The sequence below is a fragment of the Prionailurus viverrinus genome, chromosome C1 (genome assembly GCF_022837055.1).
Source record: "Prionailurus viverrinus isolate Anna chromosome C1, UM_Priviv_1.0, whole genome shotgun sequence".
Lineage (NCBI taxonomy): Eukaryota > Metazoa > Chordata > Mammalia > Carnivora > Felidae > Prionailurus > Prionailurus viverrinus.
In genome coordinates this window covers 205861133-205929791 of record NC_062568.1, presented here as the reverse complement: position 1 = coordinate 205929791, position 68659 = coordinate 205861133, and the positions used below count along the sequence as shown (strand labels likewise).

At 52.6% G+C, this 68659-nt stretch overlaps 3 protein-coding genes, 1 non-coding gene and 1 pseudogene across 6 annotated transcripts in view; 2 read left to right on the top strand and 3 right to left on the bottom strand.

The window, feature by feature from the left end:
• CLCN6 (chloride voltage-gated channel 6) overlaps positions 1-18157 on the top strand; it is a 32796-nt gene extending 14639 nt beyond the window's left edge. The window contains exons 9-23 of one of the 3 annotated variants that reach the window (XM_047869376.1): positions 1178-1236; positions 2054-2186; positions 2770-2883; positions 3191-3357; positions 3885-4011; positions 6680-6806; positions 7094-7247; positions 7345-7504; positions 7616-7722; positions 8875-9061; positions 9931-10085; positions 10235-10391; positions 12008-12115; positions 12258-12383; positions 15204-18157. In XM_047869376.1, the coding sequence (XP_047725332.1) occupies positions 1178-1236; positions 2054-2186; positions 2770-2883; positions 3191-3357; positions 3885-4011; positions 6680-6806; positions 7094-7247; positions 7345-7504; positions 7616-7722; positions 8875-9061; positions 9931-10085; positions 10235-10391; positions 12008-12115; positions 12258-12383; positions 15204-15284 (1962 nt within the window). In that variant the 3' untranslated portion in view covers positions 15285-18157. Of the gene's footprint in view, positions 1-1177; positions 1237-2053; positions 2187-2769; positions 2884-3190; positions 3358-3884; positions 4012-6679; positions 6807-7093; positions 7248-7344; positions 7505-7615; positions 7723-8874; positions 9062-9930; positions 10086-10234; positions 10466-12007; positions 12116-12257; positions 12384-15203 lie in introns of those variants that run through there. The other 2 variants (XR_007154546.1, XM_047869377.1) reach the window with 2 other exon arrangements.
• Positions 18158-21293: 3136 nt separating this feature from the next.
• Positions 21294-22364, bottom strand: NPPA (natriuretic peptide A). Its single transcript, XM_047868905.1, has 3 exons — positions 22242-22364; positions 21814-22140; positions 21294-21305 (listed from the first exon to the last, which is right to left on the bottom strand). The coding sequence occupies exons 1-3, from the start codon at positions 22362-22364 to the stop codon at positions 21294-21296; spliced, it is 462 nt and encodes a 153-aa protein (XP_047724861.1).
• Positions 22365-29131: 6767 nt separating this feature from the next.
• On the bottom strand, positions 29132-30612 carry NPPB (natriuretic peptide B). The gene is made up of 3 exons (XM_047873843.1): positions 30404-30612; positions 29912-30167; positions 29132-29326 (listed from the first exon to the last, which is right to left on the bottom strand). The coding sequence occupies exons 1-3, from the start codon at positions 30527-30529 to the stop codon at positions 29310-29312; spliced, it is 399 nt and encodes a 132-aa protein (XP_047729799.1). The 5' UTR covers positions 30530-30612; the 3' UTR covers positions 29132-29309.
• Positions 30613-37364: 6752 nt separating this feature from the next.
• On the bottom strand, positions 37365-38463 carry LOC125171796 (actin, cytoplasmic 2-like; annotated as a pseudogene).
• A 28510-nt stretch (positions 38464-66973) lies between these two features.
• On the top strand, positions 66974-67089 carry LOC125174128 (U5 spliceosomal RNA). The gene has a single exon (XR_007155260.1). It is a non-coding gene; the product is annotated as a U5 spliceosomal RNA (small nuclear RNA).
• Positions 67090-68659: the final 1570 nt, after the last annotated feature.

The window sequence follows — 68659 nt, the reverse complement described above, 5'->3', positions numbered from 1 at the left end:
GGGACATTCTGTTCGAATGAGAGTCACCTGGTGCGCCCACAGCCATTGCCGAGCACCTGCACGTCCAGGGGCTTGATGGGTCATCTACATGCTGCCAAACCCGAAGAGGCTGGAGGTATCGACCGAGGCGGTCTCAGGCCCAGGTCTGTGCCGACCCCCTTTGGGGTAGCACAGGAAAGGTAGCGGCCGCTGTCTGCTGAGTGCCCTCTGGGCCAGACTCTCCATATACCGACTTCTTTCTTCTTTCAAGCCGCCTCAAGGGTTTGGTTGGCCTCAGTCATCCCCATTCGCATTTGAGGAAACTGAGCGGCCGGCTCGGGACGCCAGAGCTCCCGCTTCTCACGGTTTTTCTGGATTCCCCAGCTGCCAGTTGGAGAAGTCTGTGTTTCCTTGTAGACAGCCCTCGTGCTCCGAGGGAAGAGTCGCTGTGGCTGTGGGTTGTCCAAGCCCATCTTCTGGTCTCTGTCTTGCTACTGCGTCATCTCCTTCACATCAAGTGCTCATCCTGGCCTGCCAGGAGTGAGCGGAGACGGGGCGGGGGGGGGGGGGGGGGAGGCCAGGCGAGGGCTGGGCGGCAGCAGCCTGAGAATTTGCTGGACGCATTGGACGATGGCTCTCCCGGCCCCTTTCTTACTGACCTCCCCTGAGCAGAGCCTACTTCGTCTTCTGCTGCAGCTTTCAGATCCTCCTTTTGCTCAGCAGTTTCCCCTTTTGCTTTGCTTTGTTTCTTTTTTTTTTTTTTTTAAGATTTATTTATCTTGAGAGAACATGAGAACACGTGCACGCATACGTGTGTGCGCACGTGAGTGGGAGAGGGGCAGAGAGAGAATCCCATGCTGTCAGCGCGGAGCACATCGTAGAGCTCAATCCCATAACCCTGAGCCGAAATTGAAATCAATAGTTGGACGCTTAACTGAGCCACCCAGGCACCCCTCCTCTTCTCTTCCTTCCTGACTTGTTGACTGTGCACTAAATGCGATTTCCAAAGATCCTAGAAATATGGGGGCAGGAAAAGAAGTTCTTTCCAAAAATGATGCCTTCCCCCCCCACCCCCACCCATGTTCTTCTGGACTTCTCCTTCTTGTCACACATCTGGCTGGGTGTGCTCAAGCAAAGGGACTTTCCAGGGCCTCGGTCCCTGTGGGCCCCCCTCTGACTTTGTTTTCCCTTCCTCTAGTTTCAGAGCATCTCCTTACGGAAGATCCAGTTTAACTTTCCCTATTTCCGAAGTGACAGGTATGAAAACCCAACCCACTTCATTTCCTGCTGCTCAGACCCCTACAGTCACTGAAGCTGGCTTGTGGTCTGCCTGGCCAGGCAGGCTGCGTTCGGAACCCCACCATCAGAGAAGGGGAGGCTTTGAATGTTTCTGAGAATGTGCACTAGGGCCATGGTGGCATCATGGCTTCTATTTTATCATGACCTAAGGCCTAGAACCATCTCAGGCAATGAAGAAGACAGCCCAGTATCGAATACGTGACCAAGAAGGTCCATAGGCATATTGTCGAGAACGTGTTTTATGTTCCAAAATGTCATACTTGGTCAGCTGCCTCTGTGGGTTGCAAGGTGCTCTTCCTGGTACTTTTTCGCCCCATGGGATTTGTGTGTGTTACCGACCTGCACGCCTTGCTGGGCCCTTGCAATCAGGGGCCCAGGTTCAGAGCTGTCCATCTTCTCGTATCAGGAGTCCCGCCGGTCACTGTTACCGCTCCTCTGCATGTAAACAGCGCTTTGACATTGTTCACTGATGCTGAGGCTTGCTAGAAGAAAGATCTGGTGAGAACGTGGCTCAGCAGTGACCGACAAAAGTCTGCACTCAGTCCATGTTCAGAGCAGACTGACGTCACGGAGCCCCTCCGACTCAGGAGTGTGTTTGGCTCTTAGGTAAACCGTATTTGCTGCTCAGTCGGCCTCACCAGACACCTGCCCGTCATGAGCCCTGACTGTTTGCGCGTCACAAGACATTGGTGGACCAGGAAGTAAAAACTGCCTTCTGCGGCCTGAGGACTCTTTTTTTGGGGGGTAAGCCACCTGTCTGTCTTCTCTCCCCCAGAGACAAGCGGGACTTTGTATCAGCGGGGGCAGCTGCTGGAGTTGCTGCAGCTTTCGGGGCTCCCATCGGGGGGACCCTGTTCAGTCTGGAGGAGGGCTCATCCTTCTGGAACCAGGGGCTCACGTGGAAAGTGGTAAGGAGGACTTTGAGTGAAAACCTTTTCCTAAACCTAAAACCGCTCCCGCCCCCGAATTAAACTAGACCATCTCTTACTTGGTGTGTTTACCTGTCATTTGGTTGAGACCAGGATGGGTGACTATATCAGAAAGTCCTTTGCTCTAGCCCCGTAACCCCCAAACTTTGGACTTTACTGTACTTTTCCTGTTAATGCCCCCATCCTCAAATCAAACTGCCCTTGTCCTCTGTTGATGAGCCGTCTGGCGTGACAATGGGAGACGGGCTGAGGTCAGAGGCAGGCAGTGGCAGAGCTTGGACTTGAACCCTACTAGCGTCCTACCTCAGACTACTGTGTTCCTCCTCTCGTATTTGCTGTTCCTTTTAGGGCACAATATCCAGTCCCTAATAGGCGCTAAATAAACGGACTCTCCCAATAGGCTGTTGAACGCATACTTCTTACGGCCTGATTTCACACTTTCTCATGCTTGATGTGCCCACGGCGGGTTTCTATGCAGGGCAGTAGGTGTCCTGAGGCCGCGTCCAGCAGAAAGTAGGACTTGTCACTACTGAATGTTCTCGTGTGTCCCCTTTTCTCCTAGCTCTTTTGTTCCATGTCCGCCACCTTCACCCTCAACTTCTTTCGTTCTGGGATTCAGTTTGGGAGTTGGGGTTCCTTCCAGCTCCCTGGATTGCTGAACTTTGGCGAGTTTAAGGTAGGTTTTATCCTTTCTTCCGTAGTTGTTGGTTTTTGTTTTTGTTTTTACTTGACCTATGAAAATCGCTCTTAAGTACCAGAGAGAAGTCGTCAGAAGGGCAGGTATGGCTTCCGGTGGGGCATCTCTGCCCCGTTAGTCTCGTGTGTGTGCTCAGTGCTTGGCGTGGGTGGGCTTCCAGCACCGCATTGGCTCTTGTAGAAAGAAAGCAGCCTCGCCTCTTACTTCTTTCTTCTCTGCTTCTTTCCCTCCCTGTTCTCACGGGCACTATGGTTTTTCTCTCTCCCTCCCTTGCCCCTTCTCTCAGTGCTCTGACTCTGATAAAAAATGTCATCTCTGGACAGCTATGGATTTGGGTTTCTTCGTCGTGATGGGGGTCATTGGGGGCCTCCTGGGAGCCACATTCAACTGTCTGAACAAGAGGCTTGCAAAGTACCGTATGCGAAACGTGCACCCGAAACCTAAGCTCGTCAGGTACCTGTGCAGTCGCCTCCCCAGCCTGCCGTGGCTCCCTGAGCTTCCTGTGGACCGGGCCACCTCTCCCTAGGAGGGCGAGCGTGTGAAGTGACCCTCCTTCCCGTGCCAGCTTTGATTTCGTGTCTCAGACGGGGTCGTAGATCTCCTCTATTTGTCAGACAGGCCAAAAGGCTGAGTCTGAGCTTAACTTACATCAGAGTTGCTGGTTGAGTCCCAGCCGTTAGGACATGTGACAGAGTCAGAAGGCTCTCACCCCGGGACCTAAAATGGAGGGCCATTTTGTTCCTCTGAGAGAGATGATGTGGATGTAGCAGCCCGTGTTACTGGCTACCCACTGTTTACATACGCCTTGCTGGGATGCAGTGAGCCGCTGACAAATTCTGCACAGATGCTGACTGACTAGAGGCTGCCGGGCGTGCTCTTTGGGGAAGTGATGGTTGGGGGTAGACAGGGTTGTGGCTTTTTAGTTCCCAGGACTGGGGTGTCTTTTTATCTTGTAATAACAGCTGTGCTTTGCTTCCTAGAGTCTTAGAGAGCCTCTTGGTGTCCTTGGTAACCACTGTGGTGGTGTTCATGGCCTCGATGGTGTTAGGAGAATGCCGACAGATGTCTTCTTCGAGTCAAATCGGTAATGACTCATTCCAGCTCCAGGTAACCCGTGTGCACCTGCTACCTTTGTCCTCTACCCACAAAAAAAAAAAAAAAAAAAAAAAGAAGAATCCAGAAATGTATGACCTACCTGCCTCTGCTTAGGGCTAGTAGATACGTTGGGTTCATTGCTCTGCGCCTGTGTCAGATTGCTAAGAGAGGAATCTGTAGTGGCCTTTCTACTGAAGCAAGAATGTCCACGCTCTGTCCTTTTCACTTTGGTGAAGAGTCATGGACATCCTAGAGGGGAAGTCTTCTCTCTCTCCAGTCCCCCGGCCCCCCTTTCTGTTGATCCATATTAACTGGAGACCAGCTCAGGAAGCTGATCATCCCTTCTTCATCAAGCCCCAGTTTCCTCTTCTAACTCTTCACCCCTGAAAGGTGCCCACCAGCCTCACCGTGATTGTGAGAATCACCCCTAAGAGGGGGAGAAAGGAATGTCTGTTTTGGGGTGATCAGTGATCTGGCTCTCCTGGCATCTTCTGGTTCTTACTGGGTTTAGGTCATTTACTGGCATATGTTCTTTTTCCGTCTCTCTTTCTCTCTCTTTTTAGGAGTATTTAGTATTTTCTAGAACCTTTCCCTGAAAGAGCAGGGTCATTGAGGGAAGCATTAGAGCTTTGTCCCGCAAGTTTTTGGTCCAACCTGTTGGGTTTAGAGAGCCGAATCTAGTCAGCCAGATGCAAGGTTCTGGCCTCTAGGTTAGGGGCTCAGGAGTGTTCACTAAGTCCCCTGTCCTCTTGTTGTCCCTGAGTAGCCGCTAAGCTCCCTCAAGGCCTCGGTAGGGACGTTTTCTTGGATGACTGTCCTTTTGGTGTCCCCAGGAGCATCCATGAATAGCACGTGTTAGATCAGGTGTCAGCAAACTATGGCCCATGGGCCAGAGCTGGCCTTTGGCAACTGCTTGTTTTTGTGTAGCCCCCGAGCCAAGAACAGGGTTTGCATTTTTAAAGGCCGTTAAGGAAAAGAAGAATGTGCAACAGAGGCTGTCTATGGCCCGCAAAGCCTAAAAGATTTATTATGTGGCTCATTATAGAAAAAGTTTGCCAGCCACTATCGCTAGTCAGTCCTGAGGCGATCTCATCACCAGCCCAGCATTTTCCAAATTTGTTTTGTGGAATGTTGACATATGTGATTCGGGAACAAACAGAAAAGAATTCTGCAGTCTGACAGGGTAACCAGAATTAAACAGGTTGCTCTAATACGGGACTTCCTAGGGCCTTTAAGATTCCAGGAAGTGTGACAGACGTTTGGAACGTTTATTGGGTGCCAGGGATTCCACTAAGCACTTCACGTGCAGGACTCCATCGAATCCTTACCACTGCCGTGTTGGCACCCCATTTTACAGGTGGGAAGACAGACAAAGTGAGGTCTTGACCGTGATCTCTCAGTAGCATATAACATGAGGTCGGCATTACTCCCATTGCATAGGTGAGGCAGCTGAAGCTTTCACAGAATGAAATGCCTCTCCCACCGGGCTGGCGAGGGGCTGGGTTAGAGGCCAGTCCTTCTGCATGTGGAGCCTGTGCTCTACCTTCAGCAGGTTCCCTGATCTCCAACAAGTGCTGTGCTGCATCTCGATGCACTCGACCGCAAGACTCTTTCCTGGGAGCCCTCAGGACTGGGGTTCCTCTAGACATAGTCTGGGAAACACTACACCCGTTGGTCATTCCGCGGTCACACACACATTTCTCCCTTGGCAGCTCCTCCCTGCCAGGTTCCTCCAGTAAGGGGCACCGACCTGCTTCCTGCGGCAGCCCTCATCCAGCTGTATCGCCCAGGCAGGCTCACCTGGCAGGACTTTGCAAACCCATCACCTCACAGGACGGCATCTCTAGAATGTCCTCAATAGAACTGAATCCAGGCAAGATCCATTACTCGTGATGAACTTTGTAGTAACAGTGTATCCATACACACAGTGTTAAGTACCCGACCTGTACCGTTGTGCACCAGAAGCTAAAACACAGGGACTGTCCTGCCCCAAATGCCCTTATCCTCCGATGAGTCAGGCCGCTACCAGGATGTCCTCTTCCCACACAAAATGGCAGAGAGAACGAGAGGTCTGAATCGTGGAGAAATCACCTCTTTTTCCTGTTGGGGTTTTGTTCAGCCAGACGGGCCTGGGAGGGAGAGACAGCCAGGAGCAGAGCATCTCCTCCAGGCCTCGTGTGGAACTGGCTTTTCTCCTGCAGAAAATGCAGGGGGGGGGGGGGGGGGGCTTTTTCCATTTGGACCCAAAGTCGGGGCATTGGGTCAGGCAGGAACCTGGCCTGTCCTCCACCATCACCTGTCACCTCCCAGCAACTCATCTGTCACCCACCTCCTCTTCCCACAGCCCACGGGGCTCTGGGGTCAGGCTTCTGGCAGTGTCACCTACTAAATTAGCACCAGGAGAGGAAGCAGAGGCAGATCCATGGCGAATTTCATTGTAGTAACTCAGGAGCCCTCCTCCCGATTCTTGTGTCCTCAAAACATAAGGAATACAGTATTACGGTTGGCTGCTCGTGGCTAGAGATCTGTTTTTGCCACAGGTTTAATTTCTGGGTAAAACTTGCGAGCCAGACTTTCTCAACCTGAGCAGAGACATCCCGCTTGAAGACTCTGAGCGCCCTGGTCCGGTGTATTGACCCTTTAGTGACCTTGTGCCTACTTTTTGATTCCTGTGTCTCAGGTCACATCAGAAGATGTCAATTCAAGTATCAAGACCTTTTTTTGTCCCAACGAGACCTACAATGACATGGCCACACTCTTCTTCAATCCCCAGGAGTCTGCCATCCTTCAGCTTTTCCACCAGGACGGTGAGAGTCCGTGAGCCTGCCGTCCTCGGGCGATCGGTCTTTCCTGCAGGGAACAAATTACCATTTCTCTGCCCCTTCTGTCGGCCCACGGACACAGCCACGCTCGCCCTCAGATCTGAGCAATGGGACTTTTCTTTCGTAATACCACCCCAGACCAGGCCAGAGTTTCTGCCTCCAGTGTCGGAGGCGGACTGGTGGGGTACGGAAGGATCTGGAAGGAGCCAGGGCAGCCCGGTGGGCCTTGGTGGCATCCGGTGGTGGGACTCAGGGTGGCCCTTGCCTTGCAGGCACTTTCAGCCCTGTCACCCTGGCCTTGTTCTTCGCCCTCTATTTCCTGCTCGCGTGTTGGACCTATGGCACTTCTGTTCCTAGTGGCCTGTTTGTGCCTTCCCTGCTGTGTGGAGCCGCTTTTGGGCGTTTAGTTGCCAATGTCCTCAAAAGGTACCGTGTGTGCGCGTGAGCACGCCCGTGTGTACATGCTCGCGGGTGTGGAAACCTTGGGATCCTCAGCCAGGGTCTCGGTTTCCTTCGTCCCCAGCTACATCGGCTTGGGCCATATCTATTCGGGGACCTTCGCCCTGATTGGTGCCGCAGCCTTCCTGGGTGGGGTCGTGCGCATGACCATCAGTCTGACGGTCATCCTGATTGAGTCTACCAACGAGATCACTTATGGGCTCCCCATTATGATCACTCTGATGGTGAGTGCTCCCCTTCCCGGCCTCTCTCAGGTGCGCGGCCAAGATTCCCCACGCACCCCCCCCCCCACCCCCCACAGCAGCTTCTTTTCAAGTCTTTGTTTCCTGTTTCAGGTGGCCAAATGGACGGGGGACTTTTTCAACAAGGGCATTTATGACATTCACGTGGGCTTGCGAGGCGTACCACTTTTGGAGTGGGAGACAGAGGTGGAAATGGACAAGTGAGGCCACGCCTTGTCTTCGTGTGCTTGTTTCAGAATTTATAAACCCTGGGGCCCAAGGGATGTTTGTATCAGGGTGGGGGGTGGTAATTAAGGTTCTGCGGTTGGGCTGCAGGAAGCATGTAGGTGTGGCGGGGACCCGGGGGTGGAGGACAGAGGGGCCTGGTGGGGGCAGAGGTGGGCAGGCTGCTTCCTGGTGGTCTTTGGCTCCTGTGGCATTCCGGCTAAACGCGAAGGGGGGTCTCTCGAAGAGGCCTGTGTCATGACGACGTTTAAGGGTCTGCCGAGCCCTGTTGAGTGCAAACCAGCCCGCTTCCCGCCTAACGAGTGTCATGCTATCAGCTGTGCTTTTTCTGGGCATCATCACCAAATTCTCCACCAGCCCACAGATGGTTTGGGCCGCCTGTGTCTGGGTATCCCACCCGGCCCTGAGAGTCCCACAGAGGGATCAGCAGACTTTCTGCAAAGGGGCAGATAGCGTCTTCAGCCTTGCGGGCCACGTGGTCTCTGTTAACGTATTCAGCTCGGCCACTGCAGTGCAGACGCAGGCACAGATGACACGCAAGTGAGCGGGAGAGGCCAGATTTGATCTGTAACCTGCAGTTGCCACCCCGGTGGAAAAGGACACCCCGCGCTTTTTTTTCTTTTAATTCCAATAGTACGATTAGCAGTTCAGTGGTAACACAAGCAGCGTGCCATAGAGGGCTGAGGAGGGAATGGCCGATCACCCGGACAAGTGGATGGGGTCTGTGGGGAGGGGACATTTTGTGTGGAGCTGAGGGGTGAGGAAAGGCCCACCGGTTTGGCAGAGCAGGGAGGGGCGTTCCAGGCACGGGGAAGGGCATTTGCAAAGGATAGAAATCCAGAGGAGCTGCCAGAGAGAGAGGGAGACACAGAATCTGAAACAGGCTCCAGGCTCTGAGCGGTCAGCACAGAGCCCGACGCGGGGCTCGAACTCACGGCCCGTGAGATCATGACCTGAGCCGAAGTCGGACGCTTAACCGACCGAGCCACCCAGGCGCCCCAAGAGGAGCTGCCAGAGATGGTTCGGAAGAGGGACCCCCACGGTCCAGGAGTGCAGGAGCGCCGGGACTCGCTCCCGAGTGCTGTGGGCTCTCTGCTCAGGCTGGACGGCTTTCCTCCCTCCTCTAGACTGAGAGCCAGTGACATCATGGAGCCCAACCTGACCTACGTCTACCCGCACACCCGCATCCAGTCTCTGGTTAGCATCCTGCGCACCACGGTCCACCACGCCTTCCCGGTGGTCACGGAGAACCGGGGCAACGAGAAGGAGTTCATGAAGGGCAACCAGCTCATCAGTAACAACATCAAATTCAAGGTACAGCAGCCCGAGGGGAGCGGTGGGCGACAACCAGGCAGTTTCTTGACACCCTCATCTCGTGCCTGCCAGCCCGTAGGTGGGGTGCCCTGGTTGGCTCTTGGCGGGGAGAATCAGCCAATCAGCCTCTTCATTGCGTGCAGCGAGAGAGTGAGTGTAGACATGATAGCAAGTGTGGACTTCGTTAGGCCATCGGGACATGTGTCCGTTCTCATTCCAGCAATCCGTGTAGGCGGATCTTTTGTTTTAATTGACGTGATTTATGGCATATAAGTGGTAGCAGGGGGCTCTCTAGAGTTGTCAATGACAGAGATGGACTTGGGCCTACTTACAGACAGAAAAAGAAACAAGCCGGAGGCTGCAAGACTGACAGGAGAGCTGGGGAGTGGGGAGCAGCACGCCGGGTGTGCGGGCGGCTGGCAGACGCCCTGGAGGGGACGCCAGCCGCTGCTCCTGATTTGAAATCCAGGCAGTGGGAGAGTCCCGCTGCCTCACGGAGGCCTTGTGCCCACCCCTTGGCTCTGGGGGCCAGGCCCACATACATCGACGGTCCCCCCACGACGTGATGTAGGAGAGGGGCTCTCCCTTGGAGAGTTGAGGAGGGGCTGCTCCCAAACCCAAGGGGTGGGGAAGTTGGGCCGGCAGAAAACCGCAAGATCCCAACCCCGAGGCTCAGAGAGGTTCCTTTCAATCCCAAGCCCCCTGAGCCACCGTGAAGATTTCTTGCAGTTCCTCTGTCGGCTTATGCTTTTGACCCCACCGTCCCCCAAATCCCCAAGCTACGAAGATGCCACGTTTGTGTGCCCGTGCCCAGCAGTCGCTGGCCGCCGTGCTAGAAACCTGTCCCCTCCCCTCCTGCCCACGCACAGAAGTCCAGCATCGTCACCCGGGCTGGCGAACAGCGCAGGCGGAGCCAGTCCATGAAGTCGTACCCGTCGAGCGAGCTGCGGAACGTGTGTGACGAGCACGTCCCCGAGGAGCCGGCCGAGAAGGAGGACCTTTTGCAGCAGATGCTGGAGCGGAGGTGAGCGCGCGGGCTCCGGAAGAGCCGGCGCTCTGCTGTTAGCTCCCCAGCTTCCTGGGGATTTGGGGAGCTGGTTGGGGACGTGGGGGAGAAACAAGAAGCAGTCCTGCTGAGGGTGTGCTAGGCAGCGTCTGGTTTTTATGTAACAGATACACTCCCTACCCCAACCTATACCCTGACCAGTCCCCGAGCGAAGACTGGACCATGGAGGAGCGCTTCCGCCCTCTGACCTTCCACGGCCTGATCCTGCGGTCACAACTGGTCACCCTGCTCGTCCGAGGAGTTTGTTACTCTGAAAGTCAATCAGTGAGTGTCTCTGGTCTGCACTGGGATTCTCGAAGGCACGGGGTGGCGGGAGGACAGTCTCTGTGCCTCCGCTGGAGAGGCCAGGTGCCAGCGGGCTGCTGTGAAGGGTGCGTGCGGCCCCGCGGCTCCCTCTGCCATGGTCCGTGCCTCTCAGGTGACCCTGAGCCGCAGGGGACTCTCCCAGTCACCTTCCCCTTAGTCTGTGCGCTGGCTGTCAAGTGTCCTTCTAGCCTGCAGACTTTTAACATAGTTTCTACGCTTTGATTTCTGATTCGGGCGAACTTTTGTACGTACGTTACCAAAAAATACTGTTTTTCCCATTAATTTCCTTTTTTCCTTTCCTTTGGTGTTTACGGAGAAAAGCAGGGGTAGGAGGGGGTGTCTTGTTCAAAGTGGTCCCTGTGGCGACCTGAAGACCCTGAAGGTTGCCCAGAGGCCCGGTTTCCAAACTGACACTCCCGGTTCGGCTCTTGCCCACAGAGGCCAGCCTGAGGTCACTCGTGGTCCTGGTGGCCTGTGGAAGAGAGCCAGCGTGGGGCAGGACAAAAGGGGCCACGGGGAGAGCGGTCTGTGGTGAGGACAGCCTGGCTGGATGAGGGTGGAGGTGGCGTGTGGGGCACAGGAGGGGTGAGGTGGGCTGGGTGACTGAGCAGAAACCAGCCGGAGCAGGTGCCGCCCGGCAGGCGGCGGGTGGAGGACGCTGTGTGCAGAGACAGCGGGGTCCCGGGGAGAGAGATCAGGACAGAGCAGTGACTGGTGCTTGCAGCCACTGTGCCCAGCCTGAGTGCCAGTGGTGGTGGCCCAGGAGCCCAGGGAGGGCGGAGGGAAAATCTAAAATGCTCAGGATACAGGGATGGTAACAGAGCTGCTGTGTCCGTTCTCCGTGGCTGCCGTGTCCATTCCCCGTGGCTGCCGTATCCAGTTGCCGCAAACTGGGTGGCTGCAAACCACAGAAATCTATTCTTTTCATGATTCTCAAGGCCGGAGTACCAAGTCCACACGCCAGCGGGCCTTGCTCTCTGGAGAGGCTCCAGGGGAGGGGCGTTCCTTGCCTTCCAGTCCGTGCTGGCTGCCGGCCATCCTTGGCACGGCGTGGCTGTGGATGTGTCACTCGAGTCTCTGCCTCCGTTGTCACGTGGGCTTTTCCCTCCGCATCCTCTCCTCTGTTTCGAGGGACAGCCGTCATTGGATCTAGGGCCCACCCTAATCCAGTATGACCTCACCTTAACTTGCTCACATCCGCCAAGACCCTGTTTCCGATATGGCCTCGTTCCCAGGCAGCAGGAGTTAGGACTCAGATCTTTTGAAGGATACAGGTCAACCCACGACAGCTGTTGGCTAGCTGTTCTCTCATTTAGACTCCAGAATAAGCCACATCCATCTTACAGATGAAGAGAAGCAGGTTCCGAGAGATCAGGAGACTCCGCGAGGGTGGCAGGCTGGCGGGGAGCCGGCTGGAGATGGCGGCGGCTCTGTGCCGAGCGCTCTGTTCTGCACTCCTTGCGCCGGGTGGGGCCGTGGCTGGGGGGACATGGACTTAAAGGGGGAGGGGCCCTAGACGTGACCCTGACGGTCGCTGTGCCCGAGCAAGGACAGTGTCTTGGTCGGGATTGCAGAGCGCCAGCCAGCCTCGCCTTTCGTACGCCGAGATGGCTGAGGATTACCCGCGCTACCCGGACATCCACGACCTGGACCTGACGCTGCTGAACCCACGCATGATTGTGGTGAGCGGGGCTGTCCCTTGGGGCGGGGACCCCAGAGAGGAGGCCAGCAGCCCGTCCCACGCGGAGCTGGTCGGCGCCGTGCGCGCCTCATCCTGGTTAGGGTGGCGGTGGCCGCCGGTGACTTGTGTTGTCCCCTCTGCAGGACGTCACCCCGTACATGAACCCTTCGCCCTTCACCGTTTCACCTAACACCCACGTCTCTCAAGTTTTCAACCTGTTCAGAACGATGGGCCTGCGGCACTTGCCCGTGGTGAATGCCGTGGGGGAGGTGAGTCTGACTTCCGGTCTGCCCACAGCCGTGCCTCTTCTGGAGAGGACCCTCCCCCCCCCCCCATGACCCCGTGACCGCAGTGCCAGGTGCGAGTCAGGGCCTCCCAACCAGCAGGGTTCCTGGGGCCAGAACCTCCTCCGCAGCCCTCGGAGGACCTTTGCCTCCTGCGTGTTGCTGACGCGCACACTCCGCTCGGCCAGCAGGTGTCGCCAGTGTCACGGCAGCCTTAGCACAGTCCAGTTTCGGGTGTCCAGGTTTTCGTCACCCTCCGTGGGGGCCTGTACTTCCTGGAGGAGGGGCTCTGCTCTCCACCTAGGATGAGCATTTATAACATTAAATGAGAGAATGTCAAGCAAAACACTTGAACGGTTTTAAAAGATACAGCCAGGTACAACTAGTAATCATTGCTGCAGACTTTTCCTTTTTTTCTTTTTAGAACTCCATGTTTTTTCTCTCATTACGCAGGTGTTGTTTGGTTGCTAAAAAGACGTATGTAAGAAAATGTAGAGAAGCAGAATATAAACAAAAAGAAATACCAAAGCGTTATTTCTAAGAGGTAGCCATGCTGTCTAGCCAAGGTAGAACTTTTGTCGTTCTTCTCAGCATCTAGGAGTAGCGATTTCATGTATCAAGTTTTAATGAGAATGTTATCACTGTTTATACTGTTTAATACCCTAATGCTTTGTTTAATCTAGAGGAAATGACTTTCGGTGGCAGAAAACTTCGTTGGCCTACAGTATAGATATATTTTTAAGTTTATGTTTATTTTGAGAGAGAGAGAGGGAGGAAACACGTGGGGGAGGGGCGGAGGGGGAATCCTAAGCAGGCCCCCAGCTGTCAGCACAGAGCCCGATGCAGGTCTCAAACACACGAACCACGAGATCATGACTTGAGCAGAAATCAGGAGTCAGGCGCTAAATCGACTGAGCCACCCAGGCGCGCCCCCCCCCCCCCCCCCTGGCTTATGGTATTTTAGTTGGCTGGATAGCATTCCACTGGCTGGCTGTCGGCCACTTACCCAGCGGTCCTCTGTTGGGGGATATTTTATTAAATGTCACTCTAGTGTTCACCCTCCTGAGACTTTGGATCTGTGCTGCCAAGTGGCCCCCCACCCCCGGGGAATGAAACCTCTCTAAATAGAAGCATCCTATGGCAGACACTGGCACCCCACAGCCTGCTCTTCGTGGGTGTAGTTGTGGGGGATCAGATCGTGTTCCTTGAAACACAAGTCCAGTGAGGGTTCTGACACGTTTCGCGGTGCGGAGTACCCACGTGAGTGACAGATGTGTGTTGCCGCCTCGGTCACAAAAACCTGTTTCTCTGGATGCATCCTCTGCTGTACTTCTGTCCCTGTTCCGCACACGGGCAGTTCCGAGTCTCTGAACACCGGCTCGGCGTCCCACGGCGTAGCTCGTTTCTGACACCATGTACCTGGAGGTAGCTAGCATGTGACCGCACATGTTAAGGGCTCAGCCCTACCAACCCCTCCCCCCACTTCGGATGTCAGTCAAAAGTCCAGTTGTCATCTGTGTTTCTGGCTAGGTGGCTATAGATCGGAGGTTCCCGTGATCCTCTGCTCCTAGAACTCGAGAAAGCAGTTTACTTACCAGATTACTAGTTTACTATAGAAGACTGTGATTCGGGAACAGCCAGATGGGAAGAGATGACGCACAGGACAGGTATGTGGCAAGGGGCGCCACGCGTCCACGCTCTGCAGCACGCTGCCCTCCCAGCACAGAAGCTCTCCACACGCTGTAGTTCAGGAATCTTCTTGGAGGCTCTATTACGTAGGCATGATTGATCACATCATGGGTCACTGGTGATTGATTCAACCTCCAGCCCCCACCCCCCGAGATAGGGGGTGGGGCTAGAAGATCCAATCCTGTAGGCACATGGTTGGCCCCCCTGGCAACTAGCCTGTGTCCTCAGGAGCTTCCTAAAAGTCTTGTTATTCACGTAAACTCAGGTATGGTTGAAAGGAGCCTGCTATGAATGATAAAAGACACCTTCTCACTCTCATCACTTCATTCCACGAATTTCAAGAGCTTGTGGCAGGGACTAGGACGAAGACCTGTTATAAATTGCCTATTATAAGTCCCGTTATAAATCACAGGATCATAATGACTCAGGTGATGCTGAGAGACCATATTTATGAGCTGTAGCGGGGTCTGGGCCTCTCGGAAGCCTGCATTGAGCTATGCCTTTTGGACATGTGTGTGAGGCAGGCTCTAGGGGTGGTGGGAACTGAGAAGGTTAGGGAGCATGTGCCTTGCTCCAAAAGACATTCAAATTCAGGGGCGCCTGGGTGGCTCAGTCAGTTAAGTGTTTGACTCTTGATTTCAGCTCAGGTCATGATCTCAGAGATCTTGAGTTCGAGCCCCACATCGGGCTCTGTGCTAACAGCTCGGAGCCTGCTTGGGATTCTCTCCCTTTTTCTCCCTCTGGCCCTCTCCTGCTCGTGCGCATGCTCACTCTTGTGCTCGCTTGCTCTCTCTCTCTCAATCTCTCTCTGTCTCAAATAAACATTTTTTTTAAGACATTCAAATTCAGATTTTAGCTGGCCCGACTAAAACTCCTCTTGGGGGTGAATTTGTCCCATTGGCCTCCAGTTTATAAGCCCTGGTTACATTGATCTCCTTCTCATCTGGAAACTGGGTAACCTTGAAGTGCACAGCGTGACCGGGTTGTCCCCGCGCTGTACAGGCCCGGACTCTGTCTCCTCCGCCTACTGCGAAGGATCGGGCAGGCTCCCTTTGCTCCTGTTCTTGCCCCAGTGAATTTATTCTGCAGGTGACGTGGGTCTTCTCTTTGTTCTAGATCGTTGGGATCATCACTCGACACAACCTGACGTTCGAGTTTCTGCACGCCCGACTACGGCAGCACTACCAGACCATCTGATGGGCCAGGGTGGCCAGCCCACCCTCTCCCAGAGCTGCCTGAGGGCGCAGCTCACTCATGCTCCGCCGCCACGGCTGGCCGGGGCCGTGCCAGGGCACGGAAGATTCCCACACACCCACTCGCTCGGAAAGCCTACAATCATCGAACACTTTGCTGGTCAGAGATCCCGGGGGTGGTATTGCACCAGGAGAGCGTGAACTTGCCTGATTCTCTCAGCAAGTATCTTCCTGTCTCCTGCTCACTGCTTTCCTGCCGTCCAGCATCGGCTCAGGCCCCAGGCCCCTCCACCCCACTAGTGCCAGGACCAGAGGGGACGTCAGGCCTCACCCCCCGGAGAGTGACCCCCAGAGCAGTTTTCCCGCCCCTCCCTGCTGCTTTCCTAGGGAGCCCAGCTGTTGCCTTAAATTGTAACAGGAGGGACTTTGACCAAGGCAGACACTGGGGCAAGCGCCAGTCGCAAAATTAAGTGAATTCCCAAATTTAGGGATTGGGCAGTGAGAAAATGACCCCTTTCGGGGAGGTCTTCCTTCGTTGGGACCCTTAACTCAATGTGCTCAGCAGTTCGTTTGGAGGAAGCACCTGTTTTCTGGAGGCGGCTGCTCTGGGCGCACCCCTGGGGCCGCGGTCTCCGTGGGGGCGGCGCCTTCCAGAAGCACAAAGCATTAAGGTCCCACTGATCATCCCTGAGATAAGTCTGACCATACGCCCCGATTTACAACCCCCCCCCTAGTTTTTAACATTTCAGCTTCTCTCTCCTCCGGTCCGTCCCTCGTCCCTTTGATCTTCATTGACTAACTTTCCTTCAGTTCTTACGTGCGTCTTCCTGATGAAGCAGCCTGGTGAAGCAGGAGGATCTTGGCGTTCCCCCCGCCACCCCAAGTTAGCTAAAAGGGCGCCCCACGATCAAACTGCTCTACCTAACTCTGGGGGTGTGGTACAGTTGTGTCTCAGACAGAAAGAAGCGAGCCCTGAGCCAGTGACCTCGGCAGGAACGTGATGTGACTGGAGAAGCCAGTGTCAGGATGAAGCTTCTTCCCAAAGGAGGGTGTGTGCCCCTCAAAACCTCTCTCAGCCCCCTGCTGCCAACCGGTCCCCAGGGTGGGCAGGACCAGGCCCTGAGGCTATAGCGTTAACCTTAGGAAGGAGGCCTCTGGCTGTCAGTGACCTGCCTCCCTCCGGGCCGGGTGGTCCTCTGACTGGGCACCCAAAGTGAGCACTTGCCATCGGGTATTTGCTCTTCTCCCCTGTCGACCCCCCGTGCTCTCCCCTTATTGTGTCCCCATCCGAGGCCCATCCTGCAGCCCTGGGGCAGACACGCTTTGGGACTCAAGACGGCCATTCCTTCGCATTTAAGTTATTTTTGTAAATTGTGGAAGATGCCTGAGGGCGTGGACGCCAGGACCTCGGCAACACCTCTTGCCCTCTGGGGGCGGGCGTCCGTCTGTCCTTCCGTCCTCCTGTCCATCCGTCCATCCGTCGGGGCCAGGCCGGCCCAGGCCTTGTGCTCAGCACACTCCGCAGTGAGGAGGCTGCTTTCAGGGTCTTTCCCACCTGACCGCGGCCCCCTCCGTTCTTCCCGTTTTCTTGCCTCTTTGACCAAAAGTACGTTAACTTCTACATTTTTCAGTTTCCTTGGATGCACTTGACTTGTGAGATGTGGATGGGACCCCCCCCCCCCCCCAATAACTAGTTGGGGGAATCACAAGGACCAAAAAAGGCAAGCCCTTCTGACTGTGACTGTGTTTAACCGGCTGCCAGTGTGTTTTAAGGCAGCGTTCAGAGCTTGGCCAACATTAATCTTTCCCTTTATTAAGAAAGAAAGCAGTTCCCCGAGTCAGGCAAACATCAGGACCACCCATCACAGGAACAACCCCCTCTTCCCGTCCCTCCCTGGAATCGGCAGAACTAAAGTGCTGCGGAGGGACCTCTGGCCTCCGGGGGTCTGGGACGCCAGCTGCCTGCCTCAAGGCCGCCCTGGATGAATGCTGTTGGAATGTACCCCCCCAGTGCACACTGCCTTGCATTTAAGTCACCAGATACTTTGGCCCCACTGGTGTAGCCCAGAGGCAGATGGCACCGTGCAAATGCCTCCCTCCATCCGCTGGCCGCCACTGACCCAGACTCCCTCTGGAAAGGCACGTTGCTTCCTGTCCTTTGTGGGCGTCTGCCCCTCCCAGATAAGCCCAAAGACAGCGACTGCCCCACTTGTAACAAAGTAACTGGAAGCCTCACCCCTTTGATAGTGAGAAGCCCACGTTGTCACCATCTCCCCCATCACCAGCCCCGTCGCCTCTGGGTAGGATGGCATGTCCATAAACAGAACCCACAGGGGGACCACGGGGGTGGCCGGAGACGGTTTTCTGTGTTTCATCTCGTGCTTGGTGTTTCCGGTTCCCCAGCTGAGGTGATCGGGAGCTAGGGAGCGAGAGTCCCTCCCGACCGTGGGACCTTTGCGCTCTGGGGGGTGATTTGCTCATGACCTTGATTAACTAGCGGTTCCTGGCTGGGATGGACGCTTGCTTGCTTGACCCAACCAACTCTATGACATTTCTGATGCAAAATCGCGTACTGATGCGGCCCTCGGAGACCAGGAAGCCTCTGGGAAGGCCAGAAGCGCCCTCCGGGCCCTGCAGTGTCAATGTACAGTGTTGCCCCCCAGCTCCGTGGACGTTGGTCACCTCGACAGTAGCAGCTTCCTTTTCTCTGTTTGCACTGTTGGTTTGTATAGTAATACTAGCTAATCCTATTGTGTACATAAATTGTATTTTTTTTTAATTTGTAAAATTCTATTTTTATTTGGACTTTTGGAACTTGGAAGTTCTCATTGTAACCGTAACACATCAGAATAAAATGTCTTCATCTGTCTCCTTCGAGCTTTTGTCCCCACGGTGCTCTTTCTTTGGAGTTGCACTTGGCTTTTACTTTACTCTCTCTTTCTAATATGGAAAAATCACAGAGTAGATGTAGCGTCTCAGCTGTCTCCTGCTAGAGCTCTGCCAGCAAGAAGGCTTCGTCCCCAGGGGTCCATCTACTCCCACCTTAGTCCTGTGGATCTTAGCAAAAATCAACCCAGTTCCCAGTCTTCTGTTTCTCCCCTCCAATGAACACTGTGCGATCTCGTTTGCTGATGCTTTGCACCCGCTCCCTCAGCTCTCGCTGTCCCCTGTCCGCTGTCGCTGTCGCTGTCCGTAGCAGGAGGCAGAGGATCCATTTGTATGCCTGAAGGGCTGCGTTTAGGACTTCGCCCCACCGACAGGTTCCCCGACACCCAGCAGAAGTGAAATCCATACTGAGTCTGTAGATGTTTAGACCTTGGGGCCGGCTTCCCTGGTGCCATCTGTCATTCTCTTTGCTCTGCCAGAAACAGGATTCTCTTTGTCTATGGTTGATCTGCTCTAAGTTACCCTTCGAGCAGCAGTAGAAATGGTCTCCGTTCAACCCTGTCCCCTGGTTTCCTGAGTGCCAGGGGCACTTTCTGTGTATCCGGCACTGTCCGTTCCGTTCCGCGAGAGCCCGCCGTGTCCCAGTGACCCCTCAGGAGCGTGTGCGCGGTTCACCACGCTCCGCTCCTAGCAGCCCCTCCTCCCCAGACCTCGGCAGCCACGTTTGGACAGACGCTTCTCCCTGTCGCTGCTCTTGTCCTTGCTAGGCCTTCCCTGCTTCTTGGTTTCCCATCCTGTGCTCAAAGTCCACGTGAAGAATATTTTTATCAGAGGTGGTTAGATTAAAGGTCTTTCCCCACCTCTACTCCCGAACTGTCAATTCACTTCTGGCCTCCCCTCTTCTCTACGAAGAGCGAATTACTACTTTATTTCCCTCTTTTCCTAATTTCTGTACGCGACCGAGACAATTTGACTTTTTTTTTTTTAAGTTTATATATTTTGGGAGAGAGAGTACATGGGCAGAGACAGAAGGAGAGAAAATGAATCCCAAGCAGGCTCCACACCATCCATGCAGAGCCCAACACGGGGCTCCTGCTTAAGAACTACAAGATCATGACCTGAGCTGAAACCAAGAGTCTGGCGCTTAAGCGACTGAGCCACCCAGGCGCCCCGACAATTTGATGTTTATAGGGCACCAAGAATGCCATGTGCTGCAGCGGTGCTGACCAGGCCTCCACCTTCAAGGAGTTTCCAGTCCAGGGACACAGACACAATCGCATACCAAGGCAAATTGTCTTGTGTTGTAATAGTCCTATACAAAATGCTGCTGGTGCAGAGCTTAATTAGTACCGGGCATGTGATCTCAGGGTTGAAGTGGCATTTTCGATGAGCCTTGAATGTGTAGAATGTTCCCAGGAGCACTGGCTAAATCGCATTACAGGAGGGCATGAAGTGAACGTTTTGGCGGGGGAGGGGGGGGCGCTGGTCGGAGAAATGTTGTAGAATCTGACATGGAGAATGAGGCCTGTAGGGCGGGAAAACAGGTTCGAGCACAGTTCCCTGTTGTGGGTGAACCTAGTGCCTGGGACTCTCTGCTTTTCAGAAACGGACACAAGGAAACGGCATCCTCTCCAGTGCAGCCCTGCTCCGTCACCTTGGGCCTGAATTAGAGAAAGCTGGCGGCTACTTTTTAATTATGTGTTAGTACCCAAAAGGCACATAAATGTGCGGTTCGTCAGCAAATGTTTTTTCTTCACTTTGCTCAGCATTTTGGGGAGGGGGGGAGAGAAAAAGAGAGCATGAGTGAGGGAGGGGCAGAGAGAGAGGGGGACCAAGGATCTGAAGTGGGCTCCACACTAACAACAGCGAGCCTGATATGGGGCTCCAACGCAAGAACCACGAGATCATGACCTGAGCTGAAGTCGGGTGCTCAATCGACTGAGCCCCGCAGGTGCCCTGCTTTGCTTAGCTCTTAAACCCAAATGCTTTGCCCACTTTTCTTAAAGTGCAGTCACTCAGCTGTGCCAAGTAACTCTCTCAAAATGTATCAAAGTTTTGTTAGTGGTCTCATTTACAAGTGTGCCTTGATTTTTTTTTTTTTTTTTTTTTTTTTTTTTTTTTTTAGGCTCTGGGTATATATGTGCCTCCAAAAACAAAAAACAAACAAACAAAAAAACCAAAAAACAAACAAAAACAAAAAACTACTGGGTGTACAAAATTGTCTATGGGGTACAAGCTACATTAGATGCAGCCAGAAAAAAAAAAAAACAGATGTTTGTAAGTTTTCTTTTTAATAAATAAGTGCCCTGAATATGAGCAAGTCTGAAAAATAAATGCCCTTTCAGTCTCCTGGGGCATTTCCAGGATCTGTGATAAGGCCGATGTGAGAGATAAACCACTGTGAACTGTGGTTTGTGCCCCACCCTCCACCAAAGAAAAATTTAAGGGTAAGAGGTGGGAGGGAATACAAGCAAGAATTTGTCCAAATCCACAGAATGCCACCAAGAGTGACCCTAATGTCAGCTGTGGACCCTGGGTGACAACAATGTGTCAGTGTAGGTTCATCAGCTGTCACAAAGGCTCCATTCTGGTGGGACACATTGATGACGGGGCTGCTCTGCATGTGTGAGGGCAGGGGGCCTATGGGAAGCCTCTACACTTTCTGCTTCATTTTGCTGTGAACCTTAAATGGCTCCCCAAGATAAACTCTATTATGTTTAAAAGGAAGAAGAGAGAAACTGGGCATTCTCTCTGACAAAAGGTAAATGGGTATCAGGCTGAATTCTCTTCCCAGGAAAAAGAAAGAAATCACCAACCCGAGCCTTCGGCTTCTGTCCGTGGTGCTGAAGTTTATTCATGATTCAAACAGCTTTCAGTAATGGGTGAGCGTCTATCCTAAAATTTAATGCATGGGATGGGAGCGGAGGGGAAGCCACAATTAAACCACTTGGTCTACATTCAGCATAAAATGTGAGAAACGTTGACAAGAGGCTGCAGCTTGAATAGGGTGCTCATCACGGCTCAACTTGATGGCAATGAGATGGGACAAAGTTGAGTGAGGGACCCCAAAGGATGAGGGTCTCTCGAAGTCTGCACAGGGCCTGGCCTGCCTTTTCCTCCCTGGCCATTATCTTCGGTACTACAAAGAGAACAGAGACAAGGTTGGCTTGGTGACCTGGCCCTATTGGAAAAGTCAACCTCACAGGACTGTGCTCACTTCCCAGCAGCCCCCACTCCGGCCTGACAACCCTGAGTTTCATGAACTGGTACACAAATTGCTTGTTAGAAGCTATAAGTCAACCCTGGTCATTTTCATTTAATCCTTTGGGGTCTGACAATTCTGGGGAGGCGCATGAACTGCCAATCAGCAGAACAAAGGTGACTTGGCTCCGTGAACATTTTAAGTCCCCAGTGCTCATGGCAGTAACTTTTTTTTTCTTAGCATTTCCTTAGCAGCCTGTAGCTGAGAATGATGAATGATGTCATTGCCCCAAGTTGGGACACAAAATTTCCAAAAAGAAAGCTTCTACTCTGGTCTCTTTACTGCAGGAGGCATCCCCTGGTGGTGTTCTTTGACAAAGTTTGAGTCTCAGTGAAACCATAACCGCCTTCCTCCCCACCCCATTTCCACCCCCAGCTCCTCTTACCCGGAAGCTGTTGCAGCCCAGTCCACTCTGAGCTCCAATCCTGTCCATCCTGCCTCCAAAGCAGCTGGACCTCCGCAGACTCCGAGGGGCAGCAAGCAGTGCCCTCAGCTTGCTTTTCAGGAGGGCAGATCTATCGGAGGAGTCCCAGGAGCCCCGCCCAAGGGCACCCCCATCTCTCTGGGCTGGGTTGACCTCCCCAGCCCAGGGAGGCACCTCAGGGAGGGGGCTAAGAGCTGCCCCAGCTTCCTCATTCTGCTCACTTAGTACTTGTGGGGGCACGACTTCATCTTCCAAAGGCATCTTGTCCTCCAAATGGTCCAGCAAATTCTTTACAAAAGGAACACACGGGGAAAGGGAGAGGTCTCAGTGGCCGGCACAGTGTCACAAAGCCCCCTGGTCCCAGACTGTGGCCCCTGTCCCGGCCCTACCTTGAAATCCATCAGGTCTGCGTTGGACACAGAGCCATATACCGGGTTAGCTCCTGTTTGCCACAGGAGCTGACACGCCAGGAAGAGGAGGAAGCTTGCGGTGATGGTGGAGAAGGAGCCCATGATGGCGTCGGTCAAGGAGTGTTCTGGTGCTTGCTGCCTCTCTGTCCTCTCTTCTCCTTCTCTCAGCCTCCCTCCGCCTGTCTCCCAGCTGCCCTGCGCCTCCTCTTTTTATAGCCCCCCAGCTCTCCAAGAGCGCAAGAGGGACGGAACCCTCCCCATTCTGTCACTTGCAGCGATAAAGCAGCTGAATGAGGGAACAGCAGAAGATGACCTTTTAAAGCTATCAGCCCAGCAGAGCCTGTCACTGCCCCCTCCACCTTGAGCAGCCCCAACAACCCCAGACCCTCAGCTGCAAGAGCCACATTCTTGTTGATTTGCCTCAAGAGGTTCCCACTTCAAAGGTGTGAGAAGAGCAAAAAAGAGTCCTTGGTTATCTCACAGTGATGCCTGGGGCTTCTTTCTCCTGGGCAACAGGACCCATGCGGGGAGGCAGAGGGTGACGGTTGGCCAGCGCCCAGCTCCCCGGGTAGGTTTTTCGGCTCAGCTGTCAGGGGCTCCAAATAAGGGCGGGAGAGGAGGAAGTGGCAGGCGGCCGGCAGCTCGGGACAAATTAGTCCAGATGCTCAAGCCGGCCTCACACCTGACTCATCAGCCGAGAGGGCAGACCTCTCCCTCCAACTGAGCTGCCCTCACTCCTGGCAGTCATTCTCGGCAGTCAGGTGAAGAGGGAGTTATTATTTAGAATATTAAGTCAGCCGGGAACCAAATGTGATGAACATCCCAAGAACTCAGCTCCCACACATAAACACCAAGAAAACTTTTGGGAACGCAACCATCCCTCTGCCAAGCTCCTCCTCCTTCCCCTCCACAGTGTTGAGGGAGGTGGGCGCTTAGAGAGGCCAATGGTTTCATCCCTGTCACCTCGATGATTATAGCAGCTCAGACTCTGAGTTTGAAGTTTATAATGGCCCCAACACTCCCAGGAAAGCTCCTGTGGTGAGTTGGCTGGTGGAGTGACGGGGAGGTGAATGTGGCACCCAGCTTCCCTTAATGTCTTCCATGACCTTCCATGAGGCCAGGCGAGTGATGAGCCACTGAGGCCTTCATTTTCCTGACCCATCCCCCCCAAAGAAAATTAACAGGCAGCAAGTCCTCTCCCCCTTTTTTTCCAAGATTTTAACTTTTTTTAAAAGTTTATTTATTTATTTTTTAGAGAGAGAGAGAGAGAGAGAGAGAGAGTGACAGAGCATGAGCAGGGGAAGGGCAGATGGAGAGGGAGATAGAGAACCAAAGCAGGCTCCAGGCTCTGAGCTGTCAGCCCAGAGCCCGACACGGGGCTCGAACCCACAGACCGCAAGATCATGACCTGAGCCGAAATCAAGCTTAATCGACTGAGCCACCCAGGCGCCCCCCAAGATTTTAAGTAATCTCCACACCCAACGTGGGGCTCGAACTCACAACCCCAAGAGCACGAGTTGCACACTCTCCCAACAGCCAGCCAGGCTCCCCAAGCCTGCCCACATTTAATGAGCGCCCTCCGTTCACTAAGCACTGAACTCCATGTTAGCGTACTAAATGCAAGACGGACTTGGGGGGAAAACCCCAAATTTGAAGGGTTGAGAGACCTGTGCTAGAGCCCCGAGCAAACCAAGTTACACACATCGTCACAGCCTTATTTTCCCCATGCTCTACCCACCCCTCAGTGTTGCCATGAGGCTTAGATGAACTACCAATGTGTGCATTCTGCACACGCGTTCTCAAGTATGAAGTGCTATCTGTATGAAAGATGGTGAGAACGGTTGCCCGTGTTGATCAGCTGCAACGTGCCCGACACCATGTGGAGAACTTTAGATGGATTATCTAATTTTCATCACAGCCCCCATGGGGGGGTGGGTAATATTGTTCCCATTCACAGAGAGGCAGAACTAAGACAGAGGTCATGTCACTTGGCCAAGGTCACTGCCTAAGCGGCAAGGCCAGGGCTGGAACCCCAGGTCTGACACCAGTGCCCGTAATTCCTAATCCATTTCACAGGTGACCTCTGAGCAGCTCCTTTACCCTCCCCCTTCCTGGGCAGGGGGTGTCCTTGGCAAGTCCGTGAGCGTGCGCCTGTGTGGACTACCTCACGGAAAGGGCCATCCAAGCCCCGCGAACGGCCAACACACCCAATGTGTTTCGAGGGGCTCCCCAGAAGCCAAGAAATGCATGTGCCAAGCCCCCTCCCTGGCTGGTCGGGTAGAGAGGCTGTTCTGCGGGCGGGCAGGAAATCGGGGCAGTACGAGGCCAGAGGTCACAAGAGGTATCCAGGGTGATTTTATTCTAAGACAGAAGGAGAAAGGAGCGCTCTCCAGGAACCTTATCAGGGTCAGCCGAACTCAGCTTGAAACCCAGAGTGGGTGCAACCCTGAACAGGAAGTCTGGGGGCAAAACCCTCGTATCCTGATGAGTCCCTGGAATGTGCTCACAGCTTAATCGCTCGGTTGGCAGGGTTATTATTAGCAAAGAGGATTCAGTGAGCAGCCACACTGGGGGAACTGATGCTCCTTGCTGTGTGCGTCACACGGCCGATCCCCTGGAGATGCCCTTTCGGACAGGCCTTTGAGGCGGGCGGCGACTTCCGGAAGGGCCTTGTGGTAGTCCCTGCAATAGCTCGGCCCGAGGGCCTGTGCTGCTCCTCTGTCCTGAGCCACTTCTGAAGTCTGCAGGTGGCCCGAGGAGAGGTGGAAATGCCCTTCCGGGTTCCAGAAAGAGAATGTCAGAATTTTCTCGGCTCCTTGTATTAAAGGAACCTCTCCTCTTCCAGAGTGAAGCCCGAGCAGGGCCTCAGTGTCAGTTGTGGCATTTCTTCTAGTAGCCTCGGCTTTTTGTCCGGGTTGCGTTTGGTTTTTATTGCTGTTTATTTTGTGGAAGGGGGGGGGGGGTGGCAAGAAGGAGCATATTCAGTTTTGCTGCCCCGAGGACTTGACGTTGAACCAACTTACCACCTTCTGCACTGACAAGGCTTAGTGGAAACGGAGACCAGCCTCAGATTGTCTGATTACCCCAATCCTGGTGGAGCCTTCCATTTGCACCTGAGACAGAAAATGGCTTGATGTGAAGTTTCTCTTCTTTTCCATGCCCCGGCCCAATTTTGGGGGGTGTGCACACCGCCCGTGTGGAGGAGTTAATATTTGACGGCGTGTTTGGAAGCCAGCCTGGAGGAGTGAGGCAGAAGGAAAGCAAAGGCCCGGAAAAGCAGATCCACCCCCCACCCCCACCTCTCCCACCAGCTAAAAAGTCAACAGCCTTTATTTCCTTATCAATGGAAAGAAGTTGTCTCAGTCACACAGTGGAATGAGCATTGCAAATGGGCGGGAGGATCCAGAATTGGGGAGTCTCTAGCTTCTATGGCAGAGTCCCCCCAACCCAGGATTCTCCGCGGGGACGCTGTGGGCTGCTTCGGGGAGCCATGAGGTCCCAGCAATGTCACACGTGGTCTGCAGCAGAAGCCCCAGTTGGAAGAAATCGGCAAGACCCTGCTGCACGTTTAGGGATGGCTGTTTCTGACTTTGAAAATGATGTTCGGGGCGCCTGGGTGGCTCAGTCGGTTAAGCGGCCGACGTCAGCTCAGGTCATGATCTCGAGGTCCGTGAGTTCGAGCCCCGCATCGGGCTCGGTGCTGACCGCTGGGAGCCTGGAGTCTGCCTCGGATTCTGTGTCTTCCTCTCTCTGCCCCTCTCCTGCTCACATTCTCTCTCTCTCTCAAAAATAAATAAACATTAAAAAAAATTAAAAGAAGAAAACATTCAGTCCCAATACTATCCTGACTTCTGTAACCTCAACACTTGGGACCCAGCAAAGCCCATCCACTCTCTACTTAAATCCTTTCCAGCTTTGAAGACGTGGGTTAGGGCTCCTGGGCTCTATTTTCACCAGCACATCTTTCTGGAAAGACGACAGTGATGAGCATCTACGGAGAGATATAATCTGGCAGCTTCGCTGGACAATGAGGTTGATAATAGGGAAGTCAGGGAGATGAATGCCGTGGCTATAGCTACATGGGGGGGGTACATTTGAAGGGGTCAGGGTCACAGGTTAGGGAGGGCCATGTTTTTTTCATGTTTATTTATTTTTGAGAGAGGCAAGGAAGGGCAGAGAGAGAGGGGGACCGAGTATCTGAAGTAGGCTCTGCACTCACAGCAGACAGCCTGACTCGGGGCTTGACCTCACAAACTTCAAGATCATGACCTGACCCTAAGTCTGATGCTTAACTGACTGAGCCACCCAGGAGCCCCAGGGGAGGCAGGTTTTAAAGGGCATCTATAGGGGCGCCTGGGTGGCTCAGTCAGTTGAGCGTCCGACTTCGCTCAGGTCACGATCTCACGGTCCGTGAGTTCGAGCCCCGCATCAGGCTCTGTGCCGACAGCTCAGAGCCTGGAGCCTGCTTCAGATTCTGTGTCTCCCTCTCTCTCTGGCCCTCCCCCCATTCATGCTCTGTCTCTCTCTGTCTCAAAAATAAATAAATGTTAAAAAAAATTTTTTTTTAAATAAAAAAAAAAAAAAAAAAAAAAAAAAGGGCATCTATAGGGGCGCCTGGGTGGTTCATTTGGTTTCGATTAAGCGTCTGACTTTGGCTCAGGTCATGATCTCACGGTTAGTTGGAGTCCCGCATCGGGCTTGCTGCTGTCAGCACAGAGCCCGCTTCGGATCCCCCGTTCCCCTCTCTCTCTGCCGAACCCCACTCTTGCATGCTTTCTCTATCTGTCTCTCAAAAAAAAAAAAACATTTAGAAGAATTTTAAGGGCATCTATAGACAGGGCGTGTTTGCATTGCTCCCCACAAACACCAAACACGAGGGGAACTCAATGAGAGGTCCCTCCATTGAGTACACGGGCTACCCACCCCCATCCTCCAGCGGTCACATTTGGCTCCTTTGCTGTTCTCTCTGCGGTCCTCTTTCTCAGACTTTTGCCTGCAGAGAAGACCCAAGTAACACACGTATCGTATGTACAGACCCCACCCACCTGAGACCTACATAAGGAGAAGCCAGACTCACTGGAAAGAACCCTGAAGCGTTGGCTGGATTTGGGGAGTGGGTGTTCTGGGAAAGGCCCGCCTTCATCACCTGAGCAGAGGGGAGAGGTCACCAGCGGGCAGTGGCAGTTCACCAAACGCGGAGCCGAATGATGCCATTAGGAGGGCAATTTTACTCCCACCAGCAAACCTGCTTCACTGACTTGGGAGGGACGGGGTGATGCAGTGGTTGGGGACCTGGGTGCTGGACCTGAACCCCGGCTCTGCCACTTGCTAACTGCATGATCTTGAGCAAGTCACATCACCTCTCTGTGCCTTAGTTTCCCCCTCTGTTAAAATGAGGGTTAGTAAGAGCTCTTCAGAGGTTTGTTGCAAGGACTATAGGAGTTAACGAGACAGTAGCTGGTGCCTGATGAGGGCTTTGTGAAAGTTAACTACGCTGAGTATTCATGGCACTCCCTGGGTCGGAAACACCAGGTAAAGGTGGCTCACAGTTTTATTAGAAAGTAACTCGCTCCTCAACCTCATTTTAAAAACCTTAATTGATGTCATCGGCTGTCCAGAACCTTTGGCACACACTGGGCTGACATAAATGACACAGAGACCTACTAATTGTGGTTCCCCTCGGTGGAAGCAACATTAGCTGAGAACAGCAGGAAGGTCAGGAGAGTGAAGTTCAAGGCCAGGAGCGTGAGGAGAGGGCACAGGCTCAAGAGTCACTTGGCTCCCCACTCAGTGGGAGAGCTCAGAGCATCCTTGGCCACATGCGGCCAGGTAGGGGGCTTCGGTTTTCTGGGTCTCAGTTTTCTCACCCATCAAACGGGGATAAGAATGGTCCTGTCCCTTCTGCGGAGCTAGCATCCTAAAAGGCATTCTGGGCAAGGGGACCGCAGGAGCTGAGGCCTGGGAGCCTGAAAGCAAAGGAGTGTGGCCCGGGATGCTCGAGAGGCAGGGCGCTTGGGAAGGGGGGACCGTGGGGTACAGGGCAGCGTACCAACAGGACTCCCTGCAGAATAAGACAACGCAGTATGACTCTGGTGGTTGTTTCCTTTTCGGCCCTAGAAATGAGAGGTTTCTCTCTCTGAGGCAGAGAGGAAGTAAAGATGTGGAGCCCCCGGAAAAGGGGCACCCTAAATGCTGGGCCTTTTGTCAGACGCTTCTAAACCTGGGCTGGGGAAGTGAAAATGCTATTGAACTCAGGGCTTTAAAGGAAACAATCACCAGGGAGAATGTCTCCGACGGCAGAATTCCAGACAGAGGGAAAGCTAGTGAGGAAACACTGACCCACACTCCCGTGTTGCGTGAACGTCTCAGGGCCCATCTGCACTCCCAGGGAGAGTGCTTGAGGTATTTGTAGACATTTCAGAACAAGAAAAACCCTTCAAGAGAAGCAGGGCACCCCTACTCCTACCTGACCAGCTCTGATGCCTTCTCCCCACCCCACCACTAGGACACTTTTAGAACCTTCAGGAAAACAAAGGCTTTGGGTTTTTTGGTGTGTGGGTTTGTTTGTTTGTTTGTTTGTTTTTTTAATGATGTATTTCTTCTAATGCACTAAGACGAATCAGTTTCTTTTCTTTAACATTTTTTAAGTTTATTTATTTATTTTGAGAGAGAGAGAGAGAGAGAAGGAGCAGAGAGAGAGGGAGAGAGCAAGAATTCCAAGCAGGCTCTGCACTATAAACGCAGAGCCCGACAACGGAGCTTAAACTCACGAACCGCGAGATCATGACCCAAGCTGAAACCAAGATCCGGAACGAAGCGCGACCAACTGAGCCACCCAGGCACCCCAGGACAAATCCGTTGCAAAAGAAGAAGATAAAATGTTGACTTTATTTCACCGTGGAAAATGGGTGCTCGGAGATAAGAATCATCTTATATAAAACAATCACAATAAATAAATAAATAAAAATAAATAAATAAGAATTGCTTCAAAGGGGCTCAGGGAGTTGATGAAGAATCAGACGCAGATGTCTGCACCAGCACTTCCTCTTAATGCCTTCTCAGCACTGGGGGGGGGGGGGGGGAGAAAGGGTGATGAGAGCGTCAGGCGGGAAACTGAGGCAGGATCTGAGCTTCCCCACACTGGGTGTGATCCCTGCCACCACCACCACCCCCCCCCCCATCCTCGGCTGATCTGGGTGTTTGAGGCTTTAGAATAATCCACTCTCTGGACCTCAGTCTCCTCATCTGTAAACTGGAAATTATTGCTGTCCTCGTGATCCCGTCCTCTGCCTTTGAGGCTATAGACAGGCTGGGGGAAACCAGGAGGAAAACGTTTAGGACTCTTTCTGCTCCAAGGAGATGCAGCCAGAGAATGACTGGATTCCATCCTAAGGCGACTCTGCCCCTTTTGGCCAGAGAGGCAAGAGAAGGTGGGTAGGGACTCGTGGACATAGTAACGAATGATGTCCACATTTAATATTTCCAGAAAGGCGCCCCTTGGCCCTAAGCACTGTCAGCAAGAGAGAGTAAAACCCAAGTGTCTTTTTCTCAGAATGTGGTTCCCGGAGACAATAAACCCAGAAGTGGTTCCGATGGTGGGACCCATAGGAGTGGGGCAGGGGGATCAAGCTGGCAGGGAGGGGGCTTACCATTGCAGCCCAGGCCACTGAGGGAGCCAATCCGGTCCAGCCTCCGGCCAAAGCACCTTGAATCACGCATCATCTTGGAACTGCCTAGTCGTCTCAGGGCCCAGAGGACATTGTCACGGGGCGCAAGGATCCGCGCAGGGGGTTCCTCCTGGGCCTCCAAGGATTCTGCGGGGCTGTGGCCCTGCTGGAGGGGTCCCAGGGCCATCTGGGCTTCCTGCAGCTCTGAAACTGTGTCCCGCAGACCGTCCAGCAGCTCCTGCAATGCGTGGGGACAGCCCCAGCCTCAGCAACCCGCACCTGGCCAAACCGCCCTAGACGGAGCTGAGATGAACCAACCACCTTAGGTAGGGGTCCTGGCACCCAATCCGGTTGCTTTCTAATCCCTTATCACTAATTCGCTAGGGGGGCTGAGGACCTTTTGGGACAATAGCTCAGGACCCGTTCAACTGCTGCTACCCACAGCAGCCTTTTCGCAGGCTGAAGCTCTCTCACCCGTATTGCGGACGCTTCCGAGGCGGGGCCGGGGCCGCCCAGCGGGTGGGAGCGACCTCCTAGTGGCGACAGGTGCAAGAACAGGAAGAGCAGGAGGGCCCGGAGCAGCGCCGTCTTGGGGTCCATGTCACCGGAGAGATCGTTGCCGCTGCCGCTGCGCTGTGTTCCGGGTCACGTCTCACCTCCTAGAGGCCGGCGGACGCTCTCCCGGATCCTGGGACAACCTCGGCCTTTTATCCCGGGCCTGGGGTTATCTCTGATTTATCGGCCGCATTCCGGCACGCTGAGCTCAGGGCGGGGGAATGTACCCCTCCGCGCCTGCGACCATACTCGCTGGGGGTGGATGCTGGGGAGAGCAGGCCTTGTATAGCAATGGGCCCGGCCGGGGGGGCGGGAGCGCGCAGGGGACACCAACAGGTCCTTCGCCTCGCGCTGCCTCCTTTCCTGCAAAACTCCCAGGGCCTCTCCTCCCCACCCCCAACCATTCTCGGAGAGGGCAGACACAACTCCAGCGTACCGAGGCCCCACGACGCAAGTGCGGGGCGCACGGGGTGACTCAGAGCCAGAACAGTCCCAGCCAACCCCCCGCCACCGGAGCGCGTCTTCCCTCCCCTCGCCTGCCTGTAACTCGGCGCGGGCTCGGCTCTCTGCACCCTGCGCCGCGGCGGGTCTTCAGGGCACCCTGACCGCTGTCCGTGGTTCTGATGGTTCTGAGCAAACTCAACCAAGAGGTCTCGCTCTCCTCAACCCAGGTCTGGCCGGAAAGACAAGCATGCAGCAGGGACCTTTGAGACCCCTCCCCACCCTCTCACAACTGCCTGCACTAGGATGCTAATTCTCCAGTATCATCTGATTACAAGCCTGGGTATGACAAGGAACTTCTGGAATGCTGACCCTGCTTCCATCCCTTAAACGGTAGAACTGATTTGGCTGGAATTTTGAGAGGCAAGGCCCAGAGATGAAGTCATCCAGGAATGCCTTCTATCAAACCTCCTCCAGGTGCCAACACTTCCTCTCCCCCACCAAGCCAACACGTGACGGAAAAAAGCAAGGATGACTGGAAGATGGTTATCTATTTGGTGGGACACTACAGGTATGAGGAGTGCTCCTCCCCAGTGCCTCCCTCATCTGACCATCCGTGACCTAATTCCCATTAGCAGATGGTCTGGACCTCCCATCTGTGATTGCAAATGAGGCTGCAAGGAAAAATGGCCCTGGGAAGAGACACAGCAGATTAACCACCCCTCCCCCCCCAAAGCGTACATGACTGATGTCACCACCCCTTCCAGATGCCTTGTGTTGACAAGCAGCACGATGAAAGACTGGGGTATGGGTGATGGAGAAAAGGCAGCAAGGGGCAGAAGCAGTGACCTCTAAACAAATCTTACCTTCAAAAAATAGCATCTGCCAGATATGTGAGAAAAATACTGTTTATTGTTTTTCATTTTTTAAATGAGGGAACAGGGGCACCTGGGTGGGTCAGTCAGTTAAGCATCCGACTCGATTCGGCTCAGGTCATGATCTCACAGTTTGTGGGTTCGAGCCCCACGTCAGGCTCTACTCTGAATCCCTGCTTGGGATTCTCTCTCTCTCTCTCTCTCTCTCTCTCTGCCTCTCCCCTGTTTGTGCTCTATAAACAAACAAACAAACATACTTATTTTTTAAAAAGTGAGGAAACAGAGCTCAGAGGAATTAATATGCTTTCTTAGTTAATGACTAGGAAAGCTTGGGTTCCAACCCAGGCAGTCTGATTCCAGACCTGACCCTCTTAATCACCGCCAGGGTGATTGCAAGGGGTTTCTACTAAAAGTAGATTAATTCACTGTTGTTTCCAAAGGTAGAGAAAGCTGTGCCATGAGGGATGTGTAAGTTGGTGGCTGTGTGCAAAAAAAAAGGATGTAAAGTGTGGCTAAGATGACCATTTTACAGATGAAGATGGGGGGACAAGGGGTAAGAGCTCCATAAAGATGCCAGTCCTGGGAAGATTCTGGGGGCCGGAGTGCGCGCGCGCGCGCGCGCGTTTGTGTGTGTGTGTGTGTGTGTGTGTGTGTACATACACCACAGGAAGAATATCCAGAGATTAAGTGAAAGTGAAAGAGAAAACAAAATCCAGTCAAGTGGCAGAGCTGAGTCAGAGGGTCAGAGGCTGCTGAGAATGTAGGGTCCCTCATGCTGACGTTAGAAGTAAAGAGTTGGGGGGCGCCTGGGTGGCTCAGTCGGTTAAGCGTCCGACTTCAGCTCAGGTCATGATCTCACGGTCCGTGAGTTCGAGCCCCGCGTCGGGCTCTGTGCTGACAGCTCAGAGCCTGGAGCCTGTTTCGGATTCTGTGTCTCCCTCTCTCTCTGACCCTCCCCCATTCATGCTCTGTCTCTCTCTGTCTCAAAAATAAATAAACGTTAAAAAAAAAAAAGAAGAGTTGGAAGCAAGACAGAGTCCATCAACCAGCATCTATCAAGAAATGACCCGGGGCGCCTGGGTGGCTCAGTCGGTTAAGCATCCGACTTCAGCTCAGGTCATGATCTCTCAGTTCATGAGTTCGAGCCCCGTGTCGGGCTCTGTGCTGGCAGCTCAGGGCCTGGAGCCTACTTCGGATTCTGTGTCTCCCTCTCTCTCTGCCCCTCCTCCACTTGTACTCTGTCTCTGTCTCTGTCTCTCTCTCTCTCAAAAATAAATAAAACGTTAAAAAAAAAAGAAATGACCCTGCATGTAACCTGAGCCTCACTTTGCTCTTCTGCAAAATGGACACATACTCCCTCCTTTCAAGGACTACAAGAGAGAAAATGAAGTCTGTGAAAAGCCCAGGGCATCATGGGAAGAGACAAAGAATTAGGAATACAATTTCCCTGAAGGAGATAGTGATCTCACTGGGAGAAGAGTCAGGCCAGGGAAACAATTAAGTGCTAAGCACTCTGACGGAGCCTCCACCTGCCCCGGGGTGGGCCGGGGGGATTGTAGAGAAGATTTTAGGGAAGACACAGGACTGGACACATCCTTCAGGACCTTCTGTCCAGTGAAGAACAATGTATTATCAATCAGCTGTCACACCAGATCATCCCCACGAACACTTATGCGCACCCCCTGTGTGCCACACATTTTCCACTCCTATTGAGTGGAGCTTGTACCACTATGTCACAGCATTACTGTACAAGGGTTAAATGAGATGGTATATGTCGTAGACTGCACAATTTTCCCCAAAGATGTCCATGTCCCAGTCTCCAGAAACTGTGAATATATTGCTTAATATGGCAAAGGGGGCTTTGTCTATGTGATTAAGGATCTGGAGGTAGAAAGATTATCCTGGATTATGGGGTGGGGGGGGCTAATATAATCACAAGGGTCTTTATAAGAGGGAAGCAGGAGGATCAGGGTCAGAGAGAGAAAAATGGAAGGATGGAAATGGAGATCAGGTATGAGAGAAGATTCTACACGACTACTGGCATCTTTGAAGATGGAGGAAGAAGCCATGGGCGCAATTGGCCTCTAGAAGCAAGAAAAAGCAAAGAAATGGATTCTTCCCTAGAGCTTCCAGAAGGAACACAGGCCTGCCTGCCAGCACCTTGAGTTTAGCCCATTGAAACATACTTCAGGCTTCTGATCTCCAGAACCGTAGGGAAATAAATTTGTTATTTTAAGGCACTAAGTTCGCAGCACTTTGTTTCAGTGGTAACGTGCAATTAATCCAGTATACGCAAAATGCCAAGCATAGTGCCCGGTACTTCATAAGCCTTCCGTAAAGGTGGTTGTGGCGGCAATGTTGGTTCTTACCAGTGTCAAACCTTAGGTGCTAGGTGCTGGCTACAGAGAAAGAAAGCAGCCCCTTAATTCATTCAACAAGCCTTTATTGAACGCGTGGGGTCTCCGTGGTCTGGAGCCCGGACTCTGAAATCAGACTGCCTGGATTCAACAACACCTCAACCTTTTGCTACTTATGGGATCTCAGGCAAGTTACCGCGCATCTCTTCGTCTTTTCTGTCTGTGTTACATGGCTGTCATGAGGAGGGATGGGACTGTGCAGGCGAAACTAAGCTTTCTGCTAGGAAGTGGGAACACAGAATGAACAAGACAGGCTCTGCTCTTGGGGGACGCACAGTGCAGGGAGAAAGATGCAGTCACAGACTCCCCAGGGGGGTGTGGCCACCGACCCTGGAGAGTCCTGGGTGTGCTCTGTAAGCACAGCAGGAAGACTCAGTCGAAGGGGGAGCTTCCCGAAGAAGTTATTACTGAGCTAAGGCTTTGAAGGAGAAGAAAGAATTATCCATGGGGATGCCTGGGTAGCTCAGTCGGTTAAGAGTCCGACTTCAGCTCAGGTCATGATCTCGCGGTTTGTGGGTTCGAGCCCCGCATCGGGCTCTGTGCTGACAGCTTGAAGCCTGGAGCCCACTTCAGATTCTGTGTCTCCCTCTCTCTCTCTCTCTCTGCCCCTCTCCTGCTCATGCTCTGTCTCTCTCTCTCTGTCTGTCTCAAAAAATAAATAAAAACATTAAAAAACAAAAGAAAGAATTATCCATTAGAAGGAAGATGTGGAGGGCATTCTGGGCAGAGCTGAGGGCTGCTTAACTGATCAACTACCACCTCTAGTCTCTTAGTGTGGGCTGCCTTATAGCAAAATACCATAGACTGGGTGGTTTATAAGCAACAGAAATGTATTCCTCATGATTCTAGAAGTTGGAAAGTCCAAGATCAAGACTGATAGATTCTTGATCTACTGTGGTAGATTCCATGTTGGGTGAGAGCCCTCTTACTGGTTGGTAAGCACTGTCTTTGCCCTATAACCTCAACTGGCAGAAGGGACCAAGCAGCTCTCTGGAGTCTCTTTTAAAAGGGCAGTAATCCCATTGTGAGGGCTCCACCCCCATGACCTAATCACCTTCCAAAGGTCCCACCTCCTAACCCCCTCACATTGGGGAAATAGGTTTCAACAAATGAATTTGTCGGGGGCGGGGGGGGGGGGGGACACAGACACTCAATCTCTAGCATCTAGGCTCTTGTCAGAAGGGAGAAGACGCAGACAAGGAAAGGTTTGGGGCAAATGTGCTGACCTACTTCTCCTTAGCTCCCCTCTGACTCTGACCTCCAGCCCTGGGCAGCCAGAAAGGGCAGCACAATGAGAGCACTGACCTCCGGGGAAAGGGGAAGGAGGAAGCAAGGCACACTGTCCAGGGGGTCCACAGGTGGTAAGTCTCTGCCCGCTGTTGTCTCATGGTGTGGCTTTTATGCACGTCATTTCTCTGCTCTGGGACTCTGTTCCCCCTTGTGTAGAATGAAGGAATGAAATGAAGATTTCTCACAGGTGCAAAAGCCCTGTGAGAGTCAGCTGCCCCTCGTTCATGGTTAGGTCTGCTTGCCGGCTCCCAGCCCCTGCTAGTATCTGCATCTTCTGTGACTCTTTACGCTTTCTCCAAAGGCCAGAAAATATCTGCAGAAGAGCCATCAGATCCTTCACAGCTGTGGCATCAATGCAGGTGTGCGTGTGCGTGTGTGTGTGTGTGTGTGTGTGTGTTGGGGGTGCTTTGGAAACCAGCATATGAGTTCATGAGTGTGCAGCTCTTTGCTGTGAAGTGAATCTCTAAACTGACGGTTATCAGAGGGAAGGCTGAGATCAGTAGCCTGGAAGAAAATAGCTCTTAATTCTTCCCATCCCGTGTCCAGCCTCACCAGCAGCATCTGAGCGTAATTTCTATCTCTATAGAAATTACATTTCTCATTTCTATAACCTCATAAGGGAAAAGAGTTCTGAAAGGGTCGCCTTATCTTTCCCACCACCTCCAGGAAGGACCGCACCATATTGTCCCTCTAGCTGACACCCCGGTGAGATCATTAGAGCTCCTGGACCCAGAAATGCCCAAAGTTAATCTACTTCAGCCTTTGCAGTTATAGGAGCCAGTAAATCTGCACCCCCCCACCTTTGTGCCTAGACCAATTTAAGTTCGATTTCTGTCACTTCCGCCCCAAATCTTCCTGACACAGTCCCCAAAAGAAACCGCACACCTTTTTCTTAGAAAAGTTTCTTGAGAACAAGGTATCACAGCCCTTAGTAACAGCCCAAAGTCTGGAGACTTTGCAGACAAAGTTGCTGGACACTGTCTAATTTTTTTTTTCTGCTTTACTGCAGAACTTTATTTTCCTCACGCGATGATGTAGTGCTGGGGCCTAATGTTCTCACATGACAGTAGAACACCAAAATTTATTGTCATCTCTTGAAGAATTGAGAATTGCATCCAAAAACCTTACATAAATTAAAAGGAGGAATAAATGTACAGGTGTAAATGCAAACCATTTTTCAACTCAGGGCAAGTAACACCCCACGGCATTCTGGCAGGAAAACATCAGTTAAGAAAGCAAAGTGGAGGGGCGCCTGGGGGGCTCAGTCGGTTAAGCATCTGACTCTTGATCTCGGCTCAGGTCATGATCTCACAGCTTGTGAGATCAAGCCCCGCATTGGGTTTTGTGCTGTCAGACCGGAGCCTGCTTGGGATTCTCTTTCTCTCTCAATCTCTCTTTCTCTGTCCATGCCCTGCTTGTGTGCTCTCTCTCTCTCTCTCTCTCTCTCTCTCAAAATAAATAAATAAACTTTAAAAAAAAAAAAAGAAAGAAAGAAAGGAAAGTAGACAGGGGGCACCTGGCTAGCTCAGACAGTGGAGCATATGACACTAGACCTCGGGGTTGTGAGCTCAAGGCCCATATTGGCTGAAAGGATTACTTAAAAATAAAATCTAAAAAAAAAAAAAAAAAAGAGGGGCGTCTGGGTGGCTCAGCTGGTTGAATGTCTGACTTCAGCCCAGGTCATGACCTCGTGTTTCGTGAGTTCAAGCTCCACGATGGGCTCTGTGTTGACAGCTCAGAGCCTGGAGCCTGCTTCTGATTCTGTGTCTCCCTCTCTCTGCCCTTCCCCACCCCCTCAAAACTAAATAAACATTAAAAAAAATTTTTTAAGAAAGAAAGGGAAGTGGGTCCTAAGGCTCAGACTCTCCCAGCCGCATCGGACCAGCAAGACGGAATGACAACCAGAAAAGTGGTGGCCCCACCAGGCAGCACCCTGTCAGCGAAGAGGTCCTTCCGGATGTCAGTGTCATGACAACTTCGTGATGGAGTTGAAGGTGGTCTCCAGGATTCCCCAGGAGGGAGGGCTGAAAGAGCGCCTCGGGGCAGGGCTGATGGTGATCCCCACCTGTGGGCAGCTCGTTGCTTTTCTCCAGGGAGGAGGATGACAGGCTGCTGGCCAGCTCCCGCTCCAAGTCCAAGGTGACATAGCACATCATCTCTGTGACGTCATACATGATTTCCCACTCGGCCACTGTGCTAAAGCTGTAGCCATGCTCCAAGAGGACGTTCATGAGGTAATTCATCATGTCTTGGACAGCCAGGTCCGGATGCAGGGTGGCCTGGGAAAGTGTGCAGTGTGGGTGACCCCATCTCCAGAGCCCAGGACAGTACCAGTGGTGCAGCCAAAGATCTACAGGGACAGCACGGCCTGGATGGCCACAACCACGGCAGAAGTGTTGACAGTCTCGAACAAGCATGGGCGGGACAAAGGAACAGCCAGTGCAGAGGCCCTACAGTGAATCCGGCACGTCGGAGAACGGCTAACAGGCCAGCACGGGGAGTGGAGGGAGCGATAAGAAATGGGCTCAGAGACAGGGCGCCTGGGGGGCTCAGTCAGTTAAGCATCTGACTCTTGATTTCGGTTCAGGTCATGATCTCACAGTCATGAGACTGAGACCCACGTCAGGCTCTGCGCTGACAGGGTGGAGCCTGCTTGGGATTCCCTCTCTCTCCCTCTCTCTGTGCCCTTCCCCCACTTGTGTGTTCTCTCTCAAAATACATGGATAGACTTTAGAAGAAGGAGGAGGAGGAGGAGAAAGAAATAGGCTCAGAGAGGTAGTGATGTTTCCACAGTGCACAGCCTTCTGGTTAAGACCTTGGCTAACCTTAGCTCGAGTGAGATGGGGGCCGTCGGAGGGTTTCAGGTCAAAGAGGACGTGCTCTGCCTCACTCTAAGTGTGGCCCTGCCTGTTCCGGGGAGCTGACCCCAAACACCTCCTTTTCTGCTTCTCCTCATCAGGCTGGGACCCTGGGGCTCCTCCTCCAAGCTGCTAAGTTTGAAGCATTCCTACGGGCCCCCTGCGTTACCCTAGCGGGGCAAGGGGGTGAGTATTTCCTTCTAGCAGCTTCCCCCCTCTCTCTGATACCTAGCGTTCTCTGTTTGCCTTTTCAGATTCTCAGCGCCTCGTTAACAAGTTTATACATCAAATTCTCTCTGTTAAAATAACTGGTGTGGTTCCTGGTCTCTGACCAGCCCTTAGCAGTAGGCTCAGCAGCAAGGCTTCCCCGGGAACAAGGCCTGGTCTCCAGCCTCAAGGACACCCCCGTAAGGCGGTAGGAAGGAAAATGCCGCCCTCACGTTCCCAGAGATGCCATTACAAATTACCACCCGGGGGGCGCCTGGGTGGCTCAGTCGGTTGAGCGTCTGACTTTGGCTCAGGTCATGATCCTGTGGTTCATGAGTTCGAGCCCCACAGTGGGCTCCGTGCTGACAGCTGCTTGGGATTCTCTGTCTCTCCCTCTCTCCTGCCCCTCACCCCCCTCAGAAATAAACACTTTTTAAAAATTACCACAAACTAACCAGCTTAAAACATCAGGAATTTTCTCAGCGTTCTGGAGGCGGGAAGTCCAGAATCAAAGTGTTGGCTAGGCCACGCTCCCTCAGAAGGTTCTAGAGGAGGATCCTCCCAGGATGCTTCCAGCTCCAGGTGCTCTTTCCCTTATAAATGTATCTCTGCCTCTGTCTTCGCGTCACCTTGTCCCCTCTGTGTCTGTCTGTGTCTCAAACCCTCTCTCTTTTTCCAAATGTTTTTTTTTTATTTTTTAAGTTTTTATTTATTTGCTTATTTTTGTTTTTGAGAGAGAAAGAGAGACAGTACGAGCAGGGCAAGGGCAGAGAGCAGGGTGGGGGTCGGGGGGACAGAGGATCCAAAGTGAGCTCTGCACTGACAGCAGAGAGCCCCACGCGGGGCTCCAACTCAAGAACCGTGAGATCGTGACCTGAGTCAAAGGCAGACAGCTCACCGACTGAGCCACCCAGGCACTCCTGTGCATTTATTTTTGAGACAGAGAGAGGCAGAGAGACAAAGAATCCCAAGCAGGCCCTGTGCTGTCAGCATAGAGCCTGACACAGGGCTCGAACTCACAAACCATGAGATCGTGACCTGAGCCAAAATCAAGAGTCGGACCCTTAACCGACTGAGACACGCAGGTGCCCCACTCTTTCTTTTATAAGGATAACCTGTCATTGGACATCGGGCCCACCTCGTATCTGGGATGACTTCATCTCAAGATCTTTAATTTCATTGCATCTCCAGAGGCCCTCTTTCCAAGCAAGTTTACATTCTCAGGGGTCAGGACGTGGACAGATCTTTTGGGAGACCGCCATTCTCCGGAACGCAACCCCCCAACCCCACCGCCAAAAGTCGGTCTTACTGTCCCACGTTCTCTGCTCACCTAACGCCCTGGCCTGCCTCCCGAGTCCCTCATGGTGTGCCCCAACTCACTTTCCACTTCTCCTCTGGGCACAGTCTTTATACCTACACGCCCTGAACCGACGGACTGGCAGTCCTTGAGGCCCTAGGCCCTTCACAATGTGGCTGCTTCCTCCATCTGGAAAGCTCTGCTCAGCTTGGCATCATGTTTTCTATGATGCTGGGATGCTGGCTTTGATCCTGCCAACCATACCCTCCCCCTACCGTCCCCCTCACGAATGGCTTGGAGCAGAGTGTTCACCCGAGACCCAGATCATGAATGACTGTCCCAGAAGACGCTAGAAGTTGTATTTCCTCCTTCCCCTGTGCCTCCCAGAGCATCTGGTGCGGACCTCCATTGACAGGCTCCTGATACTATAGCGTAATTATTCAGCGGCTGTCTGTTTTCCCTGCCGGGGTGGGAGCTGCATAGGGCACGGGTCAGACTTACCCATTTTGTATCTGGAATGGCTGGCACAGGTCTGGACACATGGAAGAGGCCTCCTTAGACATGTGTTAACCCAGAGATACGCAAATATGTCTGTTTGTGGGGCACCCTGGTGGCTCAGTAAGTTAAGCATCAGACTCTTGTTTTATGCTCGGGTCATGATCTCACAGATCGTGGGTTCGAGCCCCGCGTCCGGCTCCGTGCTGCCAGCTCAGAGCCTGGAACCTGCTTCGGATTCTGTCTCTCCCTCTCTCTCTTCTCCTTCCCCGCTCGTGCTGTCTCTCTCTCTCTCTCTCTCTCAAAAATAAATATTTAAAAAAAAGAAAGTGCGTAATTCAATAGCTTCTAGTATACTCGCAGATAGATGCAGTCATCATAGGCAATTTTAGAGTATTTTCGTCACCTCAGGAAAAAAACACCTCCATGCCCTTCAGCCATTATCCCCTCCCCCCTGACGCCAGCCCCAGGCAACCACTGATCTTCCTGTCTCCATAGATTTACCTACTCTGGATTTTTCATATAAATTGAGATCATAAATGTGTAACCTCTTGTGTCTGGCTTTTTTCACACGGCGTAATGTTTTCAAGGCTCATCTATGCTGCAGCCTGTATGAGAACTTTGCTCCTCCCTATGGCCAAACAATATTCCATTGTGTGGACGTCTCACGTTGTGCTTCTCCATTCTTCCGCCTTTGGAGTTACTTCTGCTGTTAGGCTATCGTCGACAATACCACCGTGAACATTCACGCACAAGTTTTCGTGAGGCGTACTTTTTCACCTCTCTTGTGTATATACCTAGGAGTGGAATGGATGGGCCATCCAGTAACTCTGCTCGATCATTTGAGGCATTTGTACATACAATTATCTATAACATTCCTATATATAAGTTTTCATATAGTTCTCAATATAGCTAACGAGCTGTCATATTTATTCTTTTAAATTTTTTTTCAATGTTTATTTATTTTTGACACAGAGACAGAGCATGACCCGGGGAGGGTCAGAGAGAGGGAGACACAGAATCGGAAGCAGGCCACAGGCTCCGAGCTGTCAGCACAGAGCCCGACGCGGGGCTTGAACTCGCGGACCGCGAGATCGTGACCTGAGCCGAAGTCGGACGCTTAACCGACTGAGCCACCTGGGCGCCCTCATACTTATCCTTTTAAGTGGTCGTTTTATAATCCACTGCATTTTGTATTCGTAATGTCATTATTTTCTAATCTGATTGGTAGTGCCTAGACTTCTTTTTCGTTAGTTTAAATGATGCCGCTATAAAAATCTTTACATATGTAGGCCCTTTGTCCTTTTGGGTGTGGGTTCCTCATCCTCCAACATGTAGACATTTGGGGCCAGATCCTTCCTGGTCGGGGTCAGGGGCGGGGGGGGCGGGGGCTGTTCTGTGTACCGTAGGATTCTTAGCAGCATCCACGGTGTCCATTCACCACACGCCAGTGGTGTCCCTCTCACGCAAATAATGAAGGCCAAAGGTGTGTCCAGACATTACCAAATGTCCTCTGGGGGAGCAAAATCCCACCTGGTTGAGAACCACTTCTTTATTTTTACTAGGCTACGTGCCCAAGAAAGAGTTACCGAATTGAAAGCACGAGCATTTTCAGGACTCTCAATGCTGATGAGGGGCTGGCCCCCCAACAGGACCGTAGCAGCTGACAATCTTTGTCACAAGGGCCAAGAGAGCGGAGTCAGGGACCCTCGTGAAAGTGGTGGGGGTGTCTGCGAAAGAGGAGACCTTACACGCGGGGAGAGAATGGCTCCCTACTGTTGCATGCACACCTACAGGGGGCGCCGTTCACACGGCAGTCCCTGGGAAGGGCTGTGCGGGGCACATCTCCGAGCAGACGTTGCTCACTTCCGGGGCGATGTGAACACAGCAGCAGCCTCTAACTCCGGGGGGGGGGGGGGGGGGGGGGAGGGTCACTCTGAAGAACAAGCACATCGTGGCTTAGATCCTGCAGGCTCTGGAAATGGAGAAGGGCAGGGAGGGAGGGAAGGAATGGAAAACAGAAACAGCCACAGGAGAGGGAGAGGGAGCCGGCCAAGCCCAGAGGGTCACATTCATGAATGGCTTGGAATGGGGTGGGGCGGGGGGGCACACGTGAGGCCAAGATCATGAATGGCCGTCCCGGAACTTCCACATGAGAGCTATTTGAGGAGAGAACACTCTGTGCCTGGGGAGGGTCACACAGGAGCAGGGCCACGTGCGGGGCAAAGAGCTCTGTGACACTCCCACTGCCAGAACAGGGCACCCAAGGCCTTCTGGTTGGCTCTTCTCCCTCAACACTACTCCCCAGAGAAGGGGGCAGTCCCCAGGCGCCTCAGAGTTCCAGGCCCTCCGAAGCTAGCTGCATCCTCCGGGACATGTTTGGGGACCTGTCCCCGTAGTCAGAGCCATGTTCCCTCATTTAAAAGGGAATGATGTGAGGGGCTGGGAAAGTAGGTCGGGGGTGATAGGAAGATCAGACAGGGGTCACTGTGCTGGGTTGAACTGTGTCCCTTAAAATTCATGTTCTCCCAGAACCTCAGAACGTGACTTTATTTGGAAATAGGATCCTTGCAGCTGTCATTAGTTAAGACGAGATCATACTGGAATAGGGTGGGTCCTAAATCCAATATGACTGGTCTCCTTATAAGAAGAGAAGAGACACAGATCCAGACAGACAGGGAGGGAGGGAGGGAGCAGTGTTAAAAACAGAGGCAGAGTTAGGAGTTAGGAGCCAAGTGTCTACAAGCCAAGGATTTCCAACAACCACCAGAAGCTGGAAGAGGCAAGGAGAGATCCACCCCTAGAGCCTTCAGAGACAGCACAGCCTTGCCGACACCTTCATCTCAGACTTCCGGCTTCCAGAACTGGGAGAGAATAAATTTCTGTGGCTTGAAGCCATCCAGTTTGTGGTGCTGTGCTGTGGCCACCACAAGAAGGAACACAAGCATCTTGGATTTAAAAAGCGTCTTTGGCCTGGGCTCCTGGGTCCTTAGGTTTATGCCGTAGGTCTCTGGGGGGCTTAGGCTTTGATAGGACAAGGTAGGGTCTGGGTTCCGGGAGTCAGCCTGCCTAAGATTTGGAGTTTAGTCCCGCCTCTTCCCTCTGTGGCAGATGGCCACAAGATCTCCCACGGGACATGCTCTTCCTACAACGGGATCTGTAACTCTCCTTCCCTCCGAAAGAGGGTCCACCACGTTCCCTCCTCTGGAACCTGGGCAGGCTCATGGTTATGGCAGAAGTCACACCGACCTCTCAGGCTAAGTCTTGGAAAGTGAAGCAGCTTTTGCTTTGCTCCGCAGATCACTTGTGCTGGAGGCCAGAGTCAGCATGTGAGGAGTCCCACTGCCTTGAGGCCTCCATGCCATGAGGAAGCCCAGACCAGCCCACCTGGAGAAGCCCTGAAGCCCCACGAAGAGAGAGAAACGCCAGGCCAGCCCCACCTGCCCCAGCTCCAGCCACTGCCTGTCTGCAGTAGCATCCAAGACCCTGAGTCAGAAACCACACAAGCCCTTCCCAAACTCTCGGCCCACAGAAACCCTAAGACAGAATAAAACCTTAAGCCACTGAATTCTGGGGTGATTTACTACACAGCGATTGATAACCAAGTGCTAACTGTATATCTTGGGCAAACCACTTTAGCCTCCCTTTGCCCGTCTATATTAGCAGCACCTACCTCAGGGGGTGATTGAAAGATTAAATGAAGTAATATATGTAGGGGCACCCAGGTGGCTCAGTCGGTTAAGCATCTGACTTCGGCTCAGGTCATGATCTCACAGTTCATGTGTTCGAGCCCCACATCGGGCTCTGTGGGAAGGAGTGGGGGGGGGGGGGGGACAGGAGATCCAAAGTGGGCTCCGTGCTGACAGGAGCAAGCCCGATGCAGGGCTCGAACTCATGAACCATGAGATCATGACCGGAGCTGAAGTCAGACACTCAACTGACTGAACCACCCAGGTGCCCCCTCTTTTTTCTTTTTTTTTTTTTAATGTTTATTCATTTATTTTGAAAGAGAGAGAGAGAGAGAGAGTGCCCATGCACATGAGCAAGGAAGGGGCAGACAGAGAGGGACAGAGAATCCCAAGCAGGCTCCTAGCTGTCAGCACAGAGCCCGACACAGGGCTCTAGCTCACAAACCATGAGATCATGACCTGAGCCACAATCAAGAGTTGGATGCTTAACTGACTGAGCCACCCAGGTGCCCCCTATTTTCTTAAGTCATTAAGTTTGGGCTACTTTGTTACACAGCAACAGCTAACTAATACAGGTAATACTATAATACAGGTAGATATTATCATCTCTGTTCTATAGATGAGGAAATTAAGGAAATAATTCATCCCTTCGGCAACTGTTTACTGAGTGTCTACTCTATGCGACGCTGCCTTAACACTGGGGCCAAACAGGCACCAAAGAATATAGGACTCCCTTCCTCACAGAGCAGGAGACCTGAACCTGCTAAGTCATTTGGTCTCGACCCACAGCAAAGTGACACAACCGAGGTTCAGCTTTTATCCATCTCGCTCTAATTGTGTGACCCCAACACCCAGAGATTCCCCCCCTCCACATACAAAGTGATTCCTGGGAGGCTGATGTGCTCACCTCCCACTGCCCACACCCGAACTGGAGGCCAGAGAGACAACTCCCCACGGAAGTGTGGATCCTTCCAGGGGTACAACCTGTGAACAGGACAGGAAGTCCTGCCCCCCTCCACTGCTCTGTTGCGGGGGGTCGGGGGGCTGTCAGGCACTTGCCACCTGAGAGGAAACTCTGATGAGGGAGGAAAGTGACAAGAATGTCCCCAGGTGGGGACACTTAGGGATAAAGCAGACCGACAGCTTCTCCGTTCTTCAGCAACCACTGTGGTCATCTCAAGAGGATCGTTTTGGTTGCATGATGCCAAGCAGCTCTTGGCCAGAACTCCAAACCTGCTAAAGGTCATTTAGCATTCATGGTCACTGACAGATGACTCCTGCTCTTGGGGACCCACCAGTCTGTTCTGCTCTTTCCAACTCTAAGGCGAGGGCCATAGACGAGTCTTTCCTTCTAGAACCACACGGCCGCCTCGTCGCCTCAGGTCCCAGCTGCACAGAGGTGGCCACTTGTGCCCTGAGAACGGAGCCCATGCCACCAGGACAGCTCAGCGGCTCTTGCCTCAAAAATAAACGAATGAATGGAGAGTTCTAAAATCACCCATTTCCAACCCCTCAATTTAAATAGAAAGAGAATCGGAGGCCCAGAGAGCTAAAGCCATCATTCCAAGTTACGGGGTCAGCTTCTTACCTTCCTCCCTCCTTTCCTCCCTCCATCCCTTCCTCCCTTCCTCCTTCCCTTCTTCCCTGCTTTCTTTCTCCTCCTTTCCTCCCTCCCTCCCTCCTTCCCTTCTCTCCTTCCCTTCCTTCCTTCTTTTCTTTCCTTCCTTCCTTTCTTCTTCCCTGTGCTCACACATACACCAGGAGCCCTCTAAGGGGCCCTGGGAGACAAGCTAATGTTCACTGAGCACATAGCGGGGGTCATGAACGGTTCTACACGCTGAAGGTAATCATCATGTCATTTACAGTGAGGAAGAAATGAGCAGAGCCGGGGGCCGAGCAGCACTCCATAAATGCTCACTCGTATTTTTATTATGCTGGGGTGCAGAAGGGCCAGGTGCCTTGCCCAATGCCCCTGGTGGGTGAATTGTGGCAACAGTGTCTGCTGCCCCCAACACTCAGTCCCCAGGGGCCTCTGGGGAAGGCTCAGGGAATGTTCCCAGGCTCCGGAAGACAGGTTTCCCCTTCAGGACTCAGGTGCTCAGAACGGGGTTCCTCTCCATCGCTTTTATTCAACATCTTTGCGTTGAGCACCTACTGTGTGCCAGGCACAGGGGCCGACTAAGAAAGTTCTCTCCACAGAGGTGACATTGGAGCCAAGACCCAAAGAATGAGAAGAAGCCAAGATTCCAGGGAAGAGTGATCCAGGCAGCAGGAAAAGAGGCCAGGCCTTGAGGAGGGAAGGGGTGCTGTGTTTGAGGAACAGCAGAAAGCCAACAGGCTGGAAGAGCAAGGGTGAGAAAGGCTAATTAAAGGCCTCCAAAAAATGTCCACAGCCTAATCCCTGCAACCTGTGAGTGTCACCCTACCTGGCCACAAAAGGACTTTCCAGATGTGACTAAATTAAGGGTGTTGAGGTAGGGAGATTAGCTTGGATCATCCAAGTGGGCCCAAAACGCAGTCACAGGTACCTTTGTAAGAGGGAGGCGGAGGGGGACTTGGCCTGGGCGGAATGGAAGAAGGCCGCGTGACCTCCCAGGCAGGGGCCAGAGCGATGCACCGTGAGCCAAGGGACAGCAGCCACCAGGGGCTGGAAGATGTAGGGAATGGACTGTCCCCAGGGCCTCCCGAGGGAGTGTGACCCTCCCACACCTTGACTTTAGCCCGGTGATACAGATTTTGGACTTCTGGCCTCCAGAACCATGAGCGTTGCGTCGTTCTGAGCCAGCACGGTTCTTGGTTCCTGTAGCTTCCGGACGGTGAGAGTGAAGGCAGGGAGGACAGCGGCAGGGGCAGCGGAAGTGGGAAGGAGCCGGGATTCTGGTCCTGATGCGGCTCCCTGCCCTTTCCCCCTTCTCCTGCTCCCCTCCTCCTTTCCCTGCCAGTGCATCCCGGCACCCCCACCCCTTTTCTTTTTTTCAGTTTACTTATGTATTTATTTTGAAAGAGAGAGAGAGCAGGAGTGGGGGTGGGGCCGAGAGAGAGGGAGAGAGAATCCCAAGCAGGCTCCACACTGTCAGCACAGAGCCCGACACAGGGCTCAATCTCACAAACTGTGAGATCATGACCTGAGCCTAAACCAAAAGTGACACACTTAACTGACTGAGCCACCCAGGTGCTCCAACACCCCAGTCCTTTTAAAATAACTTGTAGGGGCACCTGGGTGGCTCAGTGGGTCGGGCTTTGGACCTCGGCTCAGGTCATGATCTCCCCATTAGTTGAGTTTGAGCCCCCCATCGGGCTGTGTGCTGTCAGTGCAAAGCCTGCTTCGTATCCTCCGTCTCCCCACCACCACCACCCCTGCCCTGCCCCCTCCTGCTCTCTCTCTCTCAACAATAAACAAACATTAAAAAAAAACTTTTTTTAATCGATAAAAATCTAGCAAAATATAATACAATAAAATAACTCGCAGCCATCAGGCATCAGCTTTGAAACTGCAAACACCTGCTTAAATCTTCGAAGGCAAGCAGTGGGAGGGTGGGGGGAGGGGGGAAGCAAGATTCATCTCTGTCTCTCTTCTCCCCGCCGTTCTTGCAAATGTCCCTGCAAAGCGCACCTCCACCCTGTGCTGGGAACCGGAGGCCAGAGGCCCGGAGCCCAAGCTGTGCCCCACCAGCCCCTGGCTGTCAGCACCCTTGGCCCGCAGGATTGCTGCAACTCTGTCACTCTAACAGCTTGATAAAGCCCCGCGACCTGCTCGTCTGGAGCCCAGGCCTCTACGCCTGATAAGGTGGGCCTGTCAGCGGGCTTGTCCACACCTGCTCCTGGCCCAGCCTCCCTGGGCCCACCCCTGCTCTGGGCTTCCTGCTGCCTGTTTACAGCCAAGCCCCGGCCACCGTGCCTAGGCCGGGCCACAGTCACCTTGAGGTGACCCCTGAGAACCAGGCTTGTGTAGCAGGATCGGGAAGAATAGTTCATTCAGGATATGGAGTGGGTCCACGGTGCCAGAGATTTTCTGCCCCAAGTGCAGGCCAACCCACTATTTCCAGAACCTTCCTTTGGTTTGGGGGGGGGGGGGGGAGGGCGGTGGTTAGAGAGAGGTAGGCGTGGGATTCCAAATGCAGCAGCATTGGGGCCTTTCTTAAGGCAGCCAGCTAAGCCAGTAGGGCCTTGACCCCTGGAAGACATTTGGAACGCCCAAGACATCACTGTTGTCATAACAAGGGAGGGGGGTGCTCCCCACATCTATGGATAGAGGCCAGAGAAACTGCTAAGCATCCCACAGTGCACAAGACAGCCCCCACAACAAAGAACGATCAGTCCAACATTTTGTTGACAAAATGTCAACGGTGCCGAGATCGAGAAACCCCGGCTGGACAACAGAGAAGTAAGCCTGGAAGTGGGGCTTTCAAATCCCTCACCCAGAGATGCAGAAGTCAAGTCCAGCAACTGTCTGGAAGCCCGGGCATGGGCCAGAGCCAGGGCAGAGCCCTGCGTTCAGGCATCAAATGCCCCTGGAAAGGCCAGCATCTCCCCGAGGTCCTTCCTGACCCCACGGTCTCTTGGCCAAGTTCATCCTAGGAACGCCGTAGAAAATAACAGCTGAAGGGCATGTGAGTGGCTCAGTCGGTGGAGCGTCCGACTTCGGTTCAGGTCACGATCTCTTCGTTCGTGAGTCCGAGCCCTGCATCGGGCTCTGTGCTGACAGCTAAGAGCCTGAAGCCTGCTTCAGATTCTGTGTCTCCCTCTCTCTTTGCTCCTCCCCCACTCACACTCTGTCTCTCTCTCTCTCTCAAAAATTAAATAAATAAATAAGAAAGAAAATAACAGCTGCTGTTTTCCTGAGCACCAGCTATGAGTTGGGCATTGCATCGAACATTTTTCTTCTTTGTGGTGTTTCAACGTTTATTTATTTTTTGGACAGAGAGAGACAGAGCATGAACGGGCGAGGGGCAGAGAGAGAGGGAGACACAGAAATGGAAACAGGCTCCAGGCTCTGAGCCATCAGCCCAGAGCCTGACGCGGGGCTCGAACTCACGGACCGCGAGATCGTGACCTGGCTGAAGTCGGACGCTTAACCGACTACGCCACCCAGGCGCCCCCTTTGTGGTGTTTCTACACAGCAATCTGGGGAGGAAGGGATTGTCTCCAGCCTCATCTCATAGACAAGGAAATTTTTCTTATTAAAACAAATTTGTTAAACATTTATTTACTTTTGAGAGATAGACAAAGCGTAAGTAGGGGAGGAGCAGACAGAGAGGGAGACACAGAATCGGAAGCGGGCTCCAGGCTCCGAGCTGTCAGCACAGCGCCCAACTCAGGGTTCGAACTCACAAACTGTGAGATCATGACCTGAGCTGAAGTCAGAGGCATAACCGACGACGGAGCCACCCGGGTGTCCCCCGCTGAGTCATTAACTCACTTACCCAAGGTCACCGTCATGGTCACCCGGGTGTCCCCCGCTGAGTCATTAACTCACTTACCCAAGGTCACCGTCATGGTCACGTTGGAGTACCAAACCCTAGTCCCTCAGAATTTCCTTATTTGGAGATAGGGTCTTTGAGAGATGATCAGGTTTAAGTGAGATCATTAGGGTGGGTCCTAAAATCCAATATAACTGGTGTCCCTCTGAACAGGGGAAACTTGGGCAGACACCCTAGCATTTAGCAGGTCCCCTAAGTAAAGTTTCTGCTTCCAGAAGCTTCATTTGGTTGCTGCTCATAACACCTAAAATAATGCTGCTAAATAATAATAATAATAAATCAGTGTGAGCACCATCCCAAGTTGTGCTGGAATTTGTTTTCCATAATAATTCATCTGGGCCACCCAGGCAGTAAGGACTAGTAGATGAGTAATTAGGAGAAGAACCCCGGGCTCTAGAGGTCTGAATGACAGGCGTGGGTCGAAATCCCAGTTCTAAAGCCCACCAGCTCTGTGTGATCTTAGGCACATCACTCCAGACCCACCAGCCTCAGCTTTCCCAATCCATAAAATGGGTATAGCAATAGTGCCCACCTCATGGGGTTTTCACGGAGGCTAAGTGAGACGATGCCTGTAGGAATCAGCCCAGTGTCATTCTCTGCACATTATATTCCCCCCATAATGAGCTATTGTTGTGACTCTGATTATCACTATGATGGTGGCTTTGTCCTACTGTCCCAGGAGGACGGAGGGGAGTGGCTACCCACGACTGGCTCTCCTTGTTGAATCTCTGCTCCAGGTCCCCCCTAAGGGGGCGGGGGGACACTCAGAAGACACGGGGGAGTCAGGAGAGGGCTGTGGGACCCTCACCCGGCTCCTGCGGGAGTCACGTGGGTGGTCACATGCGGAGCACGAGGCACTGTCTGCGTCTCCATCACATTCCCGGGAATCCTTAGTGACAGAGCCTGAGCTGCTGTCCCACGGGATGGCTTTGCCCCACGCAGGATAGCGCTACGCCCCCCACGTGGTGCCCGGCAGGCATTGCTAGCTGGGCCTGAGACAGCTGCCACGAAGCCACCAGAATCCGTGACAGGATGGACGTGTCTGCTGGAGAAACCTCTCAGAAGAGGTGGAAGGAAGACCAAGGACTGGTGCCACCAAGAGATCCCCCTGGACCTGTTTCTTCTGAGAGACAGGCTGGGTGTCCCTCCACCCGCAGGACGCAGCAAACGTCCAGCAACACTGACCAGAAGCCTGACACTTTGTGGCACAAAGGGGGACCCCAAAAATGCCCCTGCCCTCGACGCATTCGTCGTCGAGAAGGAGGGAAAGACCAACACATCTTTTCGTTGTTGTATTTTGCTTTGTTACGTGATGAATGACAAAGGCCAGATCTCCCAAATTTTCCTGCCAAAGCCCAGAAATAAATGATAGAAAAATAACAAAGGAAAAAACCCTAGTCGTGTAAGAGAAAACTGGGAGTCCAGCCTAGGGGGAGGACGGTGGTAGATGATCGACCTTTTGTTTTCTTTAATTTTCGTTCTTTTTATTTTTCTATAAAGTTTATCTATTTATTTTGACAATGAGAGAGTGCACAGGAGGGGCAGAGAGAGGGAGAGAAAGGGAATCCCGGGGCTCAACACGGGGCTCACACCCAGAAACTGCGAGATCGTGACCTGAGCCTAAACCAAGAATAGGAGGTTTAACTGACTGACCCACCCAGGCACCCCTTTAATTTTATTTTTCGGGCAAAAGTAACACATGTCCCCAGTAACGAAAAGGAAATCGGGCTTTGGAAAGAGTCCCGTCTGGATCCCCACCCCTCAGCTCTACTCCGATCCCAGATGCGCGCTGATCCATTTCTCACAGCCCCTTGCATGGATCGCTCAGCCACACACGGGCACATGCATGGACATCCAGTCCTTTGCATTTTCCGCTTTGTTGCTTAAATTATTCAGCAATTCGGTTACTGAATTACATGATCTTAAAGACCATTCTATACGAACATATAGACCTAATGTATCGACCTCATGGCATAATCATGCCACAAAGTCCAAACCAGGTAGCTTTCGAGCATGAAATGGGGTGGTGTTAAGAACCAGGACTCCCCAGGGGGGCCTGGGTGGCTCAGTCGGTTGAGCGCCCAACTTGGACTCAGGTCGTGGCCTCGCAGTCCGTGAGTTCGCGCCCCTTGTCGGGCCCTGTCTGTGCTGACGGCTCAGAGCTGGGAGCCTGCTTCAGATTCTGCGTCTCCCTCTCTCTCTGCCCCTCCCCGACTTGTACTCCGTCTGTCTCAAAAGTAAATAAATATTTTTTAAAAATGAAAAACAAAACAAAACAAAACAGGACTCCCTAGACAACCAGACAACCAGGTCTTAGAAGGAGTTGTGAAAAAGCCCGAACCAAAGTTGAGTCGGATACAGTTGGACAATCGAACACATCTTTCCTGAGTGCTCTCCGTGACTTCTAAGCGGGTCTGGGGGTAGGAGACACCTTAGGCTGGGCTCACCTCATCGGTCCTCAAATCTGAGAGACTCCTAGGGAAACCCAGTGTGCTAGACTTTGGGGACACGTATGTCATTTTCCTTGTGGATTCTCCTACTTTCCCTTCAAAAATTCCAGCAGTCTCCCTGAGGGTTGATTGAAGATCTATCTGCTTATCTGCTCTATTCTTTTCTTTTTTTAATGTTTATTCATTTTTGAGAGAGAGCATGTGTGAGCGGGAGAGGCGTGGGGGGGGGGGGGAACAGAGGATCCAAAGTGGGCTCTTAGGCTGACAGCAGAGAGCCTGCGAGGAGCTCAACACATGAACCCTGAGATCATGACCCGAGCCAAAGTCCCAAGATCCCACCGACTGAGCCACCCAGGCGCCCCTGCTCTATCTATTCTGTGAGAGCCCAGGAACCCAGGCTTCAGGGTGAGGACAGGAACAGGAAGCCCAGTTGGGTGGGCCAGTAATCGATGAGTCCCCGCTGTGGGGAGCGCCATGGACACAGCCCCCAGACCCTATTCCAGCTGCGCCCCTCCCCGCTGAGTCCCGGCTGCAGCCTCCCTTGGAGGATCAGTCCTTCTTCACCCAGGCAGCCGGTCTACACAGGTCCCTGGGCCTCGAGGCCCCTGTTACCCGAGAGTGGCCAGGGCACTGCCCTCCCGGTTCCATCTCAGCCTGATTCAACATGTGTCTTCAAGCACCTAAGTCCTTTCTGAGGAAGTGACGCTGAAGTTGAGGGAGTGGGGCTCATCCGGACAAGGGGGACAGGAGGGGGACAGCAGGGGGGCGGGCTCCATCAGACAGACTCGGCCTGTTGGGCAATGGAAGAGACCACCATGGGGCTGGGCTGTGGGGAGAGAGGGGGCAGGCTGGACCTCGTGGGGCTTTCGAGATCGTATCCCCAGAGCCACCGGCAGGAGTTAAAGGAATTCACACGTGTGTGGTGACAGGACCCAAGGTGCCACCCTCCCCGCCGTGGAAAACAACTTGGGGTGAGAGGAAAGTCAAATGACAGTCTTGGGCCTCAGGCCAGGGCGCAGGAGAGGGAGAGAGGGGTCGTCTCAGAGCCAGGGGACTGAAGGCTCCTGACACATCATTCCAGGAAGTGGCTTCATAGGACTTCGACGGCTTCCTGAGAGGCAGCCGTATCCCTGAGGGCAGGGGTGAGGTGTACAGACTGAAGGAGGAGACAGGGGAGGGGTATGGGGGCTTCCCTGATCCTGGGGGCCGGAGCAGAGGCCTGGGCCCAAGCGGACAGAATCCCAGGCCCCTCTGGCTCACACTCCCAGCTAGGCAGTGGGTAGAGCTCAGGGGTAGAGCATTTGCACACTCCCAGCCAGGCCTCTGGAGCCCCAGGCCCCAAGATGGCTGTTCACCTGAGCACCCCCTCCCCCAGCATGGAACAGAAAGCAGGGGAGACAAGGGGACAGTCAAAAAAGGAAAAACACGGCTGGGAAGGTCAGACAGCCCCGGGGACGGGCGGCTCTGCCCCCTCGCCCTCGTGCTCGCTGGGCGCGGACAGGAAGCGGTTGGAACCAGCTCCAGAATTTTGCAGGCGGGGCCGCTGGGGGGGAGAGGTGCCCGTGACCACTAGCCATTGGGCGGCCCCATTGGTCCTGCAGGCTGACCTCACTGCCCAGGCCCGCAGGAGCGCTTCCTGGGGTCACATTCCGCGCTGAAGAGCCCCTCTCCAAGGTCTTGGTTGGCGCCAATGTCTTTTTAGGAACCAAGGGTCTAATTTTAGTGTCCCGGCCTTCGACACCTTCTCAAAATAGCTCCCTGTTTTCCCTCTTGTCCCTGCCCCTTCCTTGGAGAAGGTGAACCCCCTGCATCCCTGCGGTCCGGGTTGGTAAGCTCAGGCCCAAAGCCTTGTATGGGTTTTGTTAGAGGAACCCGTGTCCCTGCCGCGTGTTCCATGTGACCTGACCCAGAGCGCTGGCCTCTGGAGAGGGTGGCTCACTGGGCCCACCGGGCCAGGGATGCCCCAGCAGCCAGAACTCACGCCTGCCCCCTTCCCGTCCGTCTGCCGTGGCTCAGGTGTGACCCGAACTCAGGTCCCCACCCTCCTGGAAATCGAACCTGAATAACCCCGCCCAGCCTCTACCCGTAGGAAGTATGGGTCTGCTGACCCCTCGACCCAGGGAAGCCTCTATTTTCCTTTTTGCAGGTTCTGCCGTTCTTGTATTGCTGACAATTATTGCTATTATTTTCTGAGCACTTACTATGGTGCCAAGGGCTTCTCGTGCATGATTTATTTCATTTACCTTCTCAGCCACCCTGTGAGGCGGACGCTGGTGGTGTCCCCCAGACTGTGGGGCCGCCGAGGGGCGGAATGGGATTTGAACTCAGGAGATCCGACCCCCGGCTTCTGCTTTACCGGTGTCACCACACAGACACCCTCCCTGGATCCTCACCACCGCCCTTCCTGCACCACCTTTGTCCCAGCCCGTGTCCCGGATACTCAGATCCTTCGAGGCATCCCAGGCGAGCAGGCCAGAGGGGCCGTCCCGCTTGCCTGAGGTCACACAGCAAACTACGCAGCCAGGGCGGAGCACATCAGGGCCTCGGGAAGCTCCTTCAAGCCCCCAGAGTGTCTAAATTCATCCAAGCAACCTTTGACTGTCAGGACGAGAAAAGACAATGTAGGTAAAAGTAGATAAGATAAAGAGCCATTGTTTGTTTGTTTGTTTGTTTTTTGGAGGGGAGGGGATGGGAGAGGGGCAGAGGGAGAGAGAGACAACATCTTAGGCAGACTTCACACTTAGCCACAGAGCCTGACCTGACAACCCCGGGATCGTGACCTGAGCCGAAATCAAGAGTTGGGCAACCCGCCGAGCCACCCAGGCGCCCCAAGAGCCAGCCACTCTTCCGAAAGGAGCCGGAGACCAGCAACGTTCCTAAATGCTGTCCCCTCCACAGCCAGTGCCCAGTGCCAGGCAGATGGCCACGCCCGCCAGGAGGAGAAGGGGGGCTGTTACTCAGCCAGAAGTGGTGCCACGCCTTGAAATGACCAGAGGGACGGATGATAACCCTGCACTTCCCATGTAAATAACGCAGTTGCTACAAACACCTATCAAAAGGGCAGGTGGACCAAAGCAAGCCGGGTGACAAATAGTGCTTGACCTGTGACCTCAGTGCCGGGGACACAGCAGGGCTTGCGGAGGCCAGCCTAACCCTAACCCTGGAGAATCTTTTGGGGGGTTGCCCTTGTATTGTCAGATGCCGTGGAAAATTCAAAATCTTCTGTAAAAATCTGATTTTTCAATCTTGGCCAAAAATTTTAAGATCTTTCCTGACTGCCGAGTTTCCACCAAGACGTGTATGTGGGCGGTATCCAGCCACGGGGAGGGCCGGGGAGCGGGGGGGGGGGGGGGGGGGGGCAGCATTTGCTGTGAGCTTATGCTTTTTTTTGTTTGTTTGTTTACAAAGCACAGTGTCTTGTATAACTGTCACCCCGACCCTGTGAGCAGACTGGGCAGGCCCACCGTGTCCATTTGACAGATTGGGAAAACCAAGGCCCCAGTGAGTGAAGCGCTTTGCAAGCATCACACAGCAGTGGGAGAGCACGGATTTAAACTCGGATCTCTCTGATTCCAAAGGGGTGCTCTTTCTGCTTGGATAGGTCAAGGCTGTGTGGTGAGGGGAGGGGTGGGGCCGCCTGCAGGAGAGGGAGCCACAGTCTGCACTTCTGCACCGGGCGAGCTGACCCTACCCTGTTACCTGAACTCCCGGCTCCCAGCTCTCAGCACCTAAGAAAAGCTCAGGGCGGAGCTAAGGCTGCGGAGGTGTTGATGAGGCCGGTGACTCAAAGAGATTTGTCGTTCGGAAGGCGGCCCCACCCCCCTTGGCCTGGCTGGTGGAATGCAGAAAAGAAGGGTCAGGTGACGGACAGGCGTCAGTGATGGACAGACGCCAACGTCAATCCCAGGAGCTCCAGGCTGAGACCCGCCCCACCTCCGAGGCCACCTCCCCATCTGTAGGCTTCCTGTTTTACCCCCCACCCTGGCCGCTCACCCCCCAAAGCGTCCTCACATCACCAGGGCTTGCCTGCCTCTTGGGGCTCCAAAGCCCTGAGATCCCTCGTGGGGGAACCGCAGCAGAGATGCCTCCCGTTGATTTCATCCGTCCTCAGGGCAGGGATGAACTGATTTGCTGCAGACCCTGCCTTACTGGAAAGCAGCGGCATTCCTGGTGCCCTAAAGGAGACCCAAGAGAAGCCACAGGTGGCTCCAGCCTCGGGACACCCCGGGCACAAACGCACTGTGGAAACACCTGTTTGGCAGCTACCCTGCCCCTGCTGCCCCCCACCCTTCACTCACAAACATATGGCCGAGCAGCCACCAGTTTGTCAGTGGGGCCCAGTCCTGGCCTTTCAGAGAAAACGAAACCAAAATCCCCCACCCACAGGACTCGGTTCTGTTGGGTTTCTTAAAGCCCCGACCTCTGATATGTTTTAACATCACATATAGACAATATGATGTTTGTCTTGCCAGGCTTTTTCTAGAAAAGCCGCTATTGTTGAAGTAGAATTTTCCCGCCAGCCCTATTTTTTTTTTAATTCGTTTAGTGTTTTTTTATTTATTCTTGAGAGAGAGACAGACAGAGCACAAGCGGGAGAGGGGCAGGGAGAGAGGGAGACACAGAATCCGAAGCAGGTTCCGGGCTCTGAGCTGTCAGCACAGAGCCCGACAGGGGACTCGAACTCACGAACCATGAGACCATGACCTGAGCCGAAGTTGGACATGTAATCGACTGAGCCACCCAGGCGCCCCCCTCCAGCCCGCTTGTAAAAGAAGCAAGAATTATCGGAAAATCAGGATGATGCCTATTACTGTGACTATAAGTGCACTTGAGAAAGCAGTCTCTGGGACTCTTTTTGTCCCACCCCTCAGTTCTGTCTTACCAGGATCCCAATTCTATCCTTACTCAGGGAACAGTGTAGAGTAAGAAACAGCTGCATGCGGGGGTCTGACCACTGACAGGCCACCAACCCCCACTGACCACCTATTACAATTTGGTGCTCTTACATGCTGACCCGTTTAATCCTGACGCTAACCTGAGCATTAAGGCATTATTGCTCCATTTTACTGATGAGTAAAACTGAGGTTCAGAGAAATGAAGCAACTTGCCCAAGGTCACACAGCCCTCTAACAGGCAGAGCTGGGATTTGAACGGAGGTCTGAGTTACTGCAAGTTCTATGCCCTTTCCAATGCACCAAGCATGACTCTCAGGGGAGACAGAATGAGGTTGGCTTTGACCCCTGTGCGGCTGATCCCAGGCCAGAAGGGGGACAGGCCCTCCTGCACTGCCTAGGAACACCCACGCAAAGACAAAGATCTCCTATAAGAGTTCCCCTGCCTCACCTGCTCGCCTGAGGTAAGGGGTGGGGAAGAGCCCAGCCTGGCCTCTGGCTGAGCCACAGCGCGGGTCTTCCCCATCTGACCCATCCACCCCTTCCCAGATCCAGGATAGAGCTGGCGGTGTCACTGAAGGGAAAAGAGAGCCTTCAGCGCCACCTGCTGGAGATACAATAGCAGCGTCTGCTGTTTCCCCAGAGCAAGTGCTTCCTGGCCACGGGAGGTGGGGAGGGGGGTGGGATATGATGGAGGGCAGGGAGGGGGCCATGCTCCCTCTCAGGGGATTAACTCCTGTACTTGACATTATAAACAGGTGTGGGTATTCCTCCTGCCATAAACTTAGCAGTTATCTTCGGGAAGCTCACAGTAATTCTGCTATGGACATTCCTGCCTGTGTCTTTCGGTGGCTTATACACACACATACACACACACACACGGTGTTTGGTTACGCACCTATAAGTAGAAATACTGGATCATGGGGTATGTGCCCGTTCGGCTTCAGCAGCCACTTCCGTATAGTTTTTCAAAATGATTTTACCAACTGACTCTCTCCAGCAGTATATGTCGCTCCACATGCTCATCAATACTGGGTATTGTCAGCTTTTCAACATTGTATCCGTTCTGGTAAGTGCATAATGATATTTCACTGTCGTTTTAATTTGCAATGGCAAATAATGCTGAGCACTTTTCATATGCCTACTGGCCATTTGAATATGCTCTTCGGTGAAGGACCTATACAAATTTTTCCCAGTCTTCTAGTACATTGTCTGTCATTTTCTTATCGATTGGTAAGAGTTCTTCATATATTCTGGATAGAAATCCATTGTCCCAGATACATATTGCAAATATCTTTTTCCACTTGGTGACCTTACCTTTTTCACTCTCTTCATGGAGTCTTATCAGAGCTTCGTTTTAATATAGTCCAGTTGATTGGTCTTTTCCTTCATGGAAAAGTGTTTTTAGACTTTAGGAAATCTTTCAAGGTCATGAAATGCTCTCCTGGTTTACCTTTTAGAACGTGGATTGTTCTACCCTTCACATTTAGGAACCGGTCTGTGTGTGTGATATAAGAAAGGTGTCTCCATTTTGAAACTCGGTTGCTAGAGCACCATGTTTTGAAATAAATTTTTAATGTGTATTTGTTTATTTTGAGAGAGAGAGAGCGTGAGTGAGGGAAGGGCGGAGAGAGAGAGGGAGAGAGAATCCCAAGCAGGCATCGCTCTGTCGGTGCAGACGCCAACACTGGGCTCGATCTCACGAACCGTGAGGTCATGACCTGAGCCAAAACCAAGAGTCGGACGCGGACGTGACTGAGTCACCCAGGCGCTCAGATACATACAGCACGATTTCTTAATGAATACATTAGCTGTCTACTATGGGTGTGGTTGTTTTACATCACGTGACTGTATACACGTGGCTCTATTTCTGGACTATTTTGTTCCATTTGTCTCTGTCTGCCCTTGCACCAATACCACACTGTTTCAATTACTGGAAGTTATTCTAAGCTTGAGCGCACATAGCTTTGTTTTAGCCAACACCATATGTCCTTACCAACATTCAGAGAAGTGTTTGTGATTCTAGCTATTCCGGAGGGTGTAATGTAGCATTTCATTGTGGTTTTAATTTCTATCTTCCTAATAAGAAATGATGTTGAGTACCTCTTACGTGCTTATTGGGCCTTCCTACATCTTTGGGGGGCAGGGGGGAAGCGTCCATTCAGATCTTCTGCCCAGTTTTTACTAGGTTCTGTTTTTACTAGCGGATTTGTAGGATTTCCTCATATACTCTGCATACAAGTCCTTTGCTAGATGAATGGATGGGGAATGTTATCTCCTAGTCTGTGGCTTGCTTTTTCACTCTCACTGCCTTAATGAGCAGAAATGTTTACTGTTAGTGGAATACAAATTATCTACTTATTTTTATACGCGACGCTTTTTGCGTTCGCTCTAAGTAAATTTCACCTACCCCACGGTCATGAAGATATTCTCCTATGTTTTCTTCCAGAAGCTTTATGATCGTAGCTTTTATGTGTAGGTTTATGACCCATCTTAATCCCTACTTTGGGGTTAATTTGTTCCTCCTCTCCCAGCTTCATAAAGTGGAAACTTAGAATTTTTATTTTTAAATCTTTCACTTGAAGCTACGAGCTCCCTTCTAAGGACATTAGCCACTTCCCACAATTTTTTATGTGTTTGTTTTTATTATCACTGAGTTTAAAATAGCTCCTAATTTCCCTTTTGATTTCTCCTTGGGCCATGGATTAATTTGGAAGGGTGTTGTTTAACGATCAACTATTTAAGGCTTTCCTAGATAACTTACGGTTTTCGATTTCTCATTTAGTTCTCTTGTGGTCAGACAACACGCCCTGAAAGATTTTAGTGTTCTCCAATTGATTCTGTCACACTGTGCCTCATTGCATCTTTTTCTTTTTTTATTTAAAAAACTTTTCTTAAATGTTTATTCATTATTTTTCAGAGAGAGAGAGAGACAGAGCATGAGCAGGGGAAGGGCAGAGAGAGAGGAAGACACAGAATTTGAAGCAGGTTCCAGGCTCTGAGCTGTCAACACAGAGCCGGACGCGGGGCTCACACTCACAGACTGTGAGACCATGACCTGAGCCGAAGTCGGACGCTCAACCGACTGAGCCACCCAGTGGCTTTCCATAAGGAAAAGGCTAGTGTCCATGAGGCTAGTGTCCTTCCATAAGGACAATAAGGAATGTCCTTATTCATCTCCGGCAATATTCCTGGTCTTAACATCTACATCGTTTGATATTACTACAAGTATACAAGACTTGTAAGGTCTACTAATGCATAATTTTCCGTCCTTGTAGCTTCAACCTCTTTGTATCTTTATAGTTCGAGTGTATTTCTTTTGTGGCATCATATGGTTGAGTCTTACTATTGGATACCCTCTGGCCTTTAATTGGAAGATTTTATTCATTTATATTTAATGTAATGTAATTACTTATACCATTGGGTTTAAGTCCATCACCTTGTTACGTGTTTTCTATTTATCCTCTCTTCTTTGTTGTTCTTTTCCTGAATTCTTTGGGGCTAATCGAATAATTTGATATTCCTTATTAGTTTTTTAGCTATACCTTTTTATATTGCTCTAAGGATTATGCTATGCATTATTAACTTCCCAGAGTGTACCTAGAATCAATATTTTACCACTTCAAGTAAAAGGTAAATACTTTAAAAGAGCATAATTCCATTTAAACTCCTTCTTTGTGTGATTAATCTTGTATATTTCACTTCCAGGTTATAAACCCCCAAATACAAATTATTACTTTTGTTTTAAACAGTTGACGTTTACTAAAAAAAATTTTTTTTTTAAGTTTTTTTCAACGTTTATTTATTTTTGGGACAGAGAGAGACAGAGCATGAACCGGGGAGGGTCAGAGAGAGAGGGAGACACAGAATCAGAAACAGGCTCCAGGCTCTGAGCCATCAGCCCAGAGCCCGACGAGGGGCTCGAACTCACGGACCACGAGATTGTGACCTGGCTGAAGTCAGACGCTTAACCAACTGCGCCACCCAGGTGCCCCTACTAAAAATTTTTAAAAGCATCTCCTCTAGCATGACAAGCTGAGGGTCTCTCCAGAGGGCAGGCAGGGTGGGCGTCTGGATGGAGGAAGAGAATCACACATGGCAGGGCTGGGCAGGAGGAAAGGAAGCAGTCTGGGTGGTCCCGCTGCTACGCCCCTGCTCAAAATGTGGTCCGTGGGCCAGCATGATAGAAATGCAGCATCCCGGCCCAACCCAGGAATTACCCGGTCAGCATGTGCACATCCGCCAGAGGCTCCCCCCACCCCCCCACCCCCCCACCCCCCGCCACCCAGTGGTCTTCATGCACGTGAAAGTCGGAGATGCCCTGCAGTAGAATCATACCTGGGCTGTTTGTAACGCTCACTTGGCACAAGGGAGCAAGAGAGCAAACTCAAATGAGCGTATTCGTACCTGAGGTCAGGATTCCTGGGGCCCGTGCAAATAAAGTAATCGCAGAAGTGACCTGAGGTGGACAGCGACCCACAGACCATCAAGCCCAACCCCTTCACTTTACACATCGGGAGACTTTACCGGCACATTTTTCTTGCCCACCTTCGATTTTGACAACCGTGCTTTCCTCTCCCTTCCAGGATACCCACCCCTCCACGCCCACCTCTGTCTCTACGGTTAGGGTGGTGCTACCCACTCCAACACCTTCCTTCCAGAGAGGACGTGTGATCCAGGTTAGGCCGCAGACATGGAACTTTTGCTGCGACTATGGGGGAAGAGAGAGGGAAGAGGCACCCTCTTTCCACGAGGATGACATGAGATCAAAAGCTCTCGGGAAGCCATTCTCTGCCCTCCTGGCATGAGCCACATATACTGGAAGGCCTCACAATGGAAGCTTGTCCAACAGATGGAAGTGCAACACCCTAAGGACAGCACGAGCCCCTGGATCCAGCCATGCCTGAACCTGCTTAACGCTTTTCAGTAGGTTTTTCATGAGCCAATACAACCCCTTTGGTGCTTTAGCCAGATTGAGCTGAGTTTCTGTTACTATTTGGTAAAATCACGGTGCCCACCCCCCTCCTCCCCATGGCCCAGAGTTAGCGTAGGCTTTGTAATGACATGTCCCTCCCCGTCTAATGTCAAAAGGGGCTTCCCCCCTTCCCCACTCTCTGCCCCTTTCTTGGGGACAGTTGGGCTAAAAGCAACTTCTCAGAGAAGTATCTGTCTGCTTCCTGAGAGAAGGGACAAGGGGGGAGGGGAGTGGGAGGTCGGGGCCGAGCCTCTCAGAGCTTTTCCAACGAGGAAGCCACAAAAGGAGGGGAGGGCTCTGGGATAAGACTGACCCAGAGGATAGAGACCTTGGACCTCTGCCACGGGTGCCCCATCTCGGGGTGCAGAACAAGGCCTGGGATGTCAGCGGCAGCCACGGCTCCTGAGTTTCTTCCCCATGTGGGGCACACGCTCAGTTCCCGAGATCCAAGATGAAAAAAGACATGACCTCTGTCGCCCCCTCTGGGGAGACGGAACGCAGCAGGACAACCCCACGAACGCCAAGAAGCAGGTGCTCCGTGCTGACCATGGGTCATGAAAAAGAACCCCTCGGTTGGAGTGCCAAGGATGGCTTCCTGGAGGAGGAGGCAGGTGAGCCGGGCCTCAGGGGAAGAGGAGAGAGGCAAGGGCTGGACATCCTGGGAAGGGAGAGCAGAAGGGAGCAGACAGGCCCCGGGAGCAGCAGGCTGGTCTGGAGAGGAGCAGAGAGTGCCATACAGGAGCAGGTGGTGAGGGGCGGTAGGTGAACCACAAGGCTGGGCTTTGCTGGGTGTTCACGCAGAAGCCCTGGAGGGTCAAGTGGGTTCGGGAGGTATTTTTCTGGCAATTGTGGCAGTGTGGATGACAGCAGGTAGAGCAGGTGAGAAGGCCAATGGGGGCTGCCTGCTTGTGTTTGAGGCCTGTCTCTCCGGGCGGGGGTGACAGGGCCACGAAGCTGGGTGCGGAGTTTGAGAGCAAGTTGGGTGGGGGAGGACTGAGCAGAGGTCCTCGGGGTGAAAGTGGGCAGATGAAGTCAGAGAAAGCCTCCCGGGAACTACAGTCACACCTGCCATATACTGAGGGCCGACTATATGTGAGGGACTCTGCTGGGCGCTTTGGATGACTTTTCTCCTGTAATCCCGACATGAGACCTGTGAAACAGGCATTTGTATCCCAGAGGAGAGAAGACTGAGACTCCGAGAAGAGAACTAAGCTGCCCAAGGGCACACGGCACAGGGCAAAGTGATTTATTCTGCTGCGGAAATCTAAGGGCTGAAATCTAAGGGCTGAAATCTAAGGGCTGCGGCAAGCAGGGTGGGACGAGAAGGGCAGGTGGGGAGCCTCGGGAAGGGGTGGCAGGAGCTGCACCACAGGAGCAGAGACCTGCCACGGGGCTGCCTTAGGTCCAAGCAAAGGGCTGCAGGGCTCAGAGCACCCCGGGGGGTGTCCCTCGTGCTGTCCGGAAGGCCGCCTGCCCACGTTCCCCACCTGTGCCCCAGGCCTTCGCGCCCCCTCCCCACCTCCACCCCGAGTGGTGCTCATCCCAGATTGCAATTCTCTGCTATTCCCTAATCAACCCATTTTGCCAGTAAAATAACCAGGAGCTTTATTTGTAAGATAACAGGTGACACAGGTTCCAGGGATGAGAATCTGGAGTTCGTGAGCATCATTACTGAGCCTCCCACACCCCCTCCGCTGCTCACGCTAGACCTGAAATCAGGGCACGGGGATGGGAAGGAGTAACCGAGAGCGCCAACCGCCTGCCTTGACCTGTTTGCCCTGCTTGATCTGGGCACTATGCTGGACTCACACATACAGCAGAGAAAAGGCATGAACTAGAACTGAATCTACAGAGAGCAGCACGAATCGATCTTGAAAACCTGACGTTGCGTGAAAAAGGCAAGTTGCAGAAGGATTCGAATATAAGCGTTGCTTTAAGTTTATTTATTTCGGGGGGGGGGAGGGGCAGAGAGAGAGAGGGAGATACAGAATCGGAAGCAGCTCCAGGCTCCGAGCTGGCAGCGCAGAGCCGGACGAAGGGCTCGAACTGGCGAACCCTGAGATCATGACCTGAGCTGAAGTCAGACGCCCAACCAACTGAGCCACCCAGTCTCCCCAAAAGTGTTTTTTTTAAAAATTATTGTTGTGATAGGGGCACTCACTCAGTGGAGCATCCGAGACTTTGGTTCAGGTCACGATCTCCTGGTTCGCGAGTTCGAGCCCCGCCTCGGGCTCTGTGCTGACAGCTCGGAGCCTGGTGCCTGCTTCGGATTCTGTGTCTCCCTCTCTCTGCCCCTCCCCCCGCTCATGCTCTGTCTCTCTCCCCAAAAGTAAAAGAAACAGAGAGCAATTGTTGGGTCATAAGATCATCCCGCATTTAACTTTTTGAGGAACCACCAAGTTTTCGCACATCACCTTTCACATTCCCCCCAACGGTGCGCAGGGTTCCAGCTTCTCCACATCCTTACCCACCCTCGTCATTCTCTTTATTATTATTATTATCGCCATCCTCGTAGGCGCGAGGTGAATTAAGTTGGTTTTAATAAGGTGATTTCTGACAGTCTTTTTTTTTTTTTTTTTTTTTTCTGAGAGTAAAGGTGTTCCTCCCTTTGTTGTGTTCGATTCTTGAATTCCACAAGAGGAAAGGGAGATGGGGTCTGGGGCGCTTTTCTGGCTCCTACCCCCCCTCCCTCCTTCGTGTTGGGAAATAAGGAAGCCCGCGGTATCTGCTGGCAGGCAGGGGAGACAGGCAGGGGTGAGGCTGGGAGCCCAAGCGGAGGGTCAGCCTTGGTGGGGAGTGGGCAGAGGAAGGGGCAGGGACGGGCAGGCTGGTAGATCTGGAGGAGGGAAGGCGGGGCTTCTGCTGGCTCAGTGAGATCCCCGGCGTGGTCAGTGTCAGAGTGAGAGTCAGGAAGGGGACCTTGGAGGCGGCACAGGGAGAACGTTTAAAAGGCACTGCAACACCTGCTTCCACCTCACCCCCTCCCAGCGGTCCCTACGGAGCCCCCCCCCGCACCCGGCCCCCTCCCTCCCTCACCATCACCCTCCCTGCAGCTGGGAGCTTCCTGCACCCCCACTCCTTAGAAATGCCTCTGTTCAGGGGCGCCTGGGTAGTTCAGTGGGTTAGCGTCCGACTCTGGATTTCGGCTCGGGTCATGTTCTCGTGGTTTGTGAGTTCAAGCCCCACATCGGGCTCTGCGCTGACCGTGCAGAGCCTGCTTGGAATTCGCTCTCTCCCCTCTCTCTCTGACCCTACCACGCTTGCTTTCTCTCTCTCCCTCAAAATAAATAAACTTTAGGGGCGCCTGGGTGGCTCAGTCGGTTAGGCGGCCGACTTCAGCTCAGGTCATGATCTCACGGTCCGTGAGTTCGAGCCCCGCGTCGGGCTCCGTGCTGACAGCCCAGAGCCTGGAGCCTGTTTCGGATTCTGTGTCTCCCTCTCTCTGACCCTCCCCCGTTCATGCTCTGTCTCTCTCTGTCTCAAAAATAAATAAACGTTAAAAAAAATTTTTTTTAATAATAAATAAATAAATAAACTTTAAAAACAAAGGAAAGAAAGAAATTCCTCTGTCCAAGGCCACCGACCTCCCCACCATGACACCCATGACACGCTTACCATAGCTGCCCTCGACTTCTGTGCAGCCCCAGCTCCTGGTTTTCTTGTGGCTTCCTGGGGACATCCTAATCCCCTTCACACGTTCCTGCAGCATCCACCCCTCCTTTATGCCACCACCACCCAAGGACCCACCTAGACTTCTTCTTCCCTCTCCTCACTTTCCTCTTTCCCAGGCCTTCCTCCCTCCACACCCCCATGCCGGCCACCTGGAAGTCTTCTCTGGCTTTAATGCTCAGCTTCCTAATTCACCTGCCCCAGACTCCTTGTCTCTACAGTCGCCACATCAGCCAGAATGGTTGTCCCACAGTGGTTCTCTGCCTCACCTGCATCAGAGTCACCTGGGGGACTTGTGCAATCCCAGCCTGCAGGGCCCCACCCCCGGGGTTTGAGATCCAGTAGGTCTGGGGAGGGACCCAAGAGTTCGGGTCTCTGGCAGGTACCCAGGTGATACTGACATGCTGGTCTGGGGACCACGTGGAAGGAACTACTGCCTTAAATAACTCATCTGATCGCGTTGGTCTCTTGTAAAGCTCCTGGGTGCCTCGCCATTGCCCCCAAGGTAAATGACAGCTCCCATCTTGGCACTGAAGGCCATCTGGTCACTCACCCTCTCTGCACTGCCTAGAACACCCTCACCGCCCTAGGCGTGCCTAGATGTCAGCGAACATTCTGTTATCAGTGCTTACCACGCACACTCAGCCTCCCCATCACATACAGGCTCACTGAGGATGAAATGTCGGGGATGTCTCTCTATCCTTGCAGCCCAGCACAGGATTTAACACGCTGCCCAGGAAATTGTCGTTGAGGGGCGCCTGGGTGGCTCAGTCGGTGAAGCGGCCGACTTCGGCTCAGGTCATGATCTCACGGTCCGTGAATTTGAGCCCCAGTCGGGCTCTGTGCTGACAGCTCAGAGCCTGGAGCCTGCTTCAGATTCTGTCTGCCTTTCTCTCTGCCCCTCTGCTGCTTGTTCTCTCTCTCTCTCTCTCTCTCTCTCTCAAATATAAATAAACATTAAAAAAAAATTTTTTTAAAGAACGTTGTTGAATGAATGAAGATAAATATTTTCAAGTTTTATTTTATTTTTATTATTTTACTTAAGTACAAAAGGAATTTTTACTTGGGGTCAAAATTTATAAAATTTATAAAAGATTTTTTCTGGTTGCTCCAAAGCGTAAATCCTGACAATCTGGCCTCCGCTCTGCCCCCTGGTGGTAGTCTCAGTCCCCGCAGGAAAACGAATACACTGTTTAAGGCATTTCCGGGAACCGGGGCGTGACGATGTAGGTTCATTTGCATACCCAAGAGGCATTGCATACCGGGCAATTTCCGACTTAGAAATGACGAGATTTTCCTTTTGCGGTTGAATTCTTTTTCCCCAAGAATAAGGCCGCTCCCACAGAATTGTCTGGGGGAATGACGAAAATCACTGGCTCTTTCGAGCAGAGAATCACCATCACTGAATTCGGGGTAACAGTTACCCGAGGAATGTGTGCGGGCGACTCGAGAGCATACTCTGGTTTCTCTTCAGATCGCATAAATCTTTCGCCTTTTACTAAAGATTTCCGTGGAGAGGAACAATTCTGAGTTTCTAACCAATTTTTTGAGGCCTTGCACTTGCAAGGCTACTTATGGTGCTTAAAAATAGACTAATTTGCTTGGCTGCTTTTCTTACTTAGGTGTATGCGTTTTGCTTACCTGCTTTTTTATTTTTAAGCGTATGCGTTTTGCTTGGAAAGTACAGCTGTACCTTCCCGGTTACTTGTTTCTGTGTGTTTCCATGGTGTTTTGTTTTTTTTTTTTTTAAATTTCTGTCGTTTGTAATGTGTTTTTCCTTTATCCACTTAGTCTACATTCCCCTCTTTTCTGACGCTCCCGGTGGGGCGGGGCGCTCACCTGTTTGAAAGAAGCCTCCGATCTCCCGTGCGGGTCCACACCGGGCCTGCCAGGGCAGCGCTCAGCTACGGAAAACTAGAACCTTCTCGCAAGGTTTCCTGGTCTGCGGGCCTCCGAACGTTCACAGGCTGGAAACCACCAAACCCAGACTTGTTCTCGGTTTCCGGCCTCGCGCGCGGAGGCGGGCGCAGAAGATTGCTGAATAAAGAACACCTGGTTAACCTGATCTGGCCCAGACTTCAGATAACACTTTTTTTTTTTTTTTTAAGATGACTCTTGGGCATATCTGTGCAGTCACACACACCTTTCGAGGCAAGGCCCGGCACCTTTCTGACTGTAAGCTTTTTAAAAGAACCTTAAACAATTGAAGCAATATTGGCTGCGTTTTCTTTTCTTTCCCTTTTTAAGCTTATTTATTTTTTGAGAGAGAGCGTGCGTGCAGGCGAGGGGCAGAGAGAGAGAGAGAGGGAGGGAGAGCATCCCAAGCAGGCTCCGCGCTGTCATCGCGGAGCCCTACTCAGGGCTGGAACTCCTGAACCCTGAGATCATGACCTGAGCCGAAACCAAGAATCGGTCGCTTAGCCCAGTGAGCCATGCAGGTGCCCTGGCTGCTATTTCTATGACATATTTAAAAGTATTGCTGTTGGGTTTGTTTTGTTTTGTTTTTTTCCTGATGAGGTCATTAAAACTAGAGCCGGATCATTTGTGGAAAATTGGAGTGAGAAAGACCTTTTAATGATGGTTATAATGGATTTGATAAAACTCAAGAGGAGGTGAATAACCACTTAGCTTTGTGATCCCGCCTAGGTGCAAGGTAGGCTGGGAAATGTAGTCTTTCCCCTGGGCAGCCATGAGCCCTGCTAATGTGAGACCCATGGAGGGAGAAAGTGAATAAATATTACGAAAGAAAACTAGCAGTGTGTGCACCCAGATCCCAAAGTTGCATCCCATCCATCCCAAAGTTCCTTCCTTGCATTTCTCCACCTCCCAGCCTCCTCCCAGTGGCCAGCTCTCCCTTGCTTTTGACTGTGGGATAGCCACCTCCCAGGGTCCTTTTGATGTCCTTTGTGTAGATGACCCCCACCCAGGCTCAGGGTGCCTGAGGCAATTGCCCTAAGTCCAGCCCTGCTCTGCTGGTACCACCATTTGTCACCAGGGAGGCCCCTTGAACCCCCGACTCAGGATTGCCCCCCAGAACTCAGGAAACTCCTAGAACCTTCTGCCTGTCCATTTCATCTCTTAGAAACTCACAAATTGCTGAAACAAGAAAAGAAACATTTGAGAACCATACCCGTCCAGAT

Bases quoted from the DNA above. Each gene is read 5' to 3' on its own strand.
- NPPA (XM_047868905.1), bottom strand. From the start codon at position 22,364: ATGGGCTCCTTCTCCACCATCACCGCAAGCTTCCTCCTCTTCCTGGCG. The intron at 22,141-22,241 runs GTAGGGCCGGGA...CCTTTTGTAAAG, and splicing joins CAGACCTGATGGATTTCAAG to AATTTGCTGGACCATTTGGA.
- NPPB (XM_047873843.1), bottom strand. From the start codon at position 30,529: ATGGACCCCAAGACGGCGCTGCTCCGGGCCCTCCTGCTCTTCCTGTTC. The intron at 30,168-30,403 runs GTGAGAGAGCTT...CACGCATTGCAG, and splicing joins CGGAAGCGTCCGCAATACGG to GAGCTGCTGGACGGTCTGCG.